This window comes from Schistocerca gregaria, chromosome 1 (genome assembly GCF_023897955.1).
Source record: "Schistocerca gregaria isolate iqSchGreg1 chromosome 1, iqSchGreg1.2, whole genome shotgun sequence".
NCBI classification, from domain to species: Eukaryota; Metazoa; Arthropoda; class Insecta; order Orthoptera; family Acrididae; genus Schistocerca; species Schistocerca gregaria.
In genome coordinates, this window is record NC_064920.1 from 639,050,825 (window position 1) to 639,122,913 (window position 72,089).

The window sequence follows — 72,089 nt, forward strand, 5'->3', positions numbered from 1 at the left end:
TATTTTGGGCTTTTCAGTTTCCTACTAAATGCCCGCTGGCAAGCTGTTGTAAAGACATACGCCACATTAAAAAAAGTTTAAGAATTCTCAGGTCCGCTAAGAAGTTTCTTTGGCTTGCTACAGACATTTAAAGAACGTGGAGTGATTATATATTCTCAACAGAGGAACCTCTTCTTCTGAACACAGAGGAAGGTCAAGAGAAATCACTCTCAGACAAAATTTTACCGTGAAAGCTTATGCAGATGATACGGGGTGTTGACAAAAAATGTTGATGACAAGGATTTTCTTGACCAAGAGTTACGAATATCTCGTTCGGCTTCACAACCAGATATCAATCACGGAAAAAGTAAAATATTAAATTCACGCTGCTAGACAACCAATAGGCTCATTTGATAACAGCTGTTGACAGTCATACGACTCGAGGGTTACGCCAAACAGCTGTCCCTTAAGATTGAGAACAAAAAACTGGCGAAAGCAAATGGAGTGAAATACTTGAAATTCAAAGAACAAGAGTGATCAGTTTGGGTATCATGTCTAAAGCATATTATATTGGCAAGCTGTTTCCTTTGTCAAACAAACACCTAAAACATACTTCGGTTTTCCAGTAGATTTATTTTTGAAAGAGTAAATATTTAAAGTATTTAATTACACACTACTTGGAGACAGAGAAGGTCTATCATTCATGGTGGTGTCTGTTTGTTCTATATCGTGTCTCCCTACCACTTTTGCGCAATGACGCTCTGAGCGTGTTTTTTAGGGAATTGACTTGTTTCAATCTGTGACCTGTTGCTGGTAAGGAGACGCCATACCACACATGACATGTAGAATTCAGAAGAGTTCAGTGAGACTAGCGATGATATAACCAAATACTAAATGATCTCAGCGTCAGCTCCACTGCACTCCCTGTAAAAGAATCTTAATACTAACTAAATCTAGTGGAAGGGGTTCAAGGCTCTCCTATTTTTAGTTAGCTGGTAAAATAACGTCGAAAAAGCAGTTAAGTTTACCATTGGAAATTTTATTCTCCTCACAAAACATCGTTTATAAATTGCACTATTGATAAAAGGAAATGTTTTAATACAGGATAGTAAAAACCAACTGCGTTCAACAAAAATGTGAACGAATATTCCCTGAATGCGTTTCCAAGTTCTACAATGGATCGAAGGATGACCTATGCCATATCACATCTATAATCTAGGTTTAAATTAAGTTTCACAAGAGAGAAAACTATCAAAATGGTCTACAGTGACCCCTAATTATCTTTAATTACTTATCTAACTTGTTGTAAATTAGAGTGGCTGATGTGGCTTCTCAATAATTATATAACAGAAATCATCGCGTTTCAGATTTTTACTTCAAGTGGCAAATGTGAACACCATGAGCTTTAATATACGATCGACACTAGTATTACGCTAAAAGGGGGTGTAACAGATGAGACTTCTGCAGTTCTGAGTGAAGCTTTATGCGCTCAAAAATGCGGCATCGTGTGCGTTCATTACCTTGTCGGTGTTTAGGCAGCGTCAGGGCGAGGCCGGCGCACAGCTCCGCTCACCCATCATCTCGGAAGCAACTCTAACTTCTCCTTATTACAATTCACCGAAGTTGGTTTAAGAAAAACTATCTGGCTGTGTTTTTATCTAACTAATTTGGGTCTCAATGTTAACCTTAAGCTCCGCCTTCAAAAATTCTATCTATCCAATGAGAAACGTTATACTTTTCGTGGTGGGGCAATGTTTTTAAAGTTTGCAACGTAACAGAGACGCTAAAAAGTCTCAAGCTAAAACCTGCAGCTGGTGTGGTCCTTCTAGCGTTATCGTAAGATCTATACTGTTCATCTGGAGGGCTCTATCTTTTAACATGGGCTGGGGCGTGGTCCTAATGTAACAGAGACTCGAAGAAGTCTCATGCTAAAACTTGCGGGTGGTGTGGCCCTTTTTGTGTTATCGTAAGATCTATACTGTTTTTCTGGAGGCTCTAGCTTTTAACATGGGCTGGGGGGGGGGGGGGGGGGTGGGTGGTCCTTGACGTAACAAAGACGCGAAAAAGTCTCACGCTAAAACTTGCAGGTGGTATGGCCCTAGTGGTTAGCTGGCGACGTGGGTGTCCAGTCCGTCCCTTATCGTAGGGCCTTCTAGCTTAACACGGTTCTGCTCTCGGTTTCTGTCCCCTCGGAACTGCGTCTGTCTCACGGTGGGAAGGTATGACATGCATTTAGGCATTCTTGTGTTAGTCTGTGGTATTCCATTTGCTCACTCGTTACTCGTATTAGTCTGGTTAATTTAGTTTCACGATTTATTCGGAGCTATGTGACATACTGCTGGATTTGCTTATCATGTCAGAGTTTTCATGGAAGGTGTTGGATTTGCCTGACACTTTACAAAGGGCCAGAGCTCTTTATTATCCGCCATAAAGGCACAGTCTGTATATAAAGATAATAAATCAAGTTTTACGAAAACATTGCTCGGTGTTTTACTTGCATGAGACCTACTGTAGAAATGATTCGAGCAACAGCGCCAAAAAGTCTGCTAGCTTCAATGGACACAGGAAACACGAAATTACAGAGCCTGTGTTGTTAAGAAGAACTACGCACAATTCTTTCGAAGATGCATGCATGTCCCGAAGGAACAGGCAGTGCGGTGACTAGAGTCATTATGAAATAGCTGAAAAGCATTTGCAGTTGCGGATTCGAACAACCAACGTTTGTATAAGGGAATGACGATTTGAAAACTTGTGCCGCACGGAGTCTATAACCCGGTATCGAGACCCTGTCAGGCACATATTTTCATTGTCGTTATTTTCTTATGCAGCTGACGGTTGTTCATATTCGCAAGTACGAATAGGTTTCGTGTAAGATATAGGAAACATCCATTACAGACTGAGACACATAAGGACTTTATACATAGAGATAAGTTATTTAAATATTATAACTTTGAAAAACTAAATATTAGTGTGATAGAGAAGATTAAGGATTTACAGGAGAACGAAATGAAGATTCATTCTAAAAACAAGTTTCCAAATATAGCATGAAAAAAACCCTGAAAAGATATAAATCTCTAGGTACAGTCAAAACAGTTAATGACTCTTGAAACAAGACTGTAAATAATGTAATAAACACAAGTGAAAGACTTTACCGGGTTGGACTTAGGAGAGCGCGCCTACCCGTCGTCGCCGAATTCGTCCAAATTTATGGTACATGTAGGGCGTGGTCAGACAAGAAAGTGCCCCAAGCGGGAACTTCAGATGGCCGAGCGTTTAGGAAATAAATGGAATTTTCACACGGATCTGTCGCCATGTACAACTTATCAGTTGTCCCTGTGACAGCTTGTTTAGGAACCGCTGTTCGGCTCAGCGGTCTGGGTTCGATTCCCGGCAGGGGACTGGGTTTTGTGTGTCCTTCATCACCATTTTTGAGTAAAGGAATCAACGATCAACTTGAACGGATGTCTTGTGGCGTCCGCCCAGCCCAAACGCAACGCCCTATATCGAAAAAAAACTGTAAGCCCTCACATTCGCAAAAAAAAGAATGTGCTCATTGGCTATGCGTACACTACTGACATCAGAATTAACCTCAGCATCATGCAGGTTATTTTATCAATTTATATAAGCAGAAAAAGTATAGACAAAGGATGAAATGCGGGACTGCGAACATTTAAAAAGGGACTCTAACTAAGGCGTACACGGGAACGTCGTGTGTGTAAATCGATACTTCCATTCTTTTGCAGTTGATCACTTGCATGTACCGGGGTGACATTCATCAAAGAAACAGGGGAAGCAATAATTTTGACCATATCTTGCGCAAGTTATAAACGCCGCCTTTTTGCAGTGACATGTTTTTTTAATGTCTCCATAGAAAAACAAACTTGATTGACATTCTGAAAACAGCTTCTTTCATCGTACAGTACAGCAGCGAAACGCGTAACGCAGCATGTCGCTGAAAACGTGCGAGGATAGCTGGTGACGTATAATGAAATGTAGTTTGATGCAAGTTTCTCAGGACGTGATTTCTTCTTCTTTCTCGATGACGTAAATGCAGTTTTGACATTTTTTGTTAGACTTTTTACCTGACGATAAAAATATACATCGCAGGATTGCACTAGTGGCGTACATTTGGGGGAACTACTTTGATACTGCACGTTGGCAATCCGTCTTCATCTTGGAACAGTTCCTCGTGTATTTGTGAATTTGTTTGTCCTCCCCACGAGTCAATCAAAAGAAGACGTTTATTTGCTTGCACGTAGGGTTTCATTTCATCAGTTAAATGTTTTTGGTAGAAGTCTGTTGTCAGTTTACCGGATTTTGAAGAAGTGATGATAACATTTGCATATTTTGCTGCGTATGCATCTACTGACTTTTTTACCCTCTGTCCAAAAGAGCCAGTACTCTTCTGTAGGCAAATGTAAACCTGTGGCAATAGCTTTCCTGAAAGGCTCATACCATATTTTGCTGTATAGGAGAGTGTTACTTTGTCCATATCATTTCGTTTCACGCACACCGCTTTTGACCCTTGGTGTTTTAGGGCTCGGTCATATGTCAACTGATACTGGCAGGGTGGAAGGAGAAGACACAAACGTCTCAGTCCAAAGAGTATGTCGATTGGCGTAGACAAATAAAACGTCTGGCTTACCTGTGTCGGTGTCGATAACATAGTTCTCGTTATAGTTGCCAATAATCACAAAAAATTTGCCGCTGGGTGGGGTCGAACCTGTGACCCTTCCGATACTAATCTGCTCTCTTACCTCTTTTTTTGTTGTTGATCTCATTTTGTTCGCTAATGTTCGTTGCATTTATTCGGGGTGGACGTCCATATGACACCCGTTAAAGTTCATCTTTGATCCAGTCACTCAGTTCTTTTTATTACAGAGGGCAACTAAACCTCTGACCGAACACGCTGAGCTACCGTGCCGGCAACTTCCTGAACACAATGTCACAGGGACAATTGATAAGGTGCACATGGTGATAGATCCGTATGAAAATTCCTTTTATTCCGTAAACGCATGGCCTCCTGAAGTTCCCACTGAAGGCAGTTCTATGTTTCAGCACGCCCTACATGTACCACGAATTTGGACGAATACGGCAATGTCGAATAGGCGTGTTCTCCTTGTTAGTAAAACAGAGAAATGTCACAAATGCTTATTAAATGAGACTACAGTTCATTGAAATTTGAAACGTATGAGGGGAAGTGTAGCATTCGTAACACGAACATCTGAAGCCCAGAAACAACTGTCTATTTTGGTCTCACAAAATTTTAACGGAACATTTTGTAACTTACATAGTTAATAATTGCGATAAGAACAATTTCATTGACTTGAAGTTATACGTTGAACAAATTAGACACTGAAGTATTTTTTGGACCATATGAAAACATTTATTTACTGTTTTTAACAAAACAGGAATAAGGTGTACAACTGCACAACTAAATATTAGGAGCCTCGTGACCAAAATTGAGGGACTGCTGTGTGGGGAGAAGTACAGAGGGTATTTCGAGGGCCTGTGGCTGCTACAGTAGCGCTGAAGGCTTGCAAGGAACACTAGAAATGGGAATGACGAGCGAAATAACCGCGAAGTGATGATGAAAAACGAAAACTGACAAGAGTAGCAAAATTAAAGGTCTGATATGTATCATAAATTTTAATATGTGTTTAATATCTGCTTTTATTTAAAAAATCGTACTAATTAAATAAAAAATGTACTGTCTCAGACGGAGAGTCATTGACAAAGTTTGTATGCAGCTTATATCGCACCATATAGCATAAGCTGTGAAGTGCACGAAAATTTAGAAAAATTTAAGATGAAACGTAACAAAGACCATCCACACAGAAACTAGAGTCCGGTGAAAACTTCCTGAGCGGTACAGATTCTTTGAATATTGTATGCTGTTTTTCTACATTCCAGTTACGGTGAGCTAGAATAAAACGACTACAGAATAAGAAGCTCTAGCATCTGGCGGAAATGTGGATTGAAAAATTGGTAAATCTATTAGATTAAGGAGAGGAGCAAGTAGATCAAAAGTAACCACGGCAGAATATAACCTTCTTTCGTACCAACCTGATATTTGGTCCCCCATAACCTACCCAGTTTTCAGATTTTCTTGACACGTGCAGTGGAAGATCTTCATCTAGATAAAGAAAGTGCTGTCCACCATGCAGTATGTGGACTCAGGAAATTTAATACTATTTACAGGTTAATTAATAGCATAGTTACAAACGTTTATGTACTCTTGTTGCCATCCACTTTTTAATGATTTTTTGATGTTTGAGCACTGTGGTGCACGGATAGCTTATAATTGCAAACTTTTTTTGTTTTGTTTTGGGTTATGTTGTATGGCTATTGTATGCAAAAGGAAATAAGTAAATGCTTTTGATAAACTGTGGTCTAATTTAACGTCTTTGACTAGTAATCAAAACGTCCTGGCTTCCAAATTCGAAGTGCTTTGAAGTCACCCTCATTCTGCCAACGACCTTATGATAGAGAGCGAGGAGTGAACAAAGGTTCAGGGTACTCTCTTGCCCTTGAGATGGGAAACTGCCCCTACAAGGCAGAAGAAGCGCCACGGCGTTGCAGACGGAACGCGTGCAGCGTGTGCGGGCCGCGGGCTTTAAGGACCGGCCTGCCACTCAGCTTTGTTCGGTCCTCCTCGGAAGTACCCACAACAGTGCGACATTTCATCTAGCATAGCGCAGTGGCATTTTTCAGTCGGCCCAGATCTCTCAGTTAGGCAGAATCGCGCCGTCTTGTTTGTGGTATGGAGGACGTTCACAGGTACACAGGCTGTTTGTGCAAATCGAGGCATTCTGGGATCTCTTGTCGCAATCGTTTAAAATGAAAGGCAATGGCAGAAGAGCGGTACGAGAATTCTCAATTCGCTTAAGCTACGGATATTGCCTATCTGCTACTAAACGACAATGCTACACCCCTGGAAATGTAAAAAAGAACACATTGACACCGGTGTGTCAGACCCACCATACTTGCTCCGGACACTGCGAGAGGGCTGTACAAGCAATGATCACACGCACGGCACAGCGGACACACCAGGAACCGCGGTGTTGACCGTCGAATGGCGCTAGCTGCGCAGCATTTGTGCACCGCCGCCGTCAGTGTCAGCCAGTTTGCCGTGGCATACGGAGCTCCATCGCAGTCTTTAACACTGGTAGCATACCGCGACAGCGTGGACGTGAACCGTATGTGCAGTTGACGGACTTTGAGCGAGGGCGTATAGTGGCCATGCGGGAGGCCAGGTGGACGTACCGCCGAATTGCTCAACATGTGGGGCGTGAAGTCTCCACAGTACATCGATGTTGTCGCCAGTGGTCGGCGGAAGGTGCACGTGCCCGTCGACCTGGGACCGGACCGCAGCGACGCACGGATGCACGCCAAGACCGTAGGATCCTACGCAGTGCCGTAGGGAACCGCACCGCCACTACCCAGCAAATTAGACACACTGTTGCTCCTGGGGTATCGGCGAGGACCATTCGCAACCGTCTCCATGAAGCTGGGCTACGGTCCCGCACACCGTTAGGCCGTCTTCCGCTCACGCCCCAACATCGTGCAGCCCGTTTCCAGTGGTGTCGCAACAGGCGTGAATGGAGGGACGAATGGAGTCGTGTCGTCTTCAGCGATGAGAGTCGCTTCTGCCTTGGTGCCAATGATGGTCGTGTGCGTGTTTGGCGCCGTGCAGGTGAGCGCCACAATCAGGACTGCATACGACCGAGGCACACAGGGCCAACACCCGGCATCATGGTGTGGGGAGCGATCTCCTACACTGGCCGTACACCCCTGTGATCGTCGAGGGGACACTGAATAGTGCACGGTACATCCAAACCGTCATCGAACCCATCGTTCTACCATTCCTAGACCGGCAAGGGAACTTGCTGTTCCAACAGGACAATGCACGTCCGCATGTATCCCGTGCCACCCAACGTGCTCTAGAAGGTGTAAGTCAACTACCCTGGCCAGCAATATCTCCGGATCTGTCCCCCATTGAGCATGTTTGGGACTGGATGAAGCGTCGTCTCACGCGGTCTGCACGTCCAGCACGAACGCTGGTCCAACTGAGGCGCCAGGTGGAAATGGCATGGCAAGCCGTTCCACAGGACTACATCCAGCATCTCTACGATCGTCTCCATGGGAGAACAGCAGCCTGCATTTCTGCGAAAGGTGGATACACACTGTACTAGTGCCGACATTGTGCATGCTCTGTTGCTTGTGTCTATGTGCCTGTGGTTCTGTCAGTGTGATCATGTGATGTATCTGACCCCAGGAATGTGTCAATAAAGTTTTCCCTTCCTGGGACAATGAATTCACGGTGTTCTTATTTCAATTTCCAGGAGTGTATATGATGCAGAAATAATTTAAAGATTTATTTGCAATGAAAGAGCAAAACATTAAAACCGACAGCTGGAATTCATTGTTCTTTACGTGCTAAATGCTCAGGCCTGACGAAGTGAAGAAATTGGGGATACAAATAGTAAAATTGCAGAAGACGCACGCATTATTCCATTATCAGTTGCAACCACTTTGAATGGAACTTATATTACAGTAAAGTACATTGGTTGAATGGAAAATTATAACATACGGAATAAATTGCAGACTTGACTGCAAACTTCCTACAGTAGGACGTTGATTTGATGAGGATTCATTTTTTAAAAGATCGCATAGTGGAAGGGACACATTGTGATAGACATTCCATTTCCATAAGTTCACTGACGTTAAAGAAAACTCGAGGGATGAAGAATTCATTGTTGTCTTGAAAGATTTGCGAAGATAGTTTTACAAAGATTCTGAGGACACTGTCAGTCTTACATCTTTTTCCGTGCTGTTCTCGTTAGCGTATGTCGTTATAGTTGATAGAGCCCGTATGCATGTGCCGATCTAACTCATTGATTTGCGAGGCGATTCCAGTTTTAGTGACAAATATTTTTACGTTAGATCTGTCTACATTGTTTTCCTCAGGTAGACTTTCCAACTCTCCGAAATCAGATTGCAAAAGTGCTACAATATTTCGATCGTAATATTTGTGTTGATGACCGTTTTTCGATTATGAAACTAAATAAGTCACGATAACTTGGCAACTTGAGAGCGAAACTCTGTGTGAAATCATATGCGTCTGTCCGTATGCCGACAGTTTGTACTAGATAAAAATTATATTATGTCTTCAATGCGACACAATTAATTAAATAATACAGAAAATTTGTTTTGTTTGTGACCTGTGTTCCGTAGAAATGTGAAATACGCGACTGCGCTCTCATTTGAATGTGGCGTGTTCCCAGTTTTCTCCTCTTCCCTCTCTTCGCTCTCAGACGGTGGCGGTGGGGGAAATGTGAAGCGAGGCTGAGCGCTCTGCCAGTCGTACCCACACGTGACTCGCGAGCCGAAATCTTGGCTGCCCGTGCTGCAAGCGAAAAAGTCTCATGATGATCTCTCCATCGGTGAAAGATTCTTGATTAGACCCTCATTCCGATCTGCGGAGGTGACTGGCAATATGTAGATAACTATGGGAAAATACTGAATATAAAAATGCAAAAGCTCAGTCTAGAAATAGAGCTAGTGACAGTGAAATGAATCGAAATATAAAATAGATAAGCATTTCTAATCAGACGAATATAGGGTAATATCAACAGCACCAAAAAAATTCTATAATGGAGGTAGGATTCTCTATGAAAAGGAAAGTAGGGCAGGGAGTGAGCTACTTTGAACAGTTCAGTGTTGCCATCAGAATGGAAAGCAAACCAACGACGACGACGATGGTTCAAGTAATCATGCTGAGGTCTCAAATAGAAGATGAACAGATACAGGAAGTATGTGCGGGAATTGAAAGATATGGAAACGTAGGTGGATATCTAATAATCATGGGCGAAAGCCTAATTCCGTTCTACAATAAATTTCATCTAGTTACTGCGAGTACTCTGATCAAGAATCACAACAGTAGGAAATATACTAGGACATACGGAAAAATTCCAGTTATGTTACATCAAGGAGAGAGAGACAGACAGAGAGAGAGAGAGAGAGAGAGAGAGAGAGAGAGAGAGAGAGAGAGAGAGATTCCGAAATCAGATAGTTGATCACAAGTCGTACTCAGGAGCAGACAGACTCGGGTCACAATTTAGTAATGATGAGGAGTAGATAGAAGTGTAAGAGAATCGTAAGTGAATATCAGAGCGAAAATAAGACGGTTTCTGAATTACTTAAGAATGACGATTTGTATGCGAAGTTCTCCAAGGCTGTACATACTACAAGAATGAATGTCACAATACACAAATCATTTGAAGAGGAACTGACGTTTCTAAAGGGGAAATCACGTAAGTTTGGCAGGCATATACGGATGCAAGGAATATTACTGCGATGAAGCCTTGGGTAACAGAAGAAATACCTCAACTGAGCGACGAAAGAAGGAAGAACTGAGATGAAATAAGTAGGAAGTGCTGGAAAGCTAAGGCGAAATGGCTGCAAGAAAGTTGTGAAGAACTCTGCATCTACATCTACATGACTACTCTGCAATTCACGTTTAAGTGCTTGGCAGACGGTTCATCGAACCACAATCATACTATCTCTCTACTATTCCACTCCCTAACAGCGCGCGGGAAAAACGAACACCTAAACCTTTCTGTTCGAGCTCTGATTTCTCTTATTTTATTTTGATGATCATTCCTACCTATGTAGGTTGGGCTCAACAAAATATTTTCGCATTCGGAAGAGAAAGTTGGTGACTGAAATTTCGTAGAAAGATCTCGCCGCGACGAAAAACGTCTTTGCTGTAATGACTTCCATCCCAATTCGCCTATCATATCTGCCAGACTGTATCCCCTATTACGTGATAATACAAAACGAGCTGCCCTTTTTTGCACCCTTTCGATGTCCTCCGTCAATCCCACCTGGTAAGGATCCCACACCGCGCAGCAATATTCTAACAGAGGACGAACGAGTGTAGTGTAAGCTGTCTCTTTAGTGGACTTGTTGCATCTTCTAAAAGGAAATGGCCTTCAGAAGGGTAGATCACCATATAGAAAAGTGAAAATGCATTGGATGAACTTACAAGCAAAAGTGTCAACATTCAGAGTGCAGGAGGAATTTCTCTGTTAAACTCAGAGGAGAGAGAGCTGATAGGTAGAAAGAAAGCTGAAAGCCTTTCTGATGAGGAGCAACTGTCTGCTGACGTGATACGTTGTAGAAGAAAAGATGAAAGTCTGGAAGATTTGTGAGATCTATTACTACAATCAGTGTTTTATAGAACTCTGGCAGACTTGCAGCCAATAAGGCTGGAGGATGATGGTATTGATATTTTCCTTCGGAATTTCTGATATCATTGGAGGAAGTGGCAACCATATGACTACTCTGTGTGCAAATCTAGGAAACAGGTGACATAGCATCAGCCTTTCAGAAAAATATCAGCTACACAATTCCGAAAATGGTAAGGATAGATAAGGAGGAGAACTACCGGCCAACAAATCGTGCGTGAAAGTTGCCGGCAGGAATATTCTTCGAAATATATAGTTACAGAGACCTTTTCAAGTATAAAACATCTTAAATACATATGATGTGTAAATGCAGACTGAAACGACGAATGGAAATTTGTACCAAGACCAGAATCAGAACGCGGGACTCCGGGTCACTAGCGGATATGCTAACCACTACAGCACCCTGAATGAGTGACTTCGCACAAATATCCGGACTACCAACACGTCTCCCTCGTCAATCCCAATTCACATTGACGCCTCAGCTCACTTAGTATTCCCCCTAAACTCGAACGGAATTGCAAAGGCTCTCCAGCTGTGCTGGAATAGCGCCTCAGCACTCAACGAGATGAGAGAGACCTGTGTTCGCATCCTACCCTAGGTACAACTTTTCATTAGCGCTTCAGTCTGCATTTATTCATTGCATACGTTTGAGACTTGAAAAGCTCCCGGGACACAAACAGTTTCACTTGACTAACCCCTACAGTACTAAGGGGGCGGGGGGGCGTAATTAATGCCAACCTTCTGTAAATATTGTAATTTAGATTGGTATTTCATATTTTAAAATTCTGAGAAAATATTTATTGTTTTTTATTATTTCCCCTACAGGACTTTATAAATATAGAAACTTTTCAGCTAAAATTAATCCGTTAATTTTAGTCTATTGCCGGTCGTCATTAAATCTACCTCCTTAGTAGTAGATGTGACTTGACAATGAATGTCTTATTCCGTAAATTAAACATTTCGGAAGTGTATACCCTCTGGGTACTGAACTTCTTTGATCTAGTTGTTGTTGTTGTTGTCTTCAGTCCTAGACTGGTTTGATGCAGCTCTTCATGCTACTCTATCCTGTGCAAGCTTCTTCATCTCCCAATACCTACTGCAACCTACATCCTTCTGAATCTGCTTAGTGTATTCATCTCTTAGTCTCCCTCTACGATTTTTACCCTCCAAGCTGCCCTCCAATGCTAAATTTGTGATCCCTTGATGCCTCAGGACATGTCCTGCCAACCGATCCCTTCTTCTACTCAAGTTGTGCCACAAACTTCTCTTCTCCCCAATCCTATTCAGTACCTCCTCATTAGTTACGTGATCTATCCACCTTATCTTCAACATTTTTCTGTAGCACCACATTTCGAAAGCTTCTATTCTCTGCTTGTCCAAACTAGTTATCTTCCATGTTTCACTTCCATACATGGCTACACTCCACACAAGTACTTTCAAAAACGACTTCCTGATACATAAATCTATACTCGATGTTAACAAATTTCTCTTCTTCAGAAGCAGTAATTAATTTCTCTTTGTTTTCTGGCTGTTTCTTGTTCCTTCTTATTCAGTGCCGTTTTGTCCAGTATTAAAGACAACTGTGATTGAAAATGTACCGTCATTCTCTTACTGGGAGAATACTGTCGGACATTTTGGAAGAATCTACAGATTCTGTAGTTGGATTTGCTGATAGTGATGAAGTGCTGGGTGAAACTGAAGTGGAATGTGTTGTGTACGAGGATGTGGACAGCGCTGGTGTTCAGACTCTGTAGACGAACTATGGGGCCTGCAGCAGACGATGACGCAACTAGTGAGGCCAATGAGAAGTATTTTACTACTACTGGAAAAGTTTCGATATCCAAACCTATTCCATGTCAGAAGGCGAGTAGAACAAGACATAGTGAAAGAGCGAGAAGCCACAAGTAAAAAGGTAAAGTAGGAACAATAAGAGAATCATTTGACGGAGTGGCCGAGCGGTTCTAGGCGCTATAGTGTGGAACCGCACGACCTCTATAGTCACAGGTTCGAATCCTGCCTCCGGCATGGATGTGTGTGATGTCCTTAGGTAAGTTAGGTTTTAGAAGTTCTAGGGAACTGATGGCCTCAGAAGTTAAGTCTCATAGTGCTTAGAGCCATTTGAACGAGAATCATTTGAAAAGATTTTTTTCTCAGGGATTCTAGGCGCTGCAGTCCGGAACCGTGGGACTTCTACGGTCGCAGGTTCGAATCCTGCCTCGGGCATGGATGTTTGTGATGTCCTTAGGTTAGTTAGGTTTAAGTAGTTCTAAGTTCTAGGCGACTGATGACCTAAGATGTTAAGTCCCATAGTGCTCAGAGTTATTTGAACCATTTTACTTCTCAGGGAATTGTTAACATCATAATGAAGCATACCAATGAAGAAGCGTCGAGACGGAATTTACCTAAAACAGACACACTTGGTTGGGTAGTATATATAGGATTATTTATTATTATGGGGCACGAGGGCAATAGTAAGTCACTTATTCCCGGTTTATGGTCCAACACTTCAGGAAGGCTTGTTTATACTGCTACTGCGAGTAGGACTTGAATTCGTTGGCTTACTAAAATAGTAAGATCTAATGACAGAGGGACGCGAACTGAGCGCAGGGAACATGACAAGTTTGCTGCAATACGAAAAGTACTCGATGAACGCTGTTATTGATGAAATGTTGTCATTGTTCCGTAGCACGTGTCACTTCAATGTCTTCTTGAAAGAAATGCCTGGAAAGTATGGTAACTTGTACTCTAAAACCATGTATCAGCATGGAGCCGTATGCACGGAAGAAAGATGGTAGTCCATAACAATCAAATTCGGATGCAGCTATAGTGAAACGCCTGGATGTTCCTATACATAATTCACGGCGCAGTGTGACCACAGACAGATATTACAATTCAATTGGTTTGGCTAAAGATTTGTGGAGAAATCACAAGCTGAATCCCGTGAGAACACTGCAAGTTAATAGGAAACATACACTTCAAGAACTGAGAGATATCTCAAGAAGAAAATTATATTTCAGTAAATTTTTCTTCATTGATTCTAGTAGTGGAAATATCACAACCACAATCGTTTCTTAGATCCCCCATGAGATGCTCCCCTCGCCCCACCTCCCTTCCCAAAAGTAGCCTCGTTGCTGTTGACTCAACATTGTGACGATGCAATTGGTTCACCTACTAACATTAAGCAGAAAACGGTTATAAATATATAATTACACCAAAAGCGGTGTTGACACTATCGATAAAATGATGAGGAAATTTTCAACTAGGATGGCTACAAAAAGGTGGCCGCTATCTATTTTCTAAACTCTTGTAGACGTAGCAGCGTTAAATGGTTATACATTGTGTCTGATCAACTTCCCAGAGTGGAATAAGTCATAATCTGGTAAACGACGAATTTCCCTTCAAGAACTGAGTACAGCTCACGCAACCGTGTATTGAAGAAGGGCTAAGAGTATTAAAGGACTCTAGAAGTGAGTGGTTTCAGGCACGGGAGGTGTTCTCGGACGGAATATCAGGCAGAAGATCACTGCAAAGGAAGCTGAAGGAGGAAAGGAAAGATGTCATTTGTGTTGCCGTGAAAGCCAGTCAAAGTTTCCGAAGAAAGTAACGAATGAGTGACCGCAATAGCTATGTAATGTACACTTCTGTATCTAACCTGAAATATATGTAATATCTTCACATTATAATGAAGTGTTCTTCAATAACTCTGTAATGACTTTTACTACTAATGTAAAGAGATACTGCCCAAGAAAATAATGCTAAATGAAATTAAATGACGAAAAAAGTGAAAAATAATAAATGCGTTTTCCTAGAGAGTGCTAAAAAATTTACAGTTTCTGGATCTTTACTAGGCATCAGTAGCTCTTTATACAGAATTCTGTTAACAAAGCTCAATAAAAATTGAAGGCTTTTGATTTAGAAATTTTTTTTGCAGTGCCCCCCCCCCTGGTACTGCGCGTTATGAAAAATACGTTGGTACTTTACGGATTAATAAAGTACCTATGCCCGGGTTTCAAGCAGGGTCCGCGGTATCGTTCGATGCTGAGGTGCTGTTCCAAGAAAGTTGGAGAGCCTCTACAATACTGTTCGAGTTTAGGGGAAATACCAAGTGAGTTAACGCGTGAATGGCAAATTTGGATTGAGGTGGGAGACGTGCTGGGGTAGTCCGTGCAGTTTGCAAAGCCACTGTGCCCAGGTAGCTTAGTGCTTAGTATACCTGTCTGTGAGTGGGAGAGCCGAGTTCAATACTGGCTTCGGTACAATTTTTTATTCGTCGCTGTGATATATATGTGTCAAAGAAACTTGTTCTTCTCTTTGTGTTGGCATTTATCCTTCTTCTTTATTAGTTCGACATGTTAGTTATTGCATATGGCTATCTTATCGATAGAGGGTGGTTGGAAGCCCTGCCTGTCGCACCCATCTGTGCCTATGCTCTGGGCGGGGGCCTATTTTGCCAATCCCTCGAAAACGGCGTTATGTGAGTGTACTTTACGTTCAGCAAATTCAGAACAGGATATGTCTGCTGCTAAAATTACACTGTAATAAGGACGCTGTGAAAGCGCGCGCTAGCTGTTAGTTTAATGAGGGGAGGTGTTATCGCTCTGCATGTCGCTTGCGCTAGTGTAGAGCAGTTAAGGGTCTACAGACAGTCGCAGCGATACTGCCGTACTTTGCCGGCGGGGCGGCGCCTGAATTGTGTTGTGCGCACGGCACTGCCCGGCGCGACGTCTGGGTCGCGTAGGCTGCTACTCGGCGCCCACTGCCACCGCCTGCTGATAAGGCGGGGCCCACCCACAGCCGAACAGCTCAACAATGCGAGCCACCAGCAAGAGCAAAGTAGTGAGCTGACCCGCCCGCAACGTAAACACACAGGGAGCTGACCCACCCGGACGCCTTGAACTCGGCGGTTACCACTGGCAATAGGAACCCATTTGTCTCATCACCTTATCGTTTCCATAGGAGTGCGAAGTGTAGATCACCTCCCCGATGGTGCACCCTGGGCAACGCTGCGTCATGACTCAGCGGCGAAGAATCTACACAAAAACGGCGACCGAACGCACGAGTGCCTCCCGGTCCAAGCAAAGGCGAACGAGAAGTAGGAGAGCCCGCCCCGGCGGGAACAAGCGGGACATTAAGAGATTATGTATATGCCATCTCAATATAGGATACACGAAGACGAAAGGAGAAATCCTGGAAAAAATCTTAGTAAGGGAAGGAGTAAATGTAGTGTTTTTACAAGAAACACATCTGACGAAGGAAACGATTTCGACACTTAAAATCCCTGGTTTTTCTTTGGTTGAATATAAGGGACATGACAAACATGGCCTAGCAACCCTGGTCCAACAAAATCTTACAGGAAATGTGAATACAGACCTAGAACAACCGGAACATGCCATAGGAATCAAAGTGAAAGACCTAACTCTCTTCAATGTGTACAAACCTCCATCTGAACTCTGGCCACTGGATATACTGCCAAAAGCCGAACACCCAGCTGTGTATGCTGGCGATTTCAATTCGCATCACACTAAATGGGGTTATTCAGAATGCAATACAGAAGGCGAAAGACTGAGTAACTGGGCTGAAGGAAGAGATCTCCACCTCCTGTACGATCCAAAAGACCGAGCGACCTTTTCATCAGCAGCATGGGGATCACAAACAACACCTGACCTGACATTCGTTACAACGGGAGCAACAGGAGACGTGCTCCAAGCGCAAAGAAGGGTATTACCAAAGTTCCCTAGAAGCCAACACAGACCTGTGATCGTCGAAGTGGGACTGTCAATTCCTGTCATACAAAGCCCTCCAATCCCATGATGGAATCTAAAACATGCTGACTGGGAGACATTTCGGACGCTTACAGAGAGAACAGTGAACCGTATTCCACCTATACCAGAGAACTATGAGCGGTTCACTACTCTGATATATAAATCTGCACTGAAAAGCATCCCACGCGGTGCGAGGAAAGAATACACTCCGTGCTGGACGCGAGAGTGTGAATCATTATTGGAAGAATACCAGGAGACAGAAAACTATGAGGTCGCGGAACAACTAGTTCAAACAATGAACGAAGAACGCAGGTGTAGATGGATGGAAACGATGGAGAGCATGGATTTCACCCATTCTAGCCGCAAGAGCTGGAGTCTGCTAAGAAGATTGGGAGGAGCTACAACCCTACACAGACCACAGACGAGAATGACACCCACCCAGATAGCGCTGCACATAAAACAAACCTCGAAAATCCATCTAAGAACATCTGAAAAGAAGGACTTCGATCATATGATAAAAGAGGTAATGAAGAACAAACAAGAGAACACAGATCTGATAAAAGATGTAGAGTTTCAAGAGATCAATAACGCACTGAAAGGAGTGAAAGCTGGCAAAGCAGCAGGAGTAGATGGAATCCTACCAGAATTCCTTAAAAATCTAGGACCAGCAGGAAGAAACTGGCTAGCAAAACTCTTCTCTCAGTGCATCAAGCAGAACAAACTACCTTCTATATGGAAAGAAGCCAAGGTAGTCGCTGTCCTGAAACCAGGGAAGACTGGAGAAAACCCCAAACATTTTAGACCAATTTCTCTTTTATGCACTGTATATAAATTATTTGAGAGAATTCTGATGACCAGACTCTCCCCATATATAGAACCCTCCCTGCCAAAGGAGCAAGCAGGTTTTAGGTCTAAAAGAAATTGTTGTGATCAAGTCCTTGCCCTCACAACCTTTATCGAAAAGGGTTATCAGGATAAGAAGAAAACTGGCGTTGTCCTTTTGGATCTAACCTCAGCATACGATACAGTGTGGAGGGATGGCCTACTTTATAAACTGATGGAAAAAACTCAGAGCAGCCAGACCTATAATCTTATGAAGAACATTCTAACTGGAAGAAAAATTAGAGTTACTCTTAATGGCAGAACCAGCAGATGCGTAGCGCTCAACAACGGACTCCCACAGGGCTCGGTACTGGCCCCCTTATTGTTTAACTTGTACACTGCGGATATCCCAGAAACAGCGTCCCGTAAGTTTATATACGCGGACGATATGGCAATAGCTTATCAAAGCAAATATTTTGAAACAATAGAGCGGAAATTGAACGAAGACCTAAACCTGCTGCACCTATACTACACCAAATGGCATCTCCAACCAAATCCAGACAAGACAGTAAGTGTAAACATGCATCTCAATAACAGAGCAGCCAAGAGAAAGCTGAACATCTGCATGAATAACCAGACCATTAGACATGAAGACAATCCTCGGTACCTTGGAGTGAAGCTCGACCGATCCCTAACGTACAGAGCCCATCTAGAGGACACAAAACAAAAACTGAAAACTAGAAATGCCATTCTAGCTAAACTCACCGGAACCACTTGGGGATGTGATGCAAATACATTGAGAACTTCTGCCTTGGCACTGGTATACAGCGTGGCCGAGTATTGTGCACCTGTATGGGCCAGAAGTGTGCATGTATCAAAAATCGATATCCAGCTTAGAGAAACAATGAGAATAATATCGGGAGCACTTAAACCTACCCCTATAGATTGGCTACCCGTACTGTCCAACATAGCACCACCTGAAATCAGAAGAAATCAGCTGCTGTCAAGAGAATATAGCAAAATACTGGCAAATCCAAACCTACCCATACATCAGGACCTGACACCAAAAAACCGCCTGAGATCGAGGTCACCTCTATAAGCAAATAGGTGAAGAGGTGTTTCCCTTCGACCCAGAAAATGAATGGAAAAGTTTATGGAGTAGAAGCGCAGTAAAGAACAAAAAACTAGTTACTGACCCAAGCATACAAATAGAGGGCTTCAAGCTTCCCAGAAGAGTGTGGACTACGCTGAACCGTGTGAGGACGGGTGTCGGAAGATGCAGGGAGATGATGACAACATGGGGCCTCGCGAACGACCCTCAGTGCGAATGTGGACTCAATCAATCAATGGCCCACTTGATCGAGTGTACTGTGCATGGTTTTAATGGTGAACTGGAGGATATACATAATCTCACGGACAATGCCATTGAATGGCTAAAAAAAATAAGTCATATAGTATAAAATTTTGTATTATGTAATTAGGTAAAGCTGAATGTCTCATTTTTAATGCTGTAATGTTCAAATTTAATATTTCGCCTTGTAAATGCCGATCGAGTAAATAAAATAAATAAATCGTTTCCATAAAAACTACTATCCATAAATACCAAAACAGTATAATGGCGGTATACAACAAGTTTCAAAAGTAAGAAAGGAAGATTAGGTTTGGTTCAAATGGCTCTGAGTACTATGCGACTTAACTTCTGAGGTCATCAGTCGCCTAGAACTTAGAACTAATTAAACCTAACTAACCTAAGGACATCACACACATCCATGCCCGAGGCAGGATTCGAACCTGCGACCGTAGCGGTCGCTCGGCTCCAGACTGTAGCGCCCAGAACCGCACGGTCACTCCGGCCGGCGAAGATTAGGTTTAACGTCCCGTCAACATAGAGGTCATTAGAGACGGAGCACACGCTCCGATTAAGTCAAGGAAGGGGCAGGATATTGGCTGTGACTTTTCGAAGGAACTATTCCGGAACAAACTTCAAATTGGTATGAAGTGTACTGCATGCTGGGATACGCAAATCAGTAATATATCAGCGAAACCGCACGAAGTACTGTGCGATCGGCATAAACCAGAACTACTTTAATAACATTTGAACCAATAATGGGATTTTTTTTTTTGGGTCATCAGTCTACTGACTGGTTTGATGCGGCCCGCCACGAATTCCTCCCCTGTGCTAACCTCTTCATTTCAGAGAAGCACTTGCAACCTACGTCCTCAATTATTTGGTTGACGTATTCCAATCTGTCTTCCTCTACAGTTTTTGCCCTCTACAGCTCCCTCTAGTACCATGGAAGTCATTCCCTCATGTCTTAGCAGATGTCCTGTCATCCTGTCCCTTCTCCTTATCAGTGTTTTCCACATATTCCTTTCCTCTCCGATTCCGCGTAGAACCTACTCATTCCTTATCTTATCAGTCCACCTAATTTTCAACATTCGTCTATAGCACCACATCTCAAATGCTTCGATTCTCTTCTGTTCCGGTTTTCCCACAGTCCATGTTTCACTACCATACAATGCTGTACTCCAGACGTACATTCTCAGAAATTTCTTCCTCAAATTAAGGCCGGTATTTGATATTAGTAGACTTCTCTTGGCCAGAAATGCCTTTTTGCCATAGCGAGTCTGCTTTCGATGTCCTCCTTGCTCCGTCCGTCGTTGGTTATTTTACTGCCTACGTAGCAGGATTCCTTAACTTCATTGACTTCGTGACCATCAATCCTGATGTTAAGTTTCTCGCCGTTCTCATTTCTACTACTTCTCATTACCTTCGTCTTTCTCCGATTTACTCTCAAACCATACTGTGTACTCATTAGACTGTTCATTCCGTTCAGCAGATCATTTAATTCTTGTTCACTTTCACTCAGGATAGCAATGTCATCAGGGAATCGTATCATTGATATCCTTTCATCTTGTATTTTAATTCCACTCCTGAACCTTTCTTTTATTTCCATCATTGCTTCCTCGATGTACAGATTGAAGAGTAGGGGCGAAAGGCTACAGCCTTGTCTTACACCCTTCTTAATACGAGCACTTCGTTCTTGATCGTCCACTCTTATTATTCCCTCTTGGTTGTTGTACATATTGTATATGACCCGTCTCTCCCTATAGCTTACCCCTACTTTTTTCAGAACCTCGAACAGCTTGCACCATTTTATATTGTCGAACGCATTTTCCAGATCGACAAATCCTATGAACGTGTCTTGATTTTTCTTCAGCCTTGCTTCCATTATTAGCCGTAACGTCAGAATTGCCTCTCGTGCCTTTACTTTTCCTAAAGCCAAACTGATCGTCACCTAGCCCTATATCAATTTTCTTTTCCATTCTTTTCCATTCTTCTGTATATTATTACAGCTTCGATGCATGAGCTGTTGAGCTGATTGTGCGATAATTCTCGCACTTTTCAGCTCTTACCGTCTTCGGAATTGTGTGGATGATGCTTTTCCGAAAGTCAGATGGTATGTCGCCAGACTCATATATTCTACACACCAACGTGAATAGTCTTTTTGTTACCACTTCCCCTAATGATTTTAGAAATTCTGATGGAATGTTATCTATCCCTTCTGCCTTATTGGACCGTAAGTCCTCCAAAGCTCTTTTAAATTCCGATTCTAATACTGGATCCCCTATCTCTTCTAAATCGACTCCTGTTTCTTCTTCTATCACATCAGACAAATCTTCACCCTCATAGAGGCTTTCAATGTATTCTTTCCACCTATCTGTTCTCTCCTCTGCATTTAACAGTGGAATTCCCGTTGCACTCTTAATGTTACCACCGTTGCTTTTAATGTCACCAAAAGTTGTTTTGCCTTTCCTGTAAGCTGAGTCTGTCCTTCCGACAATCTTATCTTTTTCGATGTCTTCACGTTTTTCCTGCAGCCATTTCGTCTTAGCTCCCCTGCACTTCCTATTTATTTCATTCCTCAGCGACTTGTATTTCTGTATTCCTGATTTTCCCGGAACATGTTTGTACTTGCTCCTTTCATCAATCAACTGAAGTATTTCTTCTGTTACCCATGGTTTCTTCGCAGCTACCTTCTTTATACCTATGTTTTCCTTCCCAACTTCTGTGATGGCCCTTTTTAGAGATGTGCATTCCTCTTCAACTGTGCTGCCTACTGCGCTATTCCTTATTGCTGTATCTATAGCGTTAGAGAACTTCAAACGTATCTCGTCATTCCTTAGAACTTCCGTATCCCACTTCTTTGCGTATTGATTCTTCCTGACTAATGTCTTGAACTTCAGCCTACTCTTCATCACTACTATATTGTGATCTGAGTCTATATCTGCTCCTGGGTACGCCTTACAATCCAGTATCTGATTTCGGAATCTCTGTCTGACCATGATGTAATCTAATTGAAATCTTCCCGTATCTCCCGGCCTTTTCCAAGTATATCTCCTCCTCTTGTGATTCTTGAACAGGATACATTTGCAATTTTGGGAGATGATAATGCATAACTGAGGTATTACATACGTACACCCAAAGTCCTCAGAGCAAGTGTTGGACGAGCCTTCCACCACCATCAATGTAAAACTGTACTCGTTTCACCATATGCCGCGACGTTCTGTGAAGTTTATCCTGGCCCATGTTGCTTATTTCGTGGGTAACGGTCTCATGGATTTCTGCAGTTGTCCGTGATCTGTTCTTTTACAGTCGGCTTTTAAAAAGACAGGGTGTCAGGTCAGGTGATCAGGGCTGGGAGGGGAGGCGGGCACAAATTTTTTCTCACCAGAGAAACTGGTTAGGAGTTGTACAGAAGTGTTAGACATGTGACACGTTGCTCCATTTTGTTCAAAAATCTTCTGTAATTTAGATGACATCCAGCTGCCCCACAAATATGTTGAAGAAGCCCAGCCCCAGATCTAAGATATTTCCGAACTGGGGCTGAAACTTGATAGTGGCACCCTTTCCCCCACCTCGCCACAGCTCCTCCCCCCGCCACAAATCCCTATCGAGCGTTTGAAATAGGACGTCAAAAATTTGAAAGAAATCCATTTTTGGAATACACGTTCATTTTTTAATTTACTATCAAAAACACCCTTGATCACAATTTATTTATTACGGTGATCGGTTTGTAGTAGTGATTTTCCAGCAGAGGGAGGTTCTTACTCATTGGTCTGCAGATGACCACAGTAGTGGTTGAAAGCGGTCACCGTAATAAATAAATTGTGATCAAAACTGTTTTTGAAAGTAAATATTTGTAACACATTGATCACTGTTCTCAGTAACTCAAAAGTAATATGTTCATTTTCTAACGCACACCTTTCTAAAGAGTTTGAAGTATAAAACATATATGTTTGAGGAAATGTAAGTAATGTTACTTGGTCTTAGCTGTGCCAAAGTGCAGTGCCAAGCCTCTTCAAACAGCATTCTTCTATCGCACGTCACTGTATTTCGCTCTGTGAAATTCAAACGTTTATATTTTTTTAAGCCATCAGTTTGGTGCCTCTCCTTGTTCCCAGTCAGCCGGTTTGACATCCTAATGCTAGGCAGGACTACTTGTGACTGGGAGAATAAGAAATCTTCAGAAAATTTGGACTCTTTATTGCTTATTAGCTAATACTTTACATTTTGTATGACATAAAATTTAATATAAGAAACATAAAACAAGTAAAGACAAGAAACAAGCAAGACAATACACATTTCTTCAGTTATTAAGTCCCAGCAATTTTTTCTCTCTAATCTTGCTACAGCTTTATACAGTATGCTTTCCTTTCTGCGAAAGAATTTATTACCTCATCCGAGTTCGCCAAACGTTTTGCTACATGTAAAATCACAATGTCGTTGTCTAATACTGAAAAAGTTGTTAATACGAATAGTACCCAAGACTAGTGTGGTTTCTCGATTTGATTCGTCTATTCTGACACTGTCTGGTAGATAAAACGAAATAGGTCTTTCCAATACTGCAGCAATTGTAACACGCTAAATAAGCGAGACTGTTTTGACACATTTGGTCATTTTTTATGCACCTCTTTAGCATAAATAACACGAAGAACATAATTCAAAAAGTACCAATATCAACTGCCTAACAGTCCTACTACAAGCAAAAAGTTTTTTAGGAAGTAGTTTCACACTTTATTCGTACGCTGCAGTTTCCCAAGCATGACATCGAATAGTACTAGTACGAAATTTTTATGTAAATTTAGTATCGTCATATTCTTCCATATAATTTGCGAGATGTTTCCCTTTCTTCTCCTTCATCGTTATAACAAACGATCTTGTTATCAATACTCTTTAACTGTTCCTGCAATTCTCATAACTTATTCTCTGGTTAACTTCACTAATCCTGCCAGAATCGACGGCTCAGTTAACCCGGGTTTATTCTCCGGTTAGGCGTTATTAAGTATTCGTACAATGCATTTTCCGCACTATTCCGTCAATAGAACTCAAGTGGCTGCTAACCGAGGATTGTACAACTGGCACACAGTAGTTTAGCGTTCTGGTAAAATTTTTTTTGTTAAAATTTCATTTTCTTGGAAACACCAAGATAATATGTAATCTTTTTTTGCCTGTTATTCTTCTTGGTCGTTTATTTCCATTCTGATAGTTCGAATCTACGGATTTCACTAATAATTATAACAACGCTGATGATTCGCACACCCAATCATTCACATAAAGGAACAGTGATTGACAATCACCCGTTCGGGTTTATTCGGCACAGCTCGTATAGCCTCGTCCCCTTTGGTCTGCGGGAATTTTTTTAATTTCTGGATGCGACGGCTATTCCTCTGGCAGAGACATCACGTCACAATCCACTCATTCAAAAATCAACTTATCGTTCGTTCGGAAACCAACTGGGATGCGTTTCAAAATCACATGAATAATAGATAGACCAATGTGCGCTGGATGCTAGACACTTTGTAAAGCAACCTTTTTTCTTCAAGAACATGAATTTGGCACTCTCTGAAATTGCCGCCCGGAGCAGATACCCTGCCCCCCTCCCCCCCCCCCCTTTCCACAATTATCCGGGCCTTAAGATGCCCGTATGAACTGTAGTTTCTACGGTCGATCAAAGAAAATGGGGCGAAACAATCCTGGAAGCTGTCACCGCACACCAGGACACCGTACTCCTATATTTCCATCAAGCAGTGGAGTTTCGTGGATGTATGGCCTTTTACAGCAGCTCTTTTCTGTGCTGATGTAAACTGCCAGATGGAACTATCTGTAAAGCAAATCACTGATAGAATGTCTGGACGTTGAAGAAGAAACCCTTGAAACGAACGATAATAACGCATTCTTTTCTCATAATCTGTTTCTTGCAATACTTGCTTGCATCGTGTGTATTCTGTATGGACACGCCGGCCGCTGTGGCCGAGAGGTTCTAGGCGCTTCAGTCCAGAACCCCGCTGCTACTACGGTCGCAGGTTCGAATCCTACCTCGGGCATGAATGTGTGTGATGTCCTTAGGTTAGTCAGGTTTAAGTAGTAGTAAGTCTAGGGTACTGATGACCTAAGATGTTAAGTCCCATAGTGCTCAGAGCCATTTGAACAATTTTTTTTCTATAGACGCAAAGCCGATTTCCTCGCAGCTCTCTGACATGTGCCGGATGAAATGCCTGTCTTCTGGCCCAGTCGATGCAACGATTTCCTTGGAGAGTTTTCCAAGCGTCTTCGAACATTATTAGTAACCTCTTCACTCCGCGATGGTCTATGTTTGCCACTGTAACTGTTTAGTACACCAGATGTTTCCGGCTTCTTTACAATCTATAAATTTGTTACTTTTGTTGGAACTTCACGTGCATTATCTCCGGATTACCCGTTCTGTTGTAAACACTTAGTCTGTCTTCAAGTATGTTTTCACAGCAAAAAACTCGCTCTCGAAATGCGTACTGCATGTTCCTGCACAGCTAAAGACTGTGAAAGAATCACTAATTTGCTTTTTATTGTCGCGGCCCGAACTACGCACTCATAGACTTCACAAACCACGACCGACAATGCTACGAACGAACGAACTAACTAACCGAGCTGAGCAAGTTTGGCATTATACAGGACAAAGGAGCTTATGCGCAGAAATAACAATCAAATCGCCAACGGGCGAAACTACTTACTCTCTCAGAGCTACTGAGATCATTAAAACAACTTTCCCATTTCTAGAAGCTTTCTGAGGGAAATTATGACCCCTTGAACTAGTTCAGATTTATGAGGATCGTCCTGTTGGTAAGAGTAACGCCATCTATATTCCGTCTACAAGGAAAGATTATGTAGAAAACAAAGAGATAAAATTCCATACAGAGACAACACTATGACACTGTGAAGCAATTTTAACATGGTGTCGTCATGTTTGATGTAGTCGAAAGAAAGGGATGTGGTACATCATAGTACGCAAGGAATTTTCTGCAGATGACTTGCAAAAACGGATATACTAGACTCGTACATTTGCCTTTTTGCCATTCACTTCACACATAAGTCTGGCTTCGAAATATGTACAGAAAATGCAAATATATTTGTAAACTAGCCGCTTATTTGCTATCTTGGGCACTTAACTAGTATACAAGTTAAGGGGGCAGAATCACGATGTAATGCAAATCACACCCAAGTTCGTTTGTGATGAAGCTGCACAAGGTGTCTAACGCTGTCTCATAATGGCCCTGATACTCTGTAAATCCTATACAGTGTGATTGACTCTCATTTAATTTATTCATTAAATTAAATGATCAAAGTCCCTCTTCAAAAGTCACGATGGGAAATGAGTCCGGTGAGTGTGACAATCATGAATTTGTACAAGGAAAAATTATTTGTTTGAACGTAAACCAAACATGTAAATACCCTCACCTGATAGAGGTGTTTGAAAGAACCAAGTATAAAAGACACTGAAGGTATGTACTGTGCTTCTCTACTACGAAAAGGCGGACCGAAGTTATTGTTGTGGTCTTCAGTCCAAAGATTGGTTCGATGCAGCTCTCCATGCTACTCTATCCTGCGGAAGCCTCTTCATCTCCGAGTAACTACTGCAACCTACATCCCTCTGAATTTTCTTACTGTATTCATCTTGTGGCCTCCCTCTAAGACTTTTACACCCCAAGCTTCCCTCCAGTACTAAATTGGTGATCCTTTGATGCCTCAAAATGTATCCTAGTAACCGATCCCTTCTTTTAGTCAGGTTGTACCACAAACTTCTCTTTTCCCCAAATCTATTCAGTACCTCCTCATCAGTTATGTGATCCACCTATTTAATCTTCACCATTCTTCTGTAGCACTACACTTCAAACTATTCTCTTGTTTTCTAAACTTTTTATCGTCCATGTTTCACTTCTATACGTTGTTACACTGCATACGAATACTTCCAGAAAGGACTTCCTGGCACTTAAATCTATACTTGATGTTAACAAATTTCTCTTCTTCAGAAACGCTTTTCTTGCCATTGTCAGTCTACATTTTATATCCTCTCTACTTCGACCATCATTAGTTATTCTACTTCCCAAACAGCAAAACTCATTTACTACTTTAAGTGTCTCATTTCCTAATCTAATTCTCTTAGCATCACCTGATTTCATTCAACTACATTCCATTATCCTCGGTTTTCTTTTGTTGATGTTCATCTTATATCCCGCTTTCAAGATATTGTCCAATCCGTCCAACTGGTCTTCCATGTCCTTTGCTGTCTCTGACAAAATTACGATGTCATCGGCAAACATCAAAGTTTTTACTTCTTCTCCATGGACTTTAATTCCTTCTCCAAATCTTTTTTTCTTTTCTTTACTGCTTGCTCAATATACAGAGAACCAAAGAGAACAGATGAAATGTATAACATCAATAACAGTGCGTGAATGGATGCAGTACCAAGATATCACCTAAAGAGGCACAGCGGTTCTACGGATGTAGATACTGAGAAACCTCAGTTCGAAGTTTGGGCGGCTGAAAAATCGACTGAAACCTTATAGGCGGGAGTTGCGTTTATTACCGACAGTACGGGTAAGGCGGCGTGCTGATGACGGCTGCCACTTGTGGTCGGTTTCTGTGCATGGGGACGGGCTCTGCCTTCGAGACCGATCGAAGTGCGAGCGCGAAAAGCGTCTAAGTGCTTATCCGGGCTGCCGGAATGAAATTACTGTGCAGCAAGGACAGCAAAGTACGCGATCCAATCCGGAGGTGGTTAGGGACCAACACTTCGCATTATCTTCCGTCCCGTGACCAGAGAGGAACTGCTCCGCAGTGCAGAATATCGAACAGTCGTCTCCGATTAACAAAGCTTTCGCCAATTATGGCCTTACAACAAATTCGTCTAGACCCCTACTGCCATACTCTGTGAACTTAGGCGCCAATTGCTTTCCTTACAGCCAATTCCCGATGGTGACTGCAAACATCAAAGGAACTAAGATAATTTGCGTGCTACGTGTCCCGTTGTTCTGTAAGCTATTCCACAGAGCTTGGGGAAACATCTCAAACAACAGCTGTGGCGCCTAGCTGTCGCATTCCTGCCAAAACACGACGCATTTGTAAGGAAACTGCGCTCAGCCATTATAAGAATAGCGAGCGTCCGTCGCTCTGGTCTCTGACACACATCAAAAGACAAAGCCTCTAGCTACGGGACGGGACTCCATCCACGATTCCCTGTCACCGTATGGTTCCCCTTGCCTCTCGCCATTCAATGCTGCTGTGGGTGCATGGCCTTGCAAAGGCGTTTTGGTGCTGCAGCTCATCTCCAACGTGAAACGAACAGAATTCTGTGATGCTTGCATCCTACTCTTAATCATATACAAGCCAGTACACAGCATCTGATTATCTACTTTGCATGAGAGTGGTTTAAATGGCTCTCAGCACTATGGGACTTAACTGCTGAGGTCATCAGTCCCCTATGACTTAGAAGTACTTAAACCTAGCTAACCTAAGGATATCACACACATATATGCCCCAGGCGGGATTCGAACCTCTGACCGTAGCGGTCTCGCGGTTCCAGACTGTAGCGCCTAGAATCGCTGGGCTGCATGAGAGTGTAATACACGTACAAAATGACATTAATTTTCCTGTGTGGAAATTCACATTTTAGAATTACAAGGCAGGCCCTATGAAAGTGGGTATACATTTTTATGCAGCGTGTGTGCCTCATTTCAGAAATGGGGATAGTGTGGCACAACACTAATAAAAAAAAAATCACTCCTGCCTCGAAAGTTTCACAACATGTCCGTAGGAACCAAAAAGTTTTAATAAAGGAACAGAGGCTAAGAAATGCCACTCTATTCATTCACCACAATTATGAAATACAACATGGAGGAGGTACACCACACTTATTCACTCAGTTTATCACACACATTTGGAGAACTGGATACCAGACTGCTGCTCTGATATCTGTGAGTATGCCAGATTGGACAGAATGTCTTACAGCTATTTTGTATAAGTAACAAACGACAATAAACAATACGTCTAACTGTGCCAGTAAAAAACACCACTTATATCTGCAAAGAAAAAAAAATGGAGACCAACACACAGTATGGTTGTATCTCTGACTAATGAAAGTACGACAAACAAACATGTGTCCCGTAGAACAAATGTTGACGTATAATCAACTGAAACAGACCTAATGTCCAGTTATGTTTATTCATTCGAAAAACACCAGTAGAACGACAGTCAAACTCCAAACATACACATCAGAAAAGTAGAACAATGTTAGATAAAAAACGCATAATGGTGTAAAGAATCCTAGCTCAAAGTGAACAGAGGATGATGTACATAGACATGTAGATTGTCAGAGAAATGAATGTCTAATATGACAGAGTTGACATACGGTGATGATGATAATGATAATGACATAATAATAAGAGTGAAGGTCATCATGTTGATAAAACGTTGAATATCTGAGTATTTCATGAAGGACATAAACAAAGGAAAGACTTTTGGCATTACGTGAATAAAAGACTGAAGATGCTATAATGTACCACAATCCAATATTCATTAAATAATGTGTAAACAGTCTGTAATTGGGAACAAATTACAAGTATCAATTAGCTAAAATTATCCAGTTAGAATGATATTTGTCTACCAAAATAATCTAAGATTTTATCAGCAAAATGTAGTGAATTGAACGTATCACTACAATGTATGAACTATAAGCATATTAATTACATACAAACAGAAAGAGATAAAATGCATACAAAGAGTGTCTTGCTGCAATGACAAAAATGGTGACTTAATTAGCGAAAGAAATACTAGAAACATAATCCAATAAAAGGGCCATTAGAGTTTGCACAAATGTTTGTAAATACAAATGAGTTGAATTTGAGTTGTATTTTAGCCGGGGCACCAGTCAAATGCCTGCCATAATAACTCCAATGTAAAGAAAGTCTTACATACCACACGAATTGGGTAGCGAGGTGAACCTTGGTCGGTTCCACTGCGTTCGTGTTCATTGCTTTAATTCTGTCCTAGTCCGTGATTGTGGATTTTTTGTGTAGCTTCTTTTGATTTATCATTCGTTTGCCTTCTACGAGGACAGCACCTGTGGACGTTGTTACAACATGTCTCCCAGACACACTACGATAAAAAAAGTAGAATGGACATCCCTCGTCTCTTTCATCGACATGGCCGAAACTATAAATGATTCCGTGTGTTTGATTGATGTACGGATGCTGAAAACAAATGAGGCAGAAGAAGTGACACTATATACGGTTCATTCCATGTCACTGAGCAGCTTTTGTCCTCATTGTGCTGCCACGTTGGCGGCGTATCACCAGTGAGCTGGTGTATTTCCTGTTAGGTTTCTGCGAATTGTGGATCTATCTTTGGTCTGCATGCTGCCGATCAGAATGATTTGATTTCGCTGAAACTAATAAAATACTGTTAGTCTTGAAGAACTGCTAGATCCTATTAGTGATTCAGTGTACATGAAATTTCCTAAACCTACAAATTAGTAAGTAACGTATTAACTGATCGAGTCACAGTTCTGGTATCAATGTGGAATACTAGCACAACAAACACTTCACTGTGGCTCACGGTTAATTGTGCACGCGCCCAAGGGCGTTGTGACATCGTGACAGTCGCAAAGCGACGGGGTGACCCTTGGCAGCTACGGACAATAGTGGGCTCTTCGGCTCCCTGAACACTTTAAGGATGTGGGCATTCTGGACACCTTAGAATCCGAAGCACATAACAAATATTCCGGGGGCGGACTTATGCACTAATGTGCGGCCGTATTCACCCGAAACGAAACTAGGACTTCACGCTACCCACGCGTGCGCCCATATGTCATCCATTTACACTCTCACATAGAACGCACCCCAGTACTGAACCAAAACTTCCGACCAGACCAAAGACAGTTAGACTTCAAACACGACAACCCACAAGAAACGGGACAGTGTCGGTCCCTAGGGGGCAGACGGATAATGAGAACGTCTAGACATTTGCTCATAACAGAAAACAATAACTTTGATCACCTACCCTGACATATGCACGAATATTTCCAGAGACTGTGTCTGACGCACAACTTTCATTCACACAAAACAAAGAAATGAAACTACAGAGCCGGCCGGAGTGGCCGTGCGGTTCTAGGCGCTACAGTCTGGAGCCGAGCGACCGCTACAGTCTCAGGTTCGAATGCTGCCTCGGGCATGGATGTGTGTGATGTCCTTAGGTTGGTTAGGTTTAAGTAGTTCTAGGGGAGTGATGACCTCAGAAGTTTAGTCGAATAGTGCTCAGAGCCATTTGAACCATTTTAATATACTTAAGAAAGGCGTTTGATACCGTCAACTTTGAGAAAAAAAGTGACCCCTAAAATTTTCATATAGCACGCTGAGGCTGTTTCAAAGACACGAGCTGAAAAACAGACAGTAATGTATGGTCTGTGTAAAGCAAAAGTCTTCCTGAAAGACTGTCCTTTCAGGAATGCCACAGGTCTCAGCCCTAAACCCACTTTTATATTCTGGTATGTCAATGATATCTCGTACGTTCTGCTCGTCCTGTAAATATCATTTTTATGCTGGCTACCTACATCTCTACCAAAGTGTCGGACATGAAGAACTTACTACTGTGATCGTTCAGATGAATGACGACGTATCTTCACTGATTGGATGGGCGCAAAACGCACGAGTTGAAGTAGAAGCGAAGAAGTCCCATGTAATCTTAATATCCTACTAAGGGTGAAATTAACCGTGGCTGCTTTTGCGCGTTACGTCTGCAACACCCGTCTACTTGACCATGTCATTGCTTCATATACCCAGTTGGGTCAGTTGCGCCCAGACAAGTTACTTGACTACCATACACTATGTCTACTTCGAAACACAAGGCCTCACTTCTTTAGTATTCTAGCTGTGCTCATTCATAAACATTAACATTCGCAAACTCCTTGTCCGTTTGTCTCATCTTTCCCCAGTTATGCTTCTTTATGTTTCTCAATCAGTCGCGGCACTTCTTCCCCTTTTCCCTCAATCTTCATTAAGCCTCATGGTCTACATACACAAGGGTATTCTGCTAGGAACGCTCAGGTGCCTGGCAGAGGGTTCATCGAACCACCTTCATATTAATTCTATTATTCCACTTTCCAACAGAGCGCGGACAAACCGAACACCTATATCTTTCCGACTGAGCTCTGATTTCCCTTATTTTATTATGATGATCTTTTCTCCCTGCGTAGGTCGACGTCAGCAAAATGTTTTCGGATTTGGAAGAGAAAGTTGGTGTTTGAAAGCTCGTGAGAAGATACCGCTGCAATGAAAAATGCCTTTGTTTTAATTATGTCAAAGCTAAATCATGTACCTAGTTGGTGTTTGAAAGTTCTTGAGAAAATGACCCCGCAACGAGAAACGCCTTTGTTCTAATTACGTCCACTCCAAATCATGTATCATGTCCGTGACACTCTCTCCCCTATTTCCCGATAATACAAAACGTGATGCCCATCTCTGAACTTTCTCGATATACTCCGTTAATACTGCCTGGTAAGGATCCCACACCGGCTGTGCTTCCTTTGAATGGATTGATATATGTTCCATTTACAAGAGAAAAATTAAATACATATGTTACTGCACTATCTGCAACATCCTGTTGCAGTAATTAACATTAGAAGGAAAATCTTGTAACGGGTGACGACGACCAGAATAAGTAAAAATATTTAGCAAGTTAATTAAGTTTAATAATATGAAATGAAAATCGGCAATTGGGTTGCAAGCCGTGCAGATTCGATGGCATGAAATTATATCAGCGAAACATTAGTGACAGTGAAAGTATGAGTCAGCAAAGAAGCCTGAAGGTTTCGCTGACTGCTCGTTAAAAAGCAAGGTATCGGGATTTGAATTCCGCGAGATCCGAAAACCGATCGTAAGAGAACTTATTTCTAACAATGAACCACTGTTTTGCTACAGTCACTCAGAGTAATAACTGTGTGGGTGTCTTGTTTTTAGCGTAGCGCGGTAAAGAGAAGGGAAGTTCGCAAGTACCACTGGGTTTATTTACTGGCAGTCGCATAGGGTACCAGTTACGTGCGAAAGACAAAGAATATGCCGTCGTTAAAAGTGTTTCCTGGACAGCCAGAAGGAGGAGATAAGATACCAAAGGCGTGCTGCAATACGTCTTATCATCTGTTTCCATTTACGGCAAGTGTTTTGCGTCGAAGGACGTCTGGGTGTATTAGCACTCGGTACTGCGCACTTGTTTCAACTTTTTGATGGTTTATCACCTGGGAATCCCTGTCTAGTCGGCTTTCTTTCAGGTGGGTAAATACACCTTTCAAAGCGGTTAACGTCTGGCTAATTTTCAGATAGAAGATGGGGACATCTAGTAGTTTAATTAGTTCATTACATCGTCCATGAATGCACAGTGGATTTTAATGATTGGAACGATTCATTTTACATTCACATTGCAAATTAATAAATATATGTGAGTTAGTTATTCCTACCCATCACCTATTACACATTTCAGTAATAGAAATTCTTCTACGGAATAGAAGAAACTGTCAAGGAGAAAATTTCTCAATTTATTTTCAAATTTTACCTTGTTCTCTGTCAGACATAAGGGATCCAAAATTTTTGTTATAGTGGTGTGCACGTCTTTTTGCTCTAAAGGAAACCTTAATGTGAAGTAATGAATGATGGATGTCATTTTTCCTTCTGTCTTTGTAATAATATACATCATTGTTCCTTTTGTCCGCCCCTGGTAGCTGAGTGGTCAGCGCAACGGGATGTCATACCTAACGGCCCGGGTTCGATTACTGGCTGAGTTAGAAATTTTCTCCTCTCAGGGACTGGGTGTTGTGTTGTCCTTACCATCATTTCATCCCCATCGACACGCAAGTCGCCGAAGTGGCGTTAATTCGAAAGACTTGCACCAGGCGAACGGTCTACCTGACTGGAGGCCCTAGCGACACGGCATTTCCATTTCCATTTCCATTGTTCCTTTTGTACTGTAGTGCATTATTTACAAGAAAATTCATGAGGAAAAAATTCATGAGGAAATAAATATACTGTGAAGCAGTAGTCAGAATGCCCAACTCCTTAAACAGACGTCTACGAGATTATAATGAGTCAGTACCGCATGGTATTCTTACGGCACGTTATTGTGCAATGAAGACTTTCTTTGTTAAATACGAGTTACCCAAAACAGTATCCTACGTGACGTTATTGAGTGAAAATATGCAAAACATACCAAACTTACTGATTTATATGCCTCCAAGATTAGCAATGATTCTAAGTGCAAACATGGCTGAACAAAGTTGTTTTAGCATTTCCAAAATGTCCTTTTTCCAAATTAAATTCTCATTAATATAGTTGTTGTAGTAGCATAGATGTACAGAAGTGGGTATGTGGTGTCTTTTTAAAACTGAGGGTGAGATCATTCGCAGAAAACCAGTCAATGATCCTTTCAAGAGCTATATTGACCATTTCTTCTGCTTCTGCATGTGTGCTTAGATTGGTACTAGGACACTAATTTTTCTTGTGGTATATTAGGCAAATGATTGTTTCCATAAATGATGAACAATTGTGGACCTAAGACTGAGCCTTGAGGAACCTCACAAGTGAATTCTTCCTAGTCAGAATCATGTCTCTGACTATATTGGTTGAATTATTAAGCACAACTTTCTGTATTGTTTTGGTCAGATATGACATTATCATTGGTTGACTGTACCATCAGTCCCACAAAACTTCAATTTATCTAGGAGAATCCTCTGACTGATACAGTTACATATACTAGGCAGGTCGCAGAAAGTGCCAGCCGGTGCTGTTTTATCATTTAACCCTTGCTGAGTGAACCTGTAAACGGAATTCTCAATAGAGAAACGCTTCTGAAACCCAAACTCTGATTTGCTGAAGATATATTGTTGCTAAGGTGAGATAATATTCTAGAATGCATCCCCTTCTCAAAATTTTGGAAAATATTCTCAGCAATAAAAGAGATCTGTAGTTATTGACATCTTTCGTATCACCTTTCTTAAACAGGGGATTATTTAAGTCTCTCTGGAAAAATGAGAATAAATAGATTCTACAACAGTGGAGAGATGATGGCTATATAAATATCAAGCAATTTTTGCCTAGTCTTCCATAGAAATCATGATCTGAAATTTAGGCCACTGTGTTTGCTCTGCCTGTTCCCTGATATCAACCGATCATCAAGTAGTACTTAATGGGAGCTCTTCTGCTGGGGGATTTGACATTCCAGCCCATCTAAATCACCCATAAATAATAACAACAACAGTAATAATAATAAAAGCAACAGAATACCGTTACTGTGATCAGCTGGGGTATTGTCATGGTCCTATGCCAATGCTACAGTACATCTGCTAACGATGGAGATGAAACCGTTAAGACAGTTATTTTGATCTTCATTTATTCGAAAATACACTTAGTAAACACATACAGTCCGCTCCAGAAATTAGTCTCTTACAGTCTACCGCATGCTGTGCCTAGTTAAAACATATTTACAACAGTTCTTTACATTCTTACAAATTTTCGTCACGATTAATTTTATACTTTTAAGTGACTCCAAGATTTTTTAAATGTTGTACACTTCTTGAATTTATACATGGCACAGTTACTTTTGGGTCCAGACATTCGACCACGTTTGTAGGACATTTACTTGGTATCTACATCTACATTTACTTGGATACTCTGCAAATCACATTCAAGTGCCTGTCAGAGGGCTCACCGAACCGCCTTCACAAATTAAAAATAAAAGAAAGCCTAAAACAGCGTAAAATCGGTTGAAACGAGATTTCTAACATCTCTGTAAGATGGTTCAAGGGCGCTGGGGACAGTATTGTAAGAAATGAAAATATACCAGAAGAATTATGAATATTTGATTTAAACTGCGGAATTGAAGAATATATGGTGAAATGGAGGCTGAATTTACCCTAAGGAAAAAGACACATTGGAAGATCGAGAAAAAGACGTTAAAAACTTTAAGTCGGAGTAGGCGTATTGCCTCAACCGTGGAGTAAAGAAAAAGGAAACTATTAATTTTCTCCTGCGTCCTACCATAGTTCAGGCTCATCCTCCGTCTGTAATGCCTTCGTCGTCGGCGGGACGAACTTCCATTCTCCTTCCCGAGGATTATCTCAGGAATTCCATTGCGCTCACCGAGACTGACGCCTGTCAACAGCCATGCTGAACTGGATAACCCGTCCCCGTCCATCACCAAAGATAAGCACCGTCGGGCGTGACCAGTACTTGGATGGGTGACCATCCGAGTACGCCGCGTGCTGTTGGCAGTTTTCCCATTGCTTTTGTGGCGTAGAGGAGCGGAAGGGTATTGGCGCAATGTTTCTGATCACCAGCCTTTGCGCCAATGTCCTGGTTTAAATTCCATACCTCTTCGCAGCGTCTAATCAAGTGGAAACGTGTGATATTGTTGATGGTGATCCGTCCGCTAGACGGGAATTTTAAGCTCGGCGGCCTCCATAGTGGTTGCTCTTCTTTCATCATCTCCAACACGAACATGACACTGTACTACACATGCGCCAAATATCGTCACCTACGTTTAACAGACACATTTACGTACACAGATCTCATATTCCGCGAATAGAAGTGCCTGTGGGTGCGAAGGATCGGTAAAACCGTTCCAAATAGGCTCCTGAACATGCTGTTTGGAATCTACATCTACATCTATACTCCGCAAGCCACTCAACGGTGTGTGGGTGAGGGCACTTTACGTGCCACTGTCATTACCTCCCTTTCCTGTTCCAGTCGCGTATGGTTCGCGGGAAAATCGACTGCCGGAAAGCCTCCGTGCGCGCTCGAATCTCTCTAATTCTACATTCGTGATCTCCTAGGGAGGTATAAGTAGGGGGAAGTAATATATTCGATACCTCATCCAGAAACGCACCCTCTCGAAACCTTGGCAGGAAGCTACACCGCGATGCAGAGCGCCTCTCTTGCAGAGTCTGCCAGTTGAGTTTGCTAAACATCTTTATAACGCTATCACGCTTACTAAATAACCCCGTGACGAAACGCGCCGCTCTTCTTTGGATCTTCTCTATCTCCTCTGTCAACCCGACCTGGTACGGATCCCACACTGATGAGCAATACTCAAGTATAGGTCGAGCGAGTGTTTTGTAAGCCACTTCCTTTCTTGATGGACTACATTTTCTAAGGACTCACCCAATGAAGCTCAACCTGGCACCAGCCTTACCAACAATTAATTTTATATGATAATTCCACTTCAAATCGTTCCGTACGCATACTCCCAGGTATTTTACAGAAGTAACTGCTACCAGTGTTTGTTCCGCTATCTTATAATCATACAATATAGGATCCTTCTTTCTATGTATTCGCGATACATCACATTTGTCTATGCTATGGTTCAGTTGCCACTCCCTGCACCAAGTGCCTATTCGCTGCAGATCTTCCTGCATTTCGCTGCAATTTTCTAATGCTGCAGCTTCTCTGAATACTACAGCATCATTCGCGAAAAGCCGCATGGAACTTTTGACACTATCTACTAGGTCACTTACATATATTGTGAAAAGCAATGGTACCATAACACTCTCCTGTGGCACGCCAGAGGTTACTTTAACGTCTGTAGACGTCTCTCCATTGAGGACAACATGCTGTGTTCTGTTTGCTAAAGCTCTTCAACACAACCACACAGCTGGTCTGATATTCCGTAGGCTCTTACTTTGTTTACCAGGCGACAGTGCGGAAATGTATCGAACGCCTTCCGGAAGTCAAGGGTTAATGGCATCTGTCTGGGAGCCTGTATCTAATATTTTCCGGGTCTCATGAACAAATAAAGCGAGTTGGCTCTCACAGGATCGCTGTTTACGGAATCCATGTTGATTCCTACAGAGTAGATTCTGGGTTTCCAGAAATGACATGATACGCGAGCAAAAAACATGTTCTAAAATTCTACAACAGATGGATGTCAGAGATATAGGCGTATAGTTTTGCGCATCTGCTCGACGACCCTTCTTGAAAACTGGAACTACCTGTGTTCTTTTCCAATCATTTGGAACCTTCCGTTCCTCTAGAGCAGGGGTCTCCAAACTTTTTTAGTCCGCGGGCCACATTGACTCCTCCACGAAGTCATAAGGGCCAAGATCTTCCTAGTGGGATTAAAGCACCATAGCACTCCACAATCACCGTAATGTAAGGCTGAAGGTTGTGGGAATAGATAGCACTGAAACGAACTACGATTTTTATTTAATTACATAATTTTGATTGGTGAGCGTACCTGGCCGAAATTCTGCCGTATTTTATTCTGGCCAATTTCTCCGCAAAAAACTATGTCACTGCACATTCTTCACGAAAGCGTCCTGCAAAGTTAACGAAATTTCAAAATCATTGTTAGCAAGAGTATTACTACAAGACGTAATAGAGGTAGAGTATGTCAACGCATTGTTATTTCAAGCGGCGCATCAATAAGTTTAGTTATGTAGTCTAGTAGCGAGTAGCAGACCCAACGTCGCGATGTATTGGTCGCGGTAGGCCTCGAAACTCAATTGTTGGCAGTATAGGTACCACCTCAAATATTTGGCGGGCCGGATACCGGGGATGTCCGGCCAGCTAACGCGGGCCGGTTTCGACCCGCGGGCCGTAGTTTGGAGACCCCTGCTCTGGAGACTTGAAGTACACTGCTGTGTCTGCATGCCATACATACGACTTTATTTTAGGATGATTTCTCAAACGGTCCACAGGTCGGGGTTATGTCAGAGTTAAATTAGAAGTGGTTGGCTTGTACGTTATTCATCAACCCTTCTAGCACTCGGTTCAAGAAAAAAATGTGATTTCTTAGTTAGGCTTGACATTGGGATATTGGAGTAATTCTAGACCTTCGGACGCGTGATGCGCCATCTTAGCTGAGTGTCGGTGTTAGCGTGGCGCGTCGGCCGGCACCGGGACGGCGCGGTCAACGTCCGGCGCGGTAAGGCCCGCGGCAGGTGACCCAGACGGGCATGCATATGCAGCGCGACAGTCGCCATCAATCTGGCGGCTGCCCGCGACTGGCGCCAGACGCGAATTCATCACGCCGATCGACTGCGCGTAGCAGATGGCGGCCGTTTTAAAAACAGCAGCGCGACACGGCGGGAGTAGCCGCATCTGAATACTACCCCGTGGCTACGAGTGGCCGTGGGCGGCGCTTGCGGGTTCAACGCCACCGTCGACATTGGACCGTCTCACGGATCATCACATTATGTAAAGCTCTAAGGCGCCAGCTGCCTTTGCTTACCTGAGGACCGAGCTTCTTAGGCGGAACCGTAGATGTGTATACATGGCACGCCCTAGATCTTGGTCATTTAAATCTGGTGGGCAGTCTTCGACCACTAGTGACAGTTTCTGGACGCTACAAGATGGAAAAAAATATCGGTGCGCGGAATTCTGAATGCTCGGCTGTATTTCCACGGTCTCCTTGAGCGATGTGACGCAGTCGTCAAGATACTGGTCTCGCATCCAATAGAAACAAGCTTCTAATACACTTCGACCTTCCAGATTTAGATTTCCTGCGTCGCATATTGAAAAGACTCGTATATGTTCCACGAAAAGAACGAGGGAGATTTCATTCTACTACACTCATGCTCATAAATTAAGGATAATTACAGAATGTGGTGCCACACAACGTGGCACTACACAAAACTGTCGCTAATAGCATAGGAACATAGGGAACGCAAACGACACAGAACTGTAAGTCCACGGTATAGGTAATAAGTTGAGAAAACTGTTCTGAAAGACATGTATTACAAAATGCCATTGTTTCCTGCACATGTACCCCGACATCAATATGGGATATGATCACCATGCACATGTACACAGGCCGCGCAACTGGTTGGCATACTCTGGATCAGGTGGTCGAGCAGCTGCTGGGGTATAGCCTCCCATTCTTGCACCAGTGCCCATCGGAGCTCCTGAAGTGTCCTAGGGGTTTGAAGAAATATACATCGACTGTGGCATCTCAGACGTGCTCGCTGGGGTTTAAGTCTGGCGAAGAGGCAGGCCATTCCATTCGCCTGATATCTTCTGTTTCAAGGTACTCCTCCACGACGGCAACTCGGTGGGGCCGTGCGTTGTCATCCATCAGGAGGAAGGTGAGACCCACTGCACCCCTGAAAAGGCGGACATACTGGTGCAAAATCACCTGTTACAGGGGTGTATGTGTATCAAACATAATCCCACCCCGCACCATCAAACCACGACCTCTATGCAGGTCCCTTTCATGAACATTAAGGGGTTGGTATTTGGTTCCTGGTTCACGCCAGATGAAAACCCGCCGAGAATCACTGTTCAGACTATACCTGAACTCGTCCGTGAACATAACCTGGGACCACTGTTCCAATAACCATGTACCGTGTTCTTGAAACCAGACTTTCCGGGGTCTCCTGTGACCAGAGGTCAGTGGAATGCACCTTGCAGGTCTCCAGGCGAATAAATCATGCCTGTTCAGTTGTCTGTAGACTGTGTGTCTGTAGACTGTGTGTCTGGAGACAACTTGTCTGGAGACAACTACTCCAGTGGCTGCAGTAAGGTCCCGAGGAAGGCTACTTGTAGTACTCCGTGGCCGTCTGCGGGCACTGATGGTCAGATATCGGTCTTCTTGTGGTGTTGTACACTGTCGACGTCCCGTAATGTAGCGCCTGGACACGTTTCCTGTCTGCTGGAATCGTTGCCATAACCTTGAGATCACACTTTGTGGCACACGGAGGGCCAGTGTTACGACCTTCCACCGGAGGCCGAACCGCACAATAGCCCTGAAACAGTGGTTCGGTGTGGGACGGTGGAGGGATGAAGTGGACTGCGGTAGTCGTCGTGGGGTTGTGGACCACTGCGGCTGCGGCGGGGACGGAGCCTCTCCGTCGTTTCTAGGCTCCCGGTTAATATACAATACGTACAATACAATACTACGTATACATAGACAGAAATAACCTTATTGTATGACTAGACGATTGGAAAACAATCACTGGAAGCAATTACTTATATAAAACACTTAAGAGTATGCTTACGGAGCCATTTAGAGTAGAATCACGGCATGAAATTAATCGCGGGCAGGGCAGACGCCACACTGAGATTCATTGGAAGAATGCTTCGGAAATGTGGCCATCAATGAAGAAGGTAATTTACAAAACCCTCCTTCGACGAAGATTTGAATACTGCTCATTAGTATAAGATTCGTACCAGATGTGATTGACAGAGGAATTACAGAAGACCCAGAGGAGAGCAGCACGTTTTCTTACAGGTTCATGTAGCATGTGCAAAAGCGTCATGGAGATGCCCAGGCAACAGCAATGGCAGACGCCGAAAGACAGGCGTTTGCAGAATGAGATTTTCACTCTGCAGCGGAGTGTGCGCTAATATGAAGCTTCCTGACAGATTAAAACTGTGTCCGGACCGAGACTCGAACTCGGGAACTGTGCCTTTCGTGGGCTTGTGCTCTACAAACTGAGCTACCCAAGCACGACTCACGACCCGCCCTCACAGCTTCAATTCTGCCAGTACCTCATCTACTACCTTCCAAACTTTACAGAAGCGGTGGTAGCGTGCCAGTGTTCCACTCTGTAGTTTCATGATAAGACATACAGGAAACAAAACCGTCAATAGCTGTTACTTCGTGTATAGAAATTCTTTTACAAATTGTGTCGGCCCTGAAAAGGGCCTTTATTGTAGTTAGGGCATGGTTACTTAAAGCAGGTGCCCTCTGAAGCGATACAAGCTTAGTAACGTCGAAAGATGTTTGCCGAACTCTTTCAAAGATTCCTGGCGTTGCGCTGGTGTGACTGACGGCATGTTGAATGCGATCCATTAATTCCTCTTCATTTCTAGGTGGTTCGCATCCGGGTGGATGAACTAGAACCTTGAAGAATCCTGACAGGACAAAGTCCAGTGGCGTGAGGTCTGGTGGTCATGGGTACCATGTCCTACAAGCACCCCTGCCAATATCCGGCCGTCGAAGAATTCATTTAAATATCCGCGCACAGCGCGACTGTTATGTGCAGGCGCCCAATCAAGCTGCAACCACATGCATAGCCGTATGTCCAGGGGAACATCTTCAAACAGGCCGGGTAGTTTCTTGCAAGGTGAAGATAATTTGCCCCGGTAAGTCAAGGAGGTAGACGGACCTGCCCGGTCAGATGGTCACCCTAATGCCTGCCCAAATGTTGAGCGAAAATCGTTCCTGGTGGCCGTGGACTTACGTGACTTGAAGATTTCCCCTAGCCAAGTAATGAATGTTTCGAGTGTTGTGAAGGCCATCCCGATGGAAGGTGCACTCGTCGGTAAACAACACAATGGTGGAGAAGTCGGGATCTCGTGGCAGAAACCCCCAGCAAAACCATAGCCTGTGTTCATAGTCCGTCACAGGATTTAGGTATCGAACAGGGTGGAAGTAAATTGATGCTGGCTGTCATCCATCAAAACTTCTCAGACAAACGGATGAGTGACCGCTGTCCTGCGTCCAACCGCTCGAGGTCGTAGATGCTTCCGTCTTCTCAAATGCAGCATCCCGTCGTGTTCGATGTATTCCAGCATCACGATGATATCCTGCTAACGAGCCTGTTTTGCCAAATTGCCGGTGAATTGCTATAAATGTTTGCGCGTGTGGGTGGTATCTTGCTGGGTACCGTTCCTCACACAACCGTCGAGCTCCATGCGCGTCATCGTCCGCTAGTCCACAAACAAAAACCATATCCCATCGTTCTTCAAACGAATACTTTGCCGCCGTGCTTACTGCATGACTAAATCGCAGGTGACGTGTGTGTGCTCCGAAGTGAAGCTTACGCGTGAATGCCTCTGACGTGAGGCGGAGACAAACAGCAAGACCTATTCGACACGTGTGCGTATCACGTTGGGGCAGTGACTGGGCGAGGGACGTTTGTATGTGTGAACCGACAACCACAGCGCTGCGCGTCAACCGACGAAAGGCAACAGGGCAATCCCAGGGCCAATCGGACCGCACAGAGCCAAAGTTTTCGTAGTTTAAAAGTGGTGCTTTGTCGACCTACACAACATTAGTAATTTTGGTTCCTAGTAGCATCAGTTATCCAGGGTTAAAATGTCGTGACACAATTTTTCTCCACCCTATATAGTAAATCCTCCTTCAACTATACTCCTGGAAATGGAAAAAAGAACACATTGACACCGGTGTGTCAGACCCACCATACTTGCTCCGGACACTGCAAGAGGGCTGTACTAGCAATGATCACACGCACGGCACAACGGGCACACCAGGAACCGCGGTGTTGGCCGTCGAATGGCGCTAGCTGCGCAGCATTTGTGCACCGCCGCCGTCAGTGCCAGCCAGTTTGCCGTGGCATACGGAGCTCCATCGCAGTCTTGAACACTGGTAGCATGCCGCGACAGCGTGGACGTGAACCGTATGTGCAGTTGACGGACTTTGAGCGAGGGCGTATAGTGGGCATGCGGGAGGCCGGGTGGACGTACCGCCGAATTGTTCAACACGTGGGGCGTGAGGTCTCCACACTACATCATCGATGTTGTCGCCAGTGGTCGGCGGAAGGTGCACGTGCCCGTCGACCTGGGACCGGACCGCAGCGACGCACGGATGCACGCCAAGACCGTAGGATCCTACACAGTGCCGTAGGGGACCGCACCGTCACTTCCCAGCAAATTAGGGACACTGTTGCTCCTGGAGTATCGGCGAGGACCATTCGCAACCTTCTCCATGAAGCTGGGCTACGGTCCCGCACACCGTTAGGCCGCCTTCCGCTCACGCCCCAATATCGTGCAGCCCGCCTCCAGTGGTGTCGCGACAGGCGTGAATGGAGGGACGAATGGAGACGTGTCGTCTTCAGCCATGAGAGTCGCTTCTGCCTTGGTGCCAATGATGGTCGTATGCGTGTTTGGCGCCGTGCAGGTGAGCGCCACAATCAGGACTGCATACGACCGAGGCACACAGGGCCAACACCCGGCATCATGGTGTGGGGAGCGATCTCCTACACTGGCCGTACACCTCTGTTGATCGTCGAGGGGACACTGAATAGTGCACGGTACATCCAAACCGTCATCGAACGCATCGTTCTACCATTCCTAGACCGGCAAGGGAACTTGCTGTTCCAACAGGACAATGCACGTCCGCATGTATCCCGTGCCACCCAACGTGCTCTAGAAGGTGTAAGTCAACTACCCTGGCCAGCAAGATCTCCGGATCTGTCCCCCATTGAGCATGTTTGGGACTGGATGAAGTGTTGTCTCACGCGGTCTGCACGTCCAGCACGAACGCTGGTCCAACTGAGGCGCCAGGTGGAAATGGCATGGCAAGCCGTTCTACAGGACTACATCCAGCATCTCTACGATCGTCTCCATGGGAGAATAGCAGCCTGCATTGCTGCGAAATGTGGATATACACTGTACTAGTGCCGACATTGTGCATGCTCTGTTGCCTGTGTCTATGTGCCTGTGGTTCTGTCAGTGTGATCATGTGATGTATCTGACCCCAGGAATGTGTCAATAAAGTTTCCCCTTCCTGGGACAATGAATTCACGGTGTTCTTATTTCAATTTCCAGGAGTGTATTAAGACGAATATATGTATCATCAGTCCATCTTTCCAAGAACATTCTATCGTTAAGATTTCAGCCGGTACTCTTAACATGTTCCCAGTCTTCTTTGCTTTAAGTCTGTTTGATACTGATAAGGTAGGGAGCAGGATTGGAATGCTGAACCTCAGTTTCAGGATACAATAAAAACAGACTTTTATTTGACAAAACTGGCATGCAAACACTGGTAACAACACAGTCACGGAATAATATGATCATAAGCTACCGGTGGTATAATCATTGTTACAGAATTAATTAAAACAAATTTTTTTAAAAAATTAAGCAAACAATTCTTGAAGGTGTGTAAGATAAACAGGCTTACGCTCCAAAATATCAATACTACAGCACAATTTGTAGCAATCAAAGTCTCAAACTATTCAAATGTAAATTGTCCTAACAGCAAACTGATTGATAACCAAAAAATCTGCAGCTTACGGAGACGGGCATAAAACAAATATCAGGTGATCGTTACATAATGCAGTTGTCTGAAAAGATGAAACACATCTTACTGCACTACTGACGGTTGGCGTTCAACACCCGCCGCGCATCTGAATTTCGTGGGAGAGATTCGAACGGAAACATCAACCTGCATGGGCTGTGCACTGACAACAGCTTCTATAACACTCACAAAACCAACACTGACATGCAATTCACTTAAGCAAGTCAACGCAATGGTAGAATACAGGGCCATCAAGGTAGAAAACAAATGGAGACAAGATTCCGCTGAAAGTTTCTTATATTCGATATTGCGTAACAAACTGCAGTACAGCTGATGTTAATTCGGCTGTTAAGACAGCTTGACTCAAATTAACATTCATTTAAGATAATCTGAAAAGCCACACAGGACTCTGACCTTGTAAGGAACGAAAACCTGCATACAGTTTTGACTACTAAGAATACTTCCCTTTGACGGCACATGATTTTGAACAAGTTACAGTAGTCCACAGGCAGAAAGTAGCACGGGAAAATCCAACTTAAGCTGAATGTTAACCTTAAGCACGCAGGCGGGGAATTCTGTGACAAATCGTGAAATTAGCAACTCACTCAGATAAGATACAAATTTGCCGAATATCGGCCACAATTGACAGCAGTCAACAACTGATAGCAAAATCAACCAGGGCACAAATCTATTAATTCTACTCGTGATTAACAATGATTCGAACTCAACATTTAAGCGATTAGGAAGGTCGCCTTTCAAATAAACACAGTGGCTACATGGAGCAGTCACAGTTTGTAAACGATCCACCAGGCAAATAGCTCACCATTTGATCCATGGAGCTGCCGTATATGTACAAGCCAGGCCAAACTCCGAGTGTCTCGTCACAGTGCAAAGGGAGCACGACTCTTGAACAGATTCTGTGATCACTGGTCACTACAGCCTCACTCAGTTCCGCTCGCCAACAACCACCGGAGCCGCAATGACAACACCAGTGCAGTACCGCAGTGCACTACGCACTATCTCATCCTCTGCAACGCCTCGTGTAGACTCGCTCCGTACTCTTTCCTCCTGCAGAGCGTTGCGCCTTGCATTTAGAAAAAATTCCACCAAAACAAGAGTAACGGAGGAGGTCACAAAACAGATACACTGGTTCCTCTCCTTAATACTTGTGGTGGAAAAAACGTTGTTTGCGAGAACCAGCACTAATTCGGTAAGATTTGTATTCGATAGTAAGGGTAGAGAATATTATCCTGGATAGGCGGAAATACATTTCATCTGCTTTAATATAGCGCTTCTGGGTAATACTGACATTGTCTTTGTTGGAGTCGGTGTTAAGTCGATAGTTAAAACTGAATGCAAACAGAGCATAATTCGTAAGCTCTTCTAGATCTTGATTGTCTGGGACGTTGACATTCTATCAAAATAGTCGTCAATAAAATGTTACCGAAACTACAACATCCATCATCACAATTCTAAGCTCCAACACCATTACAAGAACGCCCCAAACTGGCTTGGCTTTTCTGCAGTACAGGTGGCAAAACTTTGCACACGGCTATGACTTCAATCACAGACCCATGCCTGCAGCATGATTGGTAAATTTCCAAGCTGTTATTCTGTGAACTGATGGATTTCCGCTACACGCTAAGTACAGATATCCAGTGAGAACATGTGACAGACTTTCGTGACTTCTTTCCATACTTTATACCTATTGCGTACCAGACATTGCTTGCTATTTCTGTTTCGACCATTCAGCTCAGAGCATAGACCTCAATGCGGTCATGGTATCTACAAACTATCGCAAAAGTACACATGCATGTAAATGGATTACTGCAGTGAGCTAGGGTGTTGACGTTATTCTGTTGTACACACGCTCATAGTAGAACACAGTTACGCTATTTCACGTGTTGGATATACAAGCTGGCACCTGCCACACCCTCCCTTCCTTACTCCACTGACACGTGAGGCACTGTCGTCGTCGTCGTCGTCGTCGTCGTCGTCGCCGTCGCCGTCGGTGGCTGCAGTGCTTGAAGCTTGTGGGTGAGTACTGAGATGCACCCGAAAGGTGGATCCACCAGCGTTATGTGTTCAGAAATATTTTATCAGGCGAGTCCACGTGCGTATACTCCTTGGTAACAGTTGGGATGGATCCATCTGCGTAATATTTCACGGATCCACCCCATGTATGGTGTGAAGTATTGTCAGAAAGGTAGATCCTTCTACTTTAGAAACGATGTTGCAAGAACCACCGCCACCGCCGCCGCTGCCTCTGCCGCCGTCGCCGACGACGACGACGCCTCAGGTGGCAGTGGAGAGAGGGGGAGAGGCTATGATAGGTCCCAGCTTGGGGATCCAACACACAAAATAGCATAACTGTGCTCTCCTCTGTTTGTTTACAGCAGAATAACGTCAACACCCTAACCCACCACTGTAATCCGTTTAGATGCATGTGTCTTTTTTTCTGATAGTTTGTGGATACCACGTTCAGGTTGGGGTCTATGTATCAGAGTTGGATGGTGAAAAGAGAAATAGCAAGACACATCCGGTAAGCGATAAATGTGTTGTACATGCATAATTATTAAGAGAAGCAGTGCACCTTATGGTCGGCTGGCCCATAAGAAACACAATACTGTTTATCAGTTGTTTGTTTGGACTTACGGCTAGAATCGGCTACTGAGATTAGGAGACGTACTGATAGCATTGACCACCGTATGCGAATTTGGAATAGTAATAATAAGAGGTCTGAACAATTGTTTAAAATTTCATGTTAGAGGGATTGAGTGACGGTCGATGTTGAGAGATGGAAGGTCGTAAGCACTTGTGTTAAAAATGATGGTAGAGAGGAGAATGAGTCGATATAGCGAGGTAAGGTACAACTTGTAGCGTGGTACTGTGTAGTGCAGCCCTTGGTTATGGGCGCGAGTGGAATGGGTGGCCATTTCTGGATTAAGGCATGGGCTGCTGCTGAGCCCACCCGAACCAGTCAGGCATGGTGCGAGGCTCCTGTTGACCTACGAATGTGTTCCCTGCGATATTTGTGGTGTCCAACATTCAGCCATCACAGCTACAGAATGGATCAATTTACAAAGTGCTCTATCCATAAATCGAGTCTTCAGTTTCATAACTGAAGTGATTCTAAGTTAGTGACAGGGGTTTGTGAAGTACTGCAAACCCTTTGTCCATATTTTCTTGACAGTTGTGTGTGGAAGAAGTTGTGTTCTGTTCATGGAATCAGTGCAGCATCGTGTGTAACTCCACATGTTAAACAGTGCAGCTACGTATTTATTTATTTCCTCAAAATATGTCGTTAGTTCATGCCTTTTCCATTGCTGACAATGATTTTCAAGAACATGGATAGCATAATTTCTGAATTGTAACCGGATGTGAACAACAGCTGCTATACACCTCCGGCAAGCAGTCTAGCGCATTTATCACAAAGAATCTATATTTTTTTGTGCAGACGGTAGCTGTAAAGCGCGTGCTGGATGCTAGTAAAGTGCCACTGTCAAAGTGTAAACTAATATAATTTGTTTGAAAGTGTTCTGGACATCAAAATGGAGGCAGACAGATCCGAAAAAAGCCAGCTATACTGTCGCAAACCAGCACCCAAAATTATGCTACTACCAGTAATGATGTAACTTCCCGGATCCTCCCGAAACCATCTGAAGATGAACCTGAAAAGGTTCGAAAACCGGTTCGTGTAATAAAGCATTATTATTCCAAAAAAAGTGACTGGTTGCAGTTGTGTATAACTTATTTACATTCAACATACATGCTTATCCGTAATGGATAAGCATAAGACGGTAGTAGTTTTAGCATCTTAATGTTTCCCACCGTAGTAAGTGAGAAACAAAACTGTCAGGGTAAATGTTCGTCTGGTGTTGGAAATATATTTTCTGCATTGAAGCATTAACAATGTTGCACCCTACAGTTTTAACAAGACAACATGTACACCGAAGCGCCAAAGAAACTGGCATAGACTTGCGTATTCAGAATAGAGATATGTAAACAGGTAGAATACGGCGCTGTGGTCGCCAACGGGTATATACGACAACAATTGTCAGGCGCAGTTGTTAGATCAGTTACTACTGCTACAATGACACATTATCAAGATTTAAGTGAGTTTGAACGTGGTGTTTTAGTCGGCGCACGAGCGATGGGACACCGCATATCTGAGGAACTACCATTTCACGAGTGTACCGTGAATATCAGAATTCCAGTCAAAAATTAAATCTCTTACATTTGCAGTGGCCAGAAAAAGATCCTGCAAGAACGGGACCAATGACGACCGAAGAGAATCGTTCAACGTGACAGAAGTGCAACCCTTCTGCAAATTGCCGAATACTTCAGTGCTGGACAGTCAAAAAGCGTCAGCGTGCGAACCATTCAAAAAAACATCATCAATATGGGCTTTCGGAACTGAAGGCTCACACGTGCACTCTTGACGACCGCATGACACAAAGCTTTACACCTCGCCTTGGGCCCGTCAACATCAGCATTAGACTGTTTATGACCGAAAATATTTTGCCTGGTCGGACGGGTCTCGTTTCAAATTGCATCGAGTGGATGGACGTTAGGGGTATGGAGACAACGTATTGAATCCATGGACCCTACATGTCAGGTGGAGGCTCTGTAATGATGTGGGGCGTGTGCAGTTGAAGTGATGTGGGACCTCTTATAGGTCTACATACAACTCTGACAGGTGACACGTACAAAAGCGTCCTGTCTGATCACCTGCATCCATTCATGTCCATTGTGCATTCTGACGGACTTCCGGAATCCCACCAGGACAATGCGACATCCCACACGCACAGAATTGCTACAGAGTGGCTCTAGGAACATTCTTCTGAGTTTAAACACTTCCGCTGACCACCAAACTCCCATGACATGAACATTATTGACGATGTCTGTAATGCCTTGCAACGTGCTGTTCAGAAGAGATCTCCTCCCTCTCGTGCTCTACGGATTTATGGACAGCAGTGCAGGTTTCATGGTGTCAGTTCTCTCCAGGTCTACTTCAGACATTAGTCGAGTCCATACCACGTTGTGTTGCTGCACTTCTGTGAGCTTGCTGGGGCCCTACATGATATTAGGCAGGTGTACCAGTTTTTTGGCTCTTCAGTGTACAAGTGCAGAACCGTGTAGCCTTAGGGTTGTCTGTTAATGTTCTATTATCATTTCGCTCATTCCAAAACCTTCTTGGCAAGAACTTTGAACACTAGAACAAAGCTCCAGAATTGATAGCACAAGTAATTTTCATAAAATGTTTCAAAATCCTTCTGATTGGGGATCCATCATGCATATACCATATGTTTATTCTTCTTAGCAACGTGTTATATACCACAGTACTCTCTAATGTTTCAGGCGCATGTCTACTATACAGCAATAAGGAGTGTCAACCTGCTCAGTAAGCACACATCCAGAGAGATCGTGTGTACTTGGAGAGATGTTGTAAGACTGGTATCGAACAGTCTTCGCAGCACAGGTGTTACAGTAGCACAAAGAGATTACCAGTCTATATCACCAGCCATCAGTCAGGGGTGCAAGTCTGAAACATGTGTTATGCTCTTTCCGAAAGCAAAATATGAAAGTATACTGATTATGTGGAACTCAGCTCGATCTGTTCCAGCATGAGACATTGAATGTAGAAGCCGCCTATACTTCTGGTCAGTTCCAGATTAAATCGGAGACAATCTACATCTACATCTACATGATTACTCTGCAATTCACATTTAACGAGCACCTAAACCTTTCTGTTCGAGCTCTGATTTCTCTTCTTTTTTTTTTTTTTTTTTTTTTTTTTTTTTTTTTTTTTTTTTTTTTTTTTTTTTTTGATGGTCATTCCTACCTATGTAGGTTGGGCTCAACAAAATTTTTCGCATTCGGAAGAGAAAGTTGGTAACTGAAATTTCGTAAATAGATCTCCCCGTGACGAAAAACGTCTTTGCTTTAATGACTTCCATCTCAACACGCGTATCATATCTGCCACACTGTCTCTCCTATTACGTAATTGCACCCTTTCGATGTCCTCCGTCAATCCCACCTGGTAAGGATCACACACTGCGCAGCAATATTCTAACAGAGGACGAAAGAGTGTAGTGTAAGCTGTCTCTTTAGTGGACTTGTTGCATCTTCTAAGTGTCCTGCCAATGAAACGCAACCTTTGGCTCGCCTTCTCCACAATATTATCTATGTGGTCTTTCCAACTGAAGTTGTTCGTAGTTTTAACACCCAGGTACGTAGTTGAATTGACAGCCTTGAGAATTGTACTATTTATCGCGTAATCGAATTCCAACAGATTTCTTTTGGAACTCATGTGGATCACCTCACACGTTTCGTTATTTAGCGTCAACTGCCACCAGGCACACCATACAGCAATCTTTTCTAAATCGCTTTGCAAGAAGCGCCAGCCAAAGACAGAGGAGCAGTCACTACATGCATAGAGAGAAAGAGAAAGAAAGATAGATAGATAGATAGATTGAGAGAGAGAGAGAGAGAGAGAGAGAGAGAGAGAGAGAGAGAGAGAGACCATCCAGGATGCTTGGGTGATTGGTTCAACGAAGGGGCAGCTCATTTTGAAATAAAGGTCTGAGTGCTACTACTATAGTTTGCAGTTTTACTCCATTGGATGTCACAAAATGACGAGGAGAGAGATAGATGTGCATTGTAGCTTGCTGTCGAACGTAAAAATGACTGCTTTTTTCTGACAATAGAAAAAGACACTGTTCTGCATTGATATTTCATGCATCTGAAATGCATGTAATGCCCACATGTTTGACATTTATTTACAAGACAGACACTAATTTTGAAGGCAACGAACTCTCTCAACCTTTACCAGTTTATGCATCGAACTGAAAGAAATTGGTTGTATTTGTTTTCATGGAATCATCGTGGTTGTGTTTTGTAATAGCTGGTCACTTATGAGAAGCAGGTTGCTGTTAGATATGGCTGTTACACTGGAAGTTCTCATCACACAACAGCTTTTAACATAGATGTGTTTGAGATTACAGTTTGACCTGAAATAGTTCTCACTTTTTCTCGGATTGATGTTCCTAAATAACAAGGAGATTCTGTAGTTTTCACGTCAAAAAGGTGCAGGTTTTCCATATGTTTTTGATTTTTCACACGATAGATAGGTTAACACATGTCTGGCGGGGAAGTGATTGGAGGCGGATGGGGTGGCTGGAGTCAGTCGTGTGTGGATAGAACTGTAAGATAACATTCTCGAATGTAGTGAGTTTATTGAGTGGTGTTATTGTGTAGGGCATACAGATTGTCCTAAAGCTTGCCACCACCGCGTGTCAGAGAGAAACTTGCATGGTGAATATATGTCAGACGTTGGAGGGCGTTGATGTAAGTTAAAAAAATGGCTCTGAGCACTATGGGACTTAACAGCTGAGGTCATCAGTCCCCTAGAACTTAGAACTACTTAAACCTAACTAACCTAAGGACATCACACACATCCATGCCCGAGGCAGGATTCGAACCTGTGACCGTAGCGGTCGCGCGGATGTAAGTTAATACTCTTAAAAATAAATAAGGACACCACCCATTTACCCACAGACTGGTACAGGTGGATGAGGGCTCTCTGTGAACTATCTCACCTTGGTGAGCCAGAAGGACCAGCAGGTGCTGTGTGAGGTTCCCACAGTTCGCTATCAACAAGCCGGCAGTGGATTACCGACGTTGTGAGTCTTTGTCATGCAAGCACATACCTGACCAAAAACTTCCGCAGCTGCTGGCTTGGTCATGGGAAAAGGAGGGGGCAGGTGCAGGACAGTTTCCCGTCAATTTAGAGTGGAATTGTGGACTAGAGCACACAGGTACGTGATCAGAAAAAGTGGGGCCGGGGGCTGCGGATAATGTGGGCGGGGGGTGGCGGAATGTGAAGACAACTGTAGGCCAGACCAGCATGACCACACCCCGAAAAATAATAAAACAAATAAATATCTTACATCCTTCCTCCCCAGCAGCGCAGCACAAGCTGAGTCTATTTCCTGCCAATGTACATGCAAGGGTGGCGAGGGGAAGTGGAAGAGGGGAGCGGGAGTGCAGCTTTGTCTACGTGTTTGAGATGTTACAGCAGGAAGCAGCCACTTGAGAGTGAGAAGGGGCGGTTTTCCAGGTATCGAATACCACGTGATGCCAACTTCTGTTCTATTGTCGCTGGACTGTGAGATAAAGGCAGCTGGTGCCCCATGGCTTCGGGCTCGGGCTCGGGCTCGCGTGTGATGACATGGGGACAAGTCCTGTCAGCGGTGCTTGTGCCACCCTCTGGGTGACGGAATAGCGACCTAACCAGTACAGTGGTTGAGAGTATGCACTTGTTGCACCTATTGAATTATACAGCTACTCTTTTTTCACAGTATGACTATTTACGAGTGGTGTGCTTTTTCTTTCATGACATGCTGTTTTGTGTTTGTAGACCACTTTATGCTTTTGTGTGACCATTCCAACGTTGTTTTTCGATATGTGTCTTTTTATACCTGTACAGAAGGAGTTTTTATACCTGTAGCAAGGAGTGTTTTACTAGAATTGGTGTTTTTTTTCTTCTCGACTGTTTTAGATTTTCTTCTATGTGTAGCTGGAAGTTTTTCCGCGATATACCGTGTTACATAGTGTTTTTCGATATGGAGGCGATTTTCTGATTTTTTAAATTGTCCTTTCTTGAGCCGTTTTTGAAATGTGGAAGATTGTTTTTTCATAACACCGTTTTTCTGCACCCTCCCAGTTTTATGCAGTTTTGTTGATTTGAATTTCCGGCAGCGGGGCTTTAGGGTAATTCTCAGTTCAATTTTGGTGCAAAATAATAATAATAATAATAAAATTCCTCCGGCAGTGGTTTTAGAATAGTTTCCCGCCAATTTCGATCCTCTCCAGGCCAGCACTGGTCACCCATACACTTCTGTGGTTCATTCAGTCTGGGGTAGTGGAATAGAACGAAATTGTCTCCTGCAGTGTGGAATGACAAGCTGTTTCAGAAAACAGGAACAGATCCAGCTCGGGCAACAGTTTCTATGAGTTGCTGAAAACTGTTCCGCCTATGCTCATCCTTTATCATCTCTTTCTATTTCTCACATAGGCGGCTATGGACACAGTGCTAAGCTCTATGTTAATAGGATGTACACAAATTAAACTCATCTCTGTCTAGCACCAACATCTCATGAATTGAACACTTTTCCACTAAAAGTAAAGGCAGCATTTCCCTTTCCAGTCTTTTCCCATCCAATTCACAAGTATGGGAGGGTAGGGGAGGAGCCCTGTCTCCAAAAAATGTTCAAATGTGTGTGAAATCTTATGGGACGTAACTGCTAAGGTCATCAGTCCCTAAGCTTACACACTACTTAACCTAAATTATCCTGAGGACAAACACACACACCCATGCCCGAGGGAGGACTCGAACCTCCGCCGGGACCAGCAGCACAGTCCCTGACTGCAGCGCCTCAGACCGCTCGGCTAATCAGCGCGGCGCCCTGTCTCCCTCAAACTTATTAAGTAAAGTATATGATAACTGAATAGAACAATACACACTATGTGATGAAAAGTATCCGGATACCTGGCTGAAAATGACTTACAAGTTCTTGGCGCCTTCTATCAGTATCAGCTGGAATTCAATATGGTGTTGGCCCACCCTTAGCCTTGATGACAGCTGCCCCTGTCGCAGGCATACGTTCAATCAGGTGCTGGAATGTTTCTTTGGGAATGGCAGCCCATTCTTCACAGAGTGCTGCACTGAGGAGAAGTATCGATGTCCGTCGGTGAGACCTGGCACAAAGTCGAAGTTCCAAAACATCCCAAAGGATTCAGGTCAGGACACTGTGCAGGCCAACCCACTACAGGGATGTTGTCGTGTAACCACTCCGCTACAAGCCGTGCATTATGAACAGGTGCTCGATCTTGTTGAAACATGCAATCGCCATCCCCGAATTGTTTTTCAACAGGTGCTTAAAACATCAGTGTAGACTTGTGCTGCGATAGAGCCACGCAAAACAAGGGGTGGAAGTCCCTCTCCATGTAAAACACGACCACACCATAACAGCACCACCTCCGAATTTTATTGTTGGCACTACACACACTGACAGTTGACGTTCGCCGGGCATTCGCCGTACCCACACGTTGCCATCAGATCGACACATTGTGTACCGTGATTCGTCACTCCAAGAAACGTTTTTCCACTGGTCCATCGTCCAATGTTTACGCTCCTTACACCATGCGAGGCGTCGTTTGGCATTTACCGGCGCGTTATGTTTTATGAGCAGCCGGTCGACCTCCCGCCTAACTGTCATAGTATTTGCAGTGGATCCTGATGCAGTTAGGAATTTCTGTGTGATGGTCTGGATAGATGTCTGCCTATTACACATTACGACCTTCTAAAACTGTCGGCGGTCTGAGTCAGTCAACAGACGAGTTCGGCTTGTACGCTATTGTGCTGTCCGTGACCCTTCACGTTTCCACTTCACTATCACATCAGAAACAGTGGACCTAGGGATGATTAGGAGCGCGGAAATCTTGTGTACAGACGTATGACGCAAGTGACACACAGTCACCTGATCACGTCGAAGTCTGTGAGTTCTGCGGAGCGCCTCATTCTGCTCTCTCGCGGTGTCTAATGACTACTGAGGTCGCTTATATGGAGTGCCTGGCAGAACGTGGCAGCACAATGCACCTAATATGAAAAACGTATGTTTTTAGGGGTGTCTATATACTTTTGATCACATAATGTATTATTATGTCCTCTGCAATGTAACTTAAATTGGTTTGATTTTCATGTCATGAGAGCGTTTTTCTCTAACATCTCAGCACAGATTGAGTATTTCCAGCGAATTTACGAGTTGGGATGGTGAAGGGAAGTGAGGGAGGGGAGTGGGGAATTGCAGGAAGGGAGGTGTGGGCTGGGCAGATTTACCAGTAGGGGGAAGAACTGAACTGGGGAGGGGTGACAGAAAAAATGCCCAGGCATCCCTTTTCACAGAAGGGCGGAGGAAGAGGAGAGGGAGGGTGAAAGGCGGAGGGTTTCTCGTATGACGTTATCGTATTGGGTTACCCGAAGTCGTTAGTGTATGAAATCTGGTTTCCAGAGTCCCAACTGCTTTTTATCAGGGATCGTTCAAATGGCTCTAAGCACTGTGGGACTTAACATCTGAGGTCATCAGTTCCCTAGACTCGGTTATGTATTTCCTGTAGCTGATCAGCGGTCATCTCCATGTGAAGCATTCGCCGCGACCCGTGGAGCCGAAAGCACAATTACTTCCATATAGCATGTGACTCTCTAAAGCACTTTGTTGCTTCTTTCTTATCAGGTAAAACTGAAAATACGAGGGTTGGAACTTTAATAGTGGCAACTATTTATTTACAGCTTCTACAAAATAGATACCTTAAAAGTAGTCACCAGTATTGTGCAAAACCCATTGCCAGCGATGTGGAAGTCGTAGAATGCTCTTAGCAGTGCCAGTTGTGTTGACAGTTCGAGCGGCGCTGTCTATTGCCCGACAAATTTGTAGCAGTTCTGAAGCGAATGCCGTGAAGTGTTTCCTTCAATTTAGAAATCGAGTTGAACTCACGAGGGCTTAAGTCAGGGGAGTGCAGTAGGTGGTATAGAACTTAGCAGCCCCATCAGTCAAACAAATCAGTAACAGCTTGCACTGTACGTGCTTGAACATTGACCAGCAAATTAATGGTCGGGTCCTGCAGAAAGTGTCATCACCTGTGTCTCTATGCTGTTCATTTTTGGAACACAACCTACGACCAGCTTAGTTGTTTGAGAGATCATCTTAATTGCTAATAGTCTCCTGTATCTCCATCTCCTGTCGTTTCAATGTGGAATATACTTATTCTCCCAATTCTCTATAGATTATCTAATGTTTCTGTTATTTCCCTGACACTGTGTTCCCGAGTATCCCATATCATACCGATTTCATTCTGAGTCTTATATTCAGCGCTATAGCCCTTTCACTGTTAAAAAACGTGGATGATAATGTTTCCATTTTATTTTATAAGACATTAGCTACGTGCAGAAACTTTATTTTTCTTGACAAAATAAAGAACAAGGATTAATATTTGTATGTAATAGTTAAGAGCGTTCTTTGACTGTACTAGTGTATCGTTAAACTAGATGACAGAATAAGGAAATACGACATGCTGTATAAAGTATATTTCATATGAAACTATCAGCGTGAAATTATCGTTAGCGTTATGTAAGGAAGAATAAAATAAAAAAGTGCTGAAACACGTATGAGTAAAGGAAATATAAATGAATTGTGTCTTGCATAAGATGGATATTTTTCCCACTATCACAACGCATTGAAAAAAATGTTGCCCCTTTATTTGTTTCACTATCCAGTTGGGGAGATGTGGAACTGAAATGGTCATGTTTATCATTTATCTCAACTTCGAAGGCAAAAGGTCGCGTCTGATGAATAATGACTCATCCTGTAGACAAAGGTGGAACTGTGTAAAACAAATGGATCACGAATTACAATTCTTTTTTTTTCAGTTTTTATTAATACTCTGATATCTTTATTTCCGAGATAAAATTCACACGCTTCGTATTGTTATATAAGAAGCAGCGAGTAAAACGACGAAAGAATTTGTTATTAAATGATGTGACCACTTATTTCAAAAGAAATCGAGTAAAGTACCGACGGTGCCTTATGCATGTTAGTCTCTACCCTGTATGTTACACTCACAAGGACATTCTCCAAATTTCATCTAAATATAGCACATACGTCCACAGACATATAGGATGAGGCCTAGCTCGCTGTTACCGTATTCATAAATACACACCGATACCATTCTACTCTTACATACAGTGAATGCATGCATTGACAGAAAAGCTCTTTCAAGGGAGAAACAAACATATGAATATTCCACTAGCATCAGGGGCAATTAATAGGCCAGCACTAAATCAAACATTGTAGTCAACGCTGAAATGTCATATATATATCGCAATTTATTAAGAGACAAATGACCTGTTAACATGCAATTATTAGCTCTAGGCACGACAAAACAACAGTGGAGACACTTTGATATGAAATGATTCGATCAGGTGACATTCGGGTCGGCGCTTTCGCTCCGCAGGACGTAGATCAGTTCTAGAAATGAGCAGTTAGTGTGCAAGTTACCGATGACGGGCAAGTCTTTGAAAAGGAACAAAAAGAATTAGATGAGCACTGGGGAAATAATTTGGGAGATATTTGGATGCATTTATTGTTGTGACAACCATTACACTCTATTTGCTGCCCGCAGTGGCTGTGCGGTTCTAGGCGCTGCAGTCTGGAGCCGCGAGACTGCTACGGCTGCAGGTTCGAATCCTGCCTCCGGCATGGGTGTGTGTGATGTCCTTAGGTTAGTTGGGTTTAACTAGTTCTAAGTTCTAGGGGTCTAATGACCTCAGAAGTTGAGTCCCATAGTGCTCAGAGCCATTTGAGCCATTTTTGAACACTCTGTTTACGCATTTAACAATCTTAGTAACAAATATATTACAAATTTTACATTTCTAATATTTTTTGTATAGAAACGCGTGTCAGAAGCCATTGCGAGCTCAGTGTTTGCTGCTATGTTCGATTCATAATACGGAACCTAATATGTTACACTGATGAGTGAAAAATGAAAGTCTTGCTCGAATCCATGATAGAGTACTCCATTTAAGAGTGCAGTCCAATTTTTTTTTATTGAACTGAATATATATTTTCCCTTGTGAGAAAAGTCATATAGAGTTACATTTGCTATAAATGTGGGTTAATGATGCGAAAGACACAGAAAAAAACTGCCGCTACTAGAGATGTCAGTGAATGCCACAACAGACGGTGGAACCTTCATGAATAAGAAAGCAGTTCGCAAGCTGGATTTTTATTTGATACCAGTTTCAAAACGTTTTTGCTCAGCACCTAGAGGCACCTAATTCGAGAAATTATTGATGTGAGAAATATAGCTAGGTTTGTAAATAAACTATCAGTACGAAGGTAATTAGTGTTCAGACGAAGTTTTATGACGCGAAAACCAAAACAGACAACAGAACGCTGTCTACCATGATTCAACTGCTGCAATGGAGCAAATTTTCTTTGATACTGTGTGCACAGCTATAATGAATTTTTTAAGTGACTCTAAGATGAAACTGTTAATTTTGATTTTAATACGACTGTAGATTTTCGAGCATTGGCTATTTTCAAGTACCTGGATACATTTGTTAGCTCTTTGATCATGAAATATCTATGATCCCTTGAGAGAGGAACTGTTCGCAGCAGCTGGGAGAAAGCACTGTTCACATTCAAGGACAAAAAGAAGAAACCCGCCTGATCCACATACCAATCGTCCTGCATCTACCGCCTCACTCTAGCAGATTTCTAAAGCGTACTGGTAATTAAAATATAAATGTCCTCTTTTTCATATCGTTCAGCCGTCGTAAGGTGTCTGTTCTGTTTCTTCGTTTGGATAACTTTGTGGGCGGGCATCCCTGCCATCGTCATAGTGATCAGGTAACGCAGGGGAGGGAAGTAGTTTGCGTCGTCTGTCTGTGAACCGTGCAAAGTTGGTAATGTACGTTGTCGTGTTTTAACTACATGTGCGCCGTATTGTCTGAAGCGGAGACTGAGGCCCAACCCACAATTTGCCTAAACGAGCACAGAGAGCCGTTTAAAATCCAGTCATGCTGGGCGATGAACGATATCAATGGATTCTGATCCGCGCCACATTATCAATCCCGACCTGTCCTACTTCACAGCCTCCCAAGATAGCGCACTGCGAATTGAGATATAGGAGTAGGTCAGTTAAAATACACTCCTGGAAATTGAAATAGGAACACCGTGAATTCATTGTTCCAGGAAGGGAAAACTTTATTGACACATTCCTGGGGTCACATACATCACATGATCACACTGACAGAACCACAGGCACATAGACACAGGCAACAGAGCATGCACAATGTCGGCACTAGTACAGTGTATATCCACCTTTCGCAGCAATGCAGGCTGCTATTCTCCCATGGAGACGATCGTAGAGATGCTGGATGTAGTCCTGTGGAACGGCTTGCCATGCCATTTCCACCTGACGCCTCAGTTGGACCAGCGTTCGTGCTGGACGTGCAGACCGCGTGAGACGACGCTTCATCCAGTCCCAAACATGCTCAATGGGGGACAGATGCAGAGATCTTGCTGGCCAGGGTACTTGACTTACACCTTCTAGAGCACGTTGGGTGGCACGGGATACATACGGACGTGCATTGTCCTGTTGGAACAGCAAGTTCCCTTGCCGGTCTAGGAATGGTAGAACGATGGGTTCGATGACGGTTTGGATGTACCGTGCACTATTCAGTGTCCCCTCGACGATCACCAGAGGTGTACGGCCAGTGTAGGAGATCGCTCCCCACACCATGATGCCGGGTGTTGGCCCTGTGTGCCTCGGTCGTATGCAGTCCTGATTGTGGCGCTCACCTGCACGGCGCCAAACACGCATACGGCCATCATTGGCACCAAGGCAGAAGCGACTCTCATCGCTGAAGACGACACGTCTCCATTCGTCCCTCCATTCACGCCTGTCGTGACACCACTGGAGGCGGGCTGCACGATGTTGGGGCGTGAGCGGAAGACGGCCTAACGGTGTGCGGGACCGTAGCCAGGTCATGGAGGCGGTTGCGAATGGTCCTCGCCGATACCCCAGGAGCAACCGTGTCCCTAATTTGCTGGGAAGTGGCGGTGCGGTCCCCTACGGCACTGCGTAGGATCCTACGGTCTTGGCGTGCATCCGTGCATCGCTGCGGTCCGGTCCCAGGTCGACGGGCACGTGCTCCTTTCGCCGACCACTGGCGACGACATTGATGTACTGTGGAGACCTCACGCCCCACGTGTTGAGCAATTCGGCGGTACGTCCACCCGGCCTCCTGCATGCCCACTATACGCCCTCGCTCAAAGTCCGTCAACTGCACATACGGTTCACGTCCACGCTGTCGCGGCATGCTACCAGTGTTAAAGACTGCGATGGAGCTCCGTATGCCACGGCAAACTGGCTGACACTGACGGCGGCGGTGCACAAATGCTAGCGCCATTTGACGGCCAACACCGCGGTTCTTGGTGTGTCCGCTGTGCCGTGCGTGTGATCATTGCTTGTCCAGCCCTCTCGCAGCGTCCGGAGCAAGTATGGTGGGTCTGACACACCGGTGTCAATGTGTTCTTTTTTCCATTTCCAGGAGTGTATAATGACTGCTTTGAAGAATGTGTAATTTTGTTATAACTCTTTGTGTATCAGAATATTTTTAGTAGAGAAAATGACTCCGAAGGTTATGTACGTTGTGAGTTCATCGAATACATGCTGACGTTTGCACAAGTTTCGTAGAATAGTAAACCTGTCATCCCTGTGTACATACTCTACCATAAATTTGTGGTTAGTAATACGAACTCAAACAAAAGGAACGACTCCATCCAGTCAGTGAAGACTAGACAGGAAAATGATCTACTTTTGGATAATTCTTTCTTACGTGTGTAAGTGTGCACTGTCTTGCAGCTACACTAACACTGTACCACTTGATTGTCAAACTTCGGGTTGTTTTATTTCGCTACACGCACTTTCAAAAGTTTTTGATGTATGTTTAAGTATGAATGATTGTAGCAAGTGCACCAGTGATTCCCGACAACGGCTCAAACGAAACTGATAGAAAGTCCTGCTGCTATCTGAGAGATGAAATATGTGAAACCACGCACGCAAAGCTGTAGAAATTTTCACTGTCATGTAATTCTTATTTGTATGTCCTGTCATAAATCTTTCACTTTTGTGTTTTTTCCCCTTGCTCACATTTCTATAAACGTTCAGTTTACCACGATGAAATCGTATCACGATGACAAAGTTTCGGAGTTTGTTAGGTATATTTTCTGGTTACTTTGGTATAAGGGGGTTGTAGTCTCCGGTGGCTAGTTGCAGAGTAATAATATAGTTACGCATAAGGCGCGATCAAAGAGTTTCAATTTGAGGACGCTTTGCGCATTATATGCAACTTAGTGCGACTCCAATGTGGGTGTTTAAGCATCGATATGTAGGCAAGGGGTGAGTGTGGTATAGCTGTCTCTCCGACGTGCTTGCGGTGAGTAAGTAAACGTAAACTACAGCGACGTTAGTACCAGATGTATCCAAACAGGACCAGACTTCCAGCACTCCGTCGTCAGGCCACAAGTGGCCTATCGGGACCATCCGACCGCCGTGTCATCCTATGATGAGAATGCGAATAGGAGGGGCGTGTAGTCGGCACACAGCTCTCCCGGTCGTAATGATGGTTTTCTTTGACCGCACTCCTCAATTGGCATCACGAGGCTGAGTACGTCCCGAATCCAAACAGGACCAACCTGCTGTTATTCTTTTCTTGGTCGCCGAAGGATAGGTACAGGTAGACATCAGTCGCAGAATGAAGAATGTGTATGGGAAAGCATGCCTGTCAAAACCAACTGGGAGAAGGGGTACTGCTGCTTCATGATAACGCACGACTCCATACCTTAAAAGTCGTAAAGCAGAAAGCTAGCTTGAAGCGAGAGAGATTCGAGAATGCGCCCTTTTATGATCTCTCCCCACGATCATCAGGCCTTCTGTCCCTTGAAAAAGGCCTTGAAGGCCCGTCGGTTCCTGTCGGACGAGGATGTGCAGCTGGACGCCGTGTTTTGCCATACGGGTATCCTCAACCTGTTGCGGTGCGTCGGTGAGATGATTGCCTCAATCCTCACAGCGATTTTGCCTGTTTGGCATTCGAACGGAAACTTTTTTTCGTCCCGTATATTATTCGGTTTCTTAACTGAACTTTGTTTCTGTGAAAATAACTTCGCATCGGAAAAGCCTGTAATATTTTACGTTCTAGCATGGAATGATTGTATTTCGAGTAGGCGTTTTTATATAGATGGAAAAAGTATCCTTATGCTGTTGCTGTTACTGGACTAACAACTCAACTTTTTTTTTAGTGAACCCATACATGATGTGCATATCGGACACCTCTTCATCTTTAATACTATCAATACTGTTGTCAATCACTGTTAATGTACAACTACCACAGACAGAAAAACAAACCCGGGACACGAAATAAGAAGAACATAACATAGATTGAATAGGGCGCAAAGGAAAGTGGGCATTGCTGTCGTCAACAGAAAGAGCTATAAGTGAATGGAACAATTTTTTTTCCAAACAAGACATACAGGGCATGTCTTAGATTTTTGCACTTGTGAAGATATTTTCGGTGCATTACATGTACAAAGATATGTGGGAGTAAGAAATCAAATGAAATGCTGATTTACTTGTAATGAATACCCTTACATCAAATTAGTCAGCAGATATTTCTGAACAAATTCCAAAATTTTATCTGTGGATTTCGAGTTCCCCTTGTTCGATGTACATCCAAAAGATGCAAAATGAGGCAATGTCTACCAGCTCTTTTTGTGTTATGAGCAGCAATTCTCATCAGAACCTGGAAAGTTCAAAACTTATTCACTTAACCATTCAAAAACTTGACGTGCGTTTGAATATATTTTTTGTTTAATGTCGAGACACACTTCATTGCCAGCTTGAAATTTCAATTACAGAACGGACGACTTCTAACTTCCCTAAGTTCCAGGAAGAAATGCACAGTTATGGATGTGTAGGCATAAAATGTCAGTAGGACCGATCTGAAACTGCGAATTGGTTGCAGGCTGACATATTTATACGCATATGGCAAAAGCCAATCATAGCTTCACTCTTTTTAGAGATTTCAATTCTCAAACTGATAGTGGAAATGTGAGCGCTGATAATCTGCCTCATTAAGGGCCGAACGATAATGCCAAATGATCGATGCACTTGTAATATAAATTCAGACGTAAACTGAATTTAAGAGCTTTTTAAAATCTATTTAAGAAAAAAAATACTGAAGCTTACCAAAACGGTTCAGTAATTATCCACACACACCATGTCGCTACCTCTTCCAAGACATGAAAGAAAATCATGGATGTCAAAACCCTCCGGTACATTAACATTCTGATCTTTATGACCCCAAAGTGAAGCTCCGGCTCTTAGAACATAGCACTACACTAAATTAGATGAACAGAACATAGACTGGATCTCCTCGGCGGAGTTTGCGCTGTTTTAAAAGATTCCTGAGAGATAATATTGAGTCCCGAATAAGGATTAGAGCAGGGAACACTGTGTTTCATGGACAGTGCTCTCAAAGCCTGAGCTTTCCACGTACTAATTACACCCCCACCCTTCACAATTTAAATTCTGCCGGACTATCGCACGTTCTTTCCAAGCTCCATTAAAGTGGTGCTGTATACCTTGCTGAGTAAGACCTCTTGGCACAACGGATATGAAACAGTACGTCAAAGCGCTAAATAGTAACCGCTCATGGCGACAGTGTGCTGTCTACAGTTCTTCTCTTTGAGTTGTTCTCCCATCAGAAGGCTGTCCTTCAAAGCACGGTTGCGGAACCACTTTCTCAAACTTACATAATAATACTGGTCCTCCAAATCACGAGTAACTTTGTTTTTAAAAGCGGCAAAGACATAATATTATTGCGTAATGAAACATATTTGCTTAATCGATATCAGTAGTTTGAGATATGTGATGTAACAACTACATAAATACTGCTGCAAGGAAGTCCTGCCAGTTCAGCAGTTTGGCTGACCTTCGTTTTTCGACCATCCGTTATCACATTTTCTGCACTGGCGCGTTTCTCCCGCTACACAAGACTTTGTGATCCACTTGTTCTTCGATCTGCGTAGACCCCATGGGTTCTTTATACCAGAATACTATCACAATAGTCTCCGCCTGTGAAAATATAGCAATTTGCCGCGTTTCTGACTCCAGGCGGATATATGTAGCCGAGAGGGTGCAAAAACTGCTCTAGTTGTTATCATGGTATTCAAATTCTCCATCTAGTTTCTCTTTGTGAAACCACACAGCATCCTTCACTTTGTTTGGAAGCAGCGTTTCTGATTTGATTTCTTTGTCAGGACGGACAGTCAAAGACGGAATTTTCCTTGCGCATTTTCCCATTCTTACGTCGTCTCTGCAAATTACACTGTCCAGTCACATTAATGTGATAACCTCTTGGAAGCTTGAATAACCACCATCTGCAGCGAGGGCCACTGCGAGACGTTTAGGAAAAGAGTCATTGAGGTTCTGGAATGTACCAACATGAATGTGGTGCCGTGCGCAGCTGCACCAAGTTCCTCGGCCTCCACGACACGGATACCCTGATCGAGGTGGTCCCAAAGATTCTAGACTGGATTTAAATCTGGGGAGTTTGGTCGCCAGGGGAGCACGGTAAAGTCATCCAGGTGCTCGCTGAACCACGCACGTACACTGTGAGTTGTATGACACGTTGCAACGTCCTGCTGTAAGATGCCATAGTGCAAGGGAAGAACAACTGAAAGTAGGGGCGGACGTTGTCCCCAAGAGTAAATACATTCTTGTGTCGATCCAGTGTGCCTTCCAGAATGAGACATCACCCAGGGAATGCCACAAAAACATTCCAGAGATACACGACGCTCCATCCTCCGACCTGGACCGTTCCGACGGTTGTTGCAGGGTATTTGTATTCAGTCCGATGGAGCATAAAACATGGTTACTCGAAAAGGTCACCTTTCTCCACTCAGTCGACCACTCAGTTGTGGTACTGTCGTGCAAATTCCAGCCATTGAGGACGATTAACAGCAGTCGGCGTGGGTACGTGAACAAGGTACCTGGTGCGGAGCCCCATACACAGCAGTACTTCCTGAACGGTCGTTGTTATTGGCACCTTGGCTCATCTGGGCGGTCAGTTGCTCAACAGCTGCACATCTATTCGCCCGTACCCTTTTGGATAGAGCCGTTTTTTCATGGATGGAATACTTTAATCAAAGCGGCAGGCCATTCCGGAAATGCTTTCAACTTTGGAACGAAAGCCATGGTCATGTCCTTTTGGACGGCAGATAAATCAATCTGTTTCCACATTAACGACATGCTTCTTATACTGTCCACTGGTAGTTCCGCCACTTACCTTCTGTAAGTGGTCATTGCACTTTGACGTCGAACGTAGGCAGTGGTAACAATAATCTGATTGGAATATGTATATTACACGCACGTGCATGCACATAGCTGTTTATCATCATACACTCCTGGAAATGGGAAAAAGAACACATTGACACCGGTGTGTCAGACCCACCATACTTGCTCCGGACTCTGCGAGAGGGCTGGACAAGCAATGATCACACGCACGGGACAGCGGACACACCAGGAACCGCGGTGTTGCCCGTCGAATGGCGATAGCTGCGCAGCATTTGTGCACCGCCGCTGTCAGTGTCAGCCAGTTTGCCGTGGCATACGGAGCTCCATCGCAGTCTTTAACACGGGTAGCATGTCGCGACAGCGTGGACGTGAACCGTATGTGCAGCTGACGGACTTTGAGCGAGGGCGTATAGTGGGCATGCGGGAGGCCGGGTGGACGCACCGCCGAATTGCTCAACACGTGGGGCGTGAGGCCTCCACAGTACATCGATGTTGTCGCCAGTGGTCGGCGGAAGGTGCATGTGCCCGTCGACCTAGCACCGGACCGCAGCGACGCACGGATGCACGCCAAGACCGTAGGATCCTACGCAGTGCCGTAGGGGACCGCACTGCCACTTCCCAGCAAATTAGGGACACTGTTGCTCCTAGGGTATCGGCGAGGACCATTCGCAACCGTCTCCATGAAGCTGGGCTACGGTCCCGCACACCGTTAGGCCGTCTTCCGCCCACGCCCCAACATCGTGCAGCCCGCCTCCAGTGGTGTCGCGACAGGCGTGAATGGAGGGACGAATGGAGACGTGTCGTCTTCAGCGATGAGAGTCGCTTCTGCCTTGGTGCCAATGATGGTCGTATGCGTGTTAGGCGCCGTGCAGGTGAGCGCCACAATCAGGATTGCATACGACCGAGGCACACAGGGCCAACACCCGGCATCATGGTGTGGGGAGCGATCTCCTACACTGGCCGTACACCTCTGGTGATCGTCGAGGGGACACTGAATAGTGCACGGTACATCCAAACCGTCATCGAACCCATCGTTCTACCATTCCTAGACCGGCAAGGGAACTTGCTGTTCCAACAGGACAATGCACGTCCGTATGTATCCCGTGCCACCCAACGTGGTCTAGAAGGTGTAAGTCAACTACCCTGGCCAGCAAGATCCCCATATCTGTCACCCATTGAGCATGTTTGGGACTGGATGAAGCGTCGTCTCACGCGGTCTGCACGTCCAGCACGAACGCTGGTCCAACTGAGGCGCCAGGTGGAAATGGCATGGCAAGCCGTTCCACAGGACTACATCCAGCATCTCTACGATCGTCTCCATGGGAGAATAGCAGCCTGCATTGCTGCGAAAGGTGGATATACACTGTACTAGTGCCGACATTGTGCATGCTCTGTTGCTTGTGTCTATGTGCCTGTGGTTCTGACAGTGTGATCATGTGATGTATGTGACCCCAGGAATGTGTCAATAAAGTGTTCTTATTTCAATTTCCAGGAGTGTACTTGTAAATTGTTGTAGTTGTGCTGGAAATGTCCCTAAGCTTCAAGCGCTAATTGAAAGCACAGAAGCTGATATCGTTATAGGTACAGAAAGCTGACTAAAGCCTGAAATAAGCTCTGCAGAAATTTTTACGAAGTCTCAGACGGTGCTCCGGAAAGATAGATTAGGCAGAATTGGTGGTGGAGTGTTTGTGTCGATCAGTAGTGGTTTATCTTGTAGTGAAGTCGAAGTAGATACTCCGTGTGAATTGGTATGGGTGGAGGTTATACTTAACAGCCGAATTAAGTTAATAATTGGCTCTTTCTACCGATCCCCATACTCCGATGATACAGCTGCGGAACAGTTCAGAGAAAGTTTGAGTCTCGTAACAAATAAATACCTCACTCATACGGTTATAGTTGGTGGGGACTTCAACCTTCCCTCGGTATGTTGGCAAAAATACTTGTTCAAAACCGGTGATAGGCAGAAAACATCTTCCGAGATTGTCCTAAATGCTTTCTCCGAAAATTTTTTAGAGCAGTTAGTCCACGAACCCACGCGAATTGTAAATGGTTGCGAAAACACACTTGACGTCTTATCCACAAACAATACAGAGCTGATAGAGAGCATCATGACTGACACAGGGATTAGTGATCACAAGGTCGTTGTGGCTAGGTTCAATACCGTTTCTTCCAAATCCATCAGAAACAAACGCAAAATAATTTTATTTAAAAAAGTTGAAAAAGTGCCACTAGAAGCCTTCCTAAAAGACAATTTCCATTCCTTCCGAACTGACTATGCAAATGTAGACGAGATGTGGCTCAAATTCAAAGATATAGTAGCAACAGCAATTGAGAGATTCATATCTCATAAATTGGTAAGAGATGGAACGGATCCCCCGTGGTACACAAGAAATGTCCGAATGCTGATGCATAGGCAACGGAAAAAGCATGCGAAGTTCAGAAGAACGCTAAATCCCGAAGATTGGCTAAAATTTACAGACACGCGAAGTTTGGCACGGACTACGATGCGAGATGCCTTTAATAGGTTCCACAACGAAACATTGTCTCGAAATTTGGTAGAAAATCCGAAGAAATTCTGGTCGTATGTAAAGTACACAAGCGGCAAGACGCAGTCAATACCTTCGCTGCGCAGTGCCGATGGCACTGTTACCGACGGCTGTGCCGCTAAAGCGGAGTTATTGAACGCAGTTTTCCGAAATTCCTTCACCAGGGAAGACGAATGGAATATTCCAGAATTTGAAACACGAACATCTACTAGCATGAGTTTCTTAGAAGTACATACCTTAGGGGTTGCGAAGCAACTTAAATCGCTTGATACGGGCAAGTCTTCAGGTCCAGATTGTATACCGATTAGGTTCCTTTCAGATTACGCTGATACAATAGCTCCCTACTTAGCACTCATATACAACCGCTCGCTCAACGATAGATCTGTACCTACAGATTGGAAAATTGCGCAGGTCGCACCAGTGTTCAAGAAGGGTAGTAGGAGTAATCCATTTAACTACAGACCTATATTATTGACGTCGGGTTGCAGTAGGGTTTTGGAGCATATACTGTATTCAAACATCATGAATCACCTCGAAGGGAACGATCTATTGACACGTAATCAGCATGGCTTCAGAAAACATCGTTCTTGTGCAACGCAGCTAGCTCTTTATTCGCACGAAGTAATGGCCGCTATCGACAGGGGATCTCAAGTTGATTCCGTGTTCCTAGATTTCCGGAAAGCTTTTGACACCGTTCCTCACAAGCGACTTCTAATCAAGCTGCGGACCTATGGGGTATCATCTCAGTTGTGCGACTGGATTCGTGATTTCCTGTCAGGAAGGTCGCAGTTCGTGGTAATAGACGGCAAATCATCGAGTAAAACTGAAGTGATATCAGGTGTTCCCCAGGGAAGCGTCCTGGGACCTCTGCTGTTCCTGATCTATATAAATGACCTGGGTAACAATCTGAGCAGTTCTCTTAGGTTGTTCGCAGATGATGCTGTAATTTACCGTCAAGTAAGGTCATCCGAAGACCAGTATCAGTTGCAAAGCGATTTAGAAAGTTTGCTGTATGGTGTGGCAGGTGGCAGTTGACGCTAAATAACGAAAAGTGTGAGGTGATCCACATGAGTTCTAAAAGAAATCCACTGGAATTAGATCACTCGATAAATAGTACAATTCTCAAGGCTGTCAATTCAACCAAGTACCTGGGTGTTAAAATTACGAACAACTTCAGTTGGAAGGACCACTTTGATAATATTGTGGGGAAGGCGAGCCAAAGGTTGCGTTTCATTGGCAGGACACTTAGAAAAGGCAACAAGACCACTAAAGAGACAGCTTACACTACACTCGTTCGTCCAATGTTAGAATACTGCTGCGCGGTGTGGGATCCTTATGAGGTGGGATTGACGGAGGACATCGAAAGGGTGCAAAAAACGGCAGCTCGTTTTGTATTATCACGTAATAGGGGAGAGAGTGTGGCAAATATGATACGTGAGTTGGGATGGAAGTCATTACAGCAAAGTCGTTTTTCGTCGCAGCGAGACCTTTTAACGAAATTTCAGTCACCAACTTTCTCTTCCGAATGCGAAAATATTTTGTTGAGCCCAATCTACATAGGTAGGAATGATCATCAAAATAAAATAAGAGAAATCAGAGCTCGAACAGAAAGATTTAGGTGTTCGTTTTTCCCGCGCGCTGTTCGGGAGTGGAATAGTAGAGAGATAGTATGATTGTGGTTCGATGAACCCTCTGCCAAGCACTTAAATGTGAATTGCAGAGCAGTCATGTAGATGTAGATGTAGAAAGAGGAAAGGCCGCTGGACCTGATGGGGTACCAGTTCGATTTTACACAGAGTACGCGAAGGAACTTGCCCCCTTCTTGCAGCGGTGTACCGTAGGCCTCTAGAAGAGCGTAGCGTTCCAAAGGATTGGAAAAGGGCACAGGTCATCCCCGTTTTCAAGAAGGGACGTCGAACAGATGTGCAGAACTATAGACCTATATCTCTAACGTCGATCAGTTGTAGAATTTTGGAACACGTATTATGTTCGAGTATAATGACTTTTCTGGAGACTAGGAATCTACTCTGTAGCAATCAGCATGGGTTTCGAAAGAGACGGTCGTGTGAAACCCAGCTCGCGCTATTCGTCCACGAGACTCAGAGGGCCATAGACACGGGTTCACAGGTAGATGCCGTGTTTCTTGACTTCCGCAAGGCGTTCGATACAGTTCCCCACAGTCGTTTAATGAACAAAGTAAGAGCATATGGACTATCAGATCAATTGTGTGATTAGATTGAGGAGTTTCTAGATAACAGAATGTAGCATGTCATTCTCAATGGAGAGAAGTCTTCCGAAGTAAGAGTGATTTCAGGTGTGCCGCAGGGGTAAGAGTGATTTCAGGTGTACCGCAGGGGAGTGTCATAGGACCGTTGCTATTCACAGTATATATAAATGACCTGGTGGATGACACCGGAAGTTCACTCAGGCTTTTTGCAGATGATGCCGTGGTGTATCGAGAGGTTGTAACAATGGAAAATTGTACTGAAATGCAGGAGGATCTGCAGCGAATTGACGCATGGTGCAGGGAATGGCAATTGAATCTCAATGTAGACAAGTGTAATGTGCTGCGGATACATAGAAAGATAGATCCCTTATCATTTAGCTACAAAATAGCAGATCAGCAACTGGAAGCAGTTAATTCCATAAATTATCTGGGAGTACGCATTAGGAGTGATTTAAAATGGAATGATCATATAAAGTTGATCGTCGGTAAAGCAGATGCCAGCCTGAGATTCATTGCAAGAATCCAAAGGAAATGCAATCGGAAAACAAAGGAATTAGGTTACAGTACGCTTGTTCGCCCACTGCTTGAATACTGCTCAGCAGTGTGGGAGCCGTACCAGATAGGGTTGATAGAAGAGACAGAGAAGATCCAACGGAGAGCATCGCGCTTCGTTACAGGATAATTTAGTAATCGCGAAAGCGTTACGGAGATGATAGATAAACGCCAATGGAAGACTCTGCAGGAGAGACGCTCAGTAGCCCTATACGGGCTTTTGTTAAAGTTTCGAGAACATACCTTCACCGAAGAGTCAAGCAGAATATTGCTCCCTCCTACGTATATCTCGCGAAGAGACCATGAAGATAAAATCAGAGAGAATAGAGCCCACACAGATGCATACCGACTATCCTTCTTTCCACGAACAATACGAGACTGGAATAGAAGGGAGAACCGATAGAGGTACTCAGAGTACCCTCCGCCACACACCGTGGCTTGCGAAGTATGGATGTAGATGTAGATGTAGATCATGGGGTGGGGAGCCATCGGATATGACTTCAAGTCATGATTGGTAGTGATTGAGGGAGCTCTGACGGCACATCCCGGCCATCCTGCGTCCTCGTGTGGCACTTCTCATGGGACACTATAGTGGTGCCATTTCTGAGCAGGTCAGGCTCCTCTATGTGG